Source organism: Capsicum annuum, unplaced genomic scaffold (genome assembly GCF_002878395.1).
Source record: "Capsicum annuum cultivar UCD-10X-F1 unplaced genomic scaffold, UCD10Xv1.1 ctg3198, whole genome shotgun sequence".
NCBI classification, from domain to species: Eukaryota; Viridiplantae; Streptophyta; class Magnoliopsida; order Solanales; family Solanaceae; genus Capsicum; species Capsicum annuum.
Genome location: NW_025838654.1, coordinates 108,661 through 180,749, shown reverse-complemented (window position 1 = coordinate 180,749; position 72,089 = coordinate 108,661). Strand labels below are relative to the sequence as shown.

Sequence of the window (72,089 nt, the reverse complement as noted above, 5' to 3'; positions counted from 1 at the left end):
ATAGTAAGGGGGACTGGAACCTCCCATTTATAGATTCACTTGAGGGAATCAAACCAGCTTATCATAGGACATCTGCACAAGCTAGAGCGGTTTCAGTGTTAGTCCTTCAGACTCCACCTTCATGGTTTGACTACACATCCCGCCATTAAGCTCAATTTAAAACCATCATTCTATATACACAACTAATAAGTCAATTACTTACCAAAGGCATTACGTTGGTATCGTTACACCAACACTACTTGCAAGTATACCACATGCCACAATCATTATCAATCAATTAATCATTGATTTGACTTTGGGACTTGAACTCATCGTCTGACAAAGACACTTGTTTAATTTAATGTTTAGGGATTCAAACCCAAATGTCTAACAAAGACATAATTCAAGTGTATATTTAGGGACTCAAACCCATTTAGCAATTTAAACCACCAAGGTTACCATTTTACTCATTACATGACCAATAAGTCCTTTACAATTATTTACCAACCATTCATAATCATTACGCCAAGCCTTAGTTCAAAACAACATTATCATGTGACTATTTATTCTCTTATGCATTTTCACAAACACTTTGAGGGAATGCATTTACCAAGACCAAAACCAAAGTAAGAACCTTTCAATTTAGGGTGACCCATGACCCAATCATTAAACCATAATTTCCAATCACCCACATGTGCAAACCATAACCAAAATCATGCATAAACACAATTTAAACCAAGAGTAGACAATACTCAACAACATCCATCAAAACCCTCAACATTGGTTTTCAAAACCACTATTTAAGAATCATAATAAAGCCTTAAAACACATGAAATTTATGAACTAATAAGGGAAGAGTCACATGCCTTATACAAGATGATTCATGGAAAGAACTTAACCCATTTAGCCTCTAGACGAACACTTATAGAAACCCTAGCCTCCAATATTCAAGAGTAAGTTAAAGATTATTTTTGGAGTGTTTAATATTTCAATAGTGTCTTATAACAGGCCACAACATATTTTAATAGGTGGGGTCTTAAGGGTTTTGGGGCGGGAAATATATAGATTACCCCTAACTTAACTACTTAAAATTCTCGTCAAATGGTATGACTACCCCATACCAGTCGAACCCTTCAATACGAGTGGTACTCACCACTCGTACCCTAGGCCTCCTCCTTGAACCTAACACTGTCCACCATACGACTTACCCAAACCAACTCGTACCCAAACCATACGATCAGTACCCATAAATTATATCCCTGGAGGAATAGAATCAAGAAAGTTTGAACATTGTCTATCATACAACTCAATGGTAAGACTCGTATCCTTACGGCTCAGGGTGAGCCACTCATACTCAGATCCAAGTTAAGTTACTAAGTCTCAGATTAAGTGAAGGAAAAACCCAAATCATACGACCCATCACCAACCATACGAATCATACCCACCAAGTCATACCCATTCTAGAAACCAATCCAATCTTACCAGCCAACACTGGTTAGCATAGGACCAAAACCGTACCAACTGTACCCCCATCATACGACTAGTACCCCCTAGTTATATGATGTCCAGAACCCAAAAATCTAGGAAATTTTCTAAGGTTGAAAATCTGGGGTGTTTCATAAACTTCTTTCAACCTCCTAAACAAAGCCCATTCATTTTAAAGCCTCAATTTCAAACTAATTTCTTCAAATTTGAGAACCCACTTCTATTTTTCTTCAAAATCAAGCTCAACTATAGTAGAATACTCAAAGCAACTAAGATTAAATTTCAGGACTAATTGGATATTAGAGAACTCAATTCTAGTATCAAAAACACAAATGAGACTCAAAATCAAAACCCAAATTTGAAAAATGACCAAAATATTTTTAACCTATTATTTTTTAGCAACAAACCCAAGACTAAAATCATGGGAATGATCCTAATGTTGGATCCAATATCAAATGATAATTGATCAAACTACGAAAATAAGAAGAAAATTAATAGATAATGAAGATAGACATCAAAAGGTAGAAGAAATATGAACTAATGGATGTTTCAAATCCAATAACCCCTAATTACATTCACATAAAACACCTATCTCTTATAGTGAGTAAGAGGGAATCCTAATGCCCTCAAAACCATATATTTCTAAGCAATCATTCATCAAAAGCTCACTAAAACTCTCTCAAGAGTGATGCTCATCAATATTCAAAGATAACTAGTGAATGAAAACCCAGGTTTAACTACTTATAGTCTTGGGTATCTATTATATTATTGGCCTAAAAGTGTCCCTTGTAAAAAATTACAAAAATAGCCTAAATAAGGTTGTTTCAAGTTGACAACTCATCAACTAGGTAGTCAACACATTGACAACTCATTGACTAGGTCATCAACCCTAGATAGAATGTCAAGTCTCCCATTTCTAGTTAGTAGCTCATCACTTAGACCGTCAAAAGGTTCTAAATTCATCAAATATGTCGTCAATGAGTTGATAACTCTTTAACTATGTCATCAATGAGTTGACAGCTCTTTAACTATGTCATTAATAGGTTGACATCTTACTAACCATGTTGTCAACTCTTGGTAGAATGTCATTTTTTCCTCCTTTAGTCCCTAACCTATTCATCATGATATAAAATCCTTTGGATGGGATCAAAATATGCTCAAGTACTTCAATCTTCATAAACAAACCTTGAAAGACTTCCAACTTTCACACTTAGCTTCTAGTAAACGGTCTTGAGGCCTTTTGGATTGTATCACGTTGGTCATGATATTTTGTAGAGTTGCTAGAGGTGATTTGGAGTTGCTTTAGCTAAAAAAATTTGATCTTATGCTATATATATATAGGCTCCTAAGTCATCCTTTGGTCACAAATCAAGGGAGTACTTGACATTAATCACTATCATGTAAAATAAGTTTCAAGTATACTCTCAAATTTCACGTGGTGATTTCAATTTTGATGCAACAACAAGTTCAAGTTGATGGGAAAGTTAGGATAGATCTTGGAACTCAAAAAATTATGAAGAAAAGCTTAACATTGAGATTCTTACAAGTTTTTTTTTCTTTTAGGTTTAGGAGATACGCAAAATTTAATCATCAATTTTATTTCTTTATTGTTGGTAAATCTTAATCTTATATATCTCTTTTATATTTTTATTTTTCAGGTACAAATTAGGAACTTTATGTTGCACTTTCAACAACAATTAGAATTTTAATAATATATTCTATGATATATTGTACTACACTAAACTAGGGAGATTGAATTATAGGTGACAAAAGATTTTTGAAATGAAGTGTGGGTGACTCAAGTGTTAATAAGTGAGTGTAGGTGACAATTATTTTAATGATGGGTTAAGAAAGTTTGAGATTTTCACAAAATTTTATTCTTTTACACTTTGACCCACTCTAAACCCTAATATAACTAAAAATGGAGGGGGACATGCATTTTTCTCTTTCTCTCTTCACTTTTATTGTTGTTCATTGTTGCTTCAAACTTTTTCATCATTTTTTTATTAATTATCATTATTTTCTTCTTCGTTATCTGCTCTTCTTATTCAACATCATCATCAACTTCTTCTTCTTGATCATTATTGTTGTTATTATCGCTACTGTTTCTCTGGACCAAATTTTATGTCAAATAATTTTTTTGTAAATCACTAGGCATTACTTCATAGGTGATTTTGGTAAGTAAAATTATGATAGGTAGTTGAATTTCTCGACTGGGTATATTTGCTACTATTGTTTTTCCAAAAATGGATAGAACCTAAAGCTAAACCCAACAGATAAGTCATCCATAGCAACAAGTGAGTCATCTGTTATAATAAATGAGCCACATATTGCAATAGATGACTCATATGTTTGATTTATATTACAGGTTCTATAGTGTTGTAACATGAATCTAATAGATGGGTCATCTACTATAATAGGTAAGTTATTTATTGCAATAGATGACTCACCTATTGCAATAAAACCTAAAGCTAATTCCAACAGATGAGCTATTTATTATAATAAATTATCCAACTATTATAATAGATAAGTTATATATTGGATTCATGTTATAGCACTAAAGTTGAATCCAATAGATGAGTCATCTGTTGCAACAAATGGCAAATCTATCACAACAGATGACTCACCTATTACAAAAGATAACCCATTTGTTAGAATCAGCTTTAGGTTCTATAGTATTGTAATATGAATCCCAACAGGTGAGTCATTTGTTGCAATATATGACTTACATGTTGTAATAGATGACTCATTTGTTGGAATCAGCTTCACATTTTATAGTATAATAACATCAATCAATAAATGGAAAATCTACTACAATAGATTCATCTGTTGTAATAGATGACTCATCTGTTGCACATTGACAATGATAGTGTAGTATATATAATTTTTTGTTATTGTATATACTATACTATCATTATTAATTTTACAATAATATCATTATTAAATTTTTAACAAATATATTTAGGTACCATTAATGGAGGGATCAATAATAATTGGGGCTGATTGCCATGATAAATGGATCGAGAAGAATAATCAATATTTTTGGAATTGGAAGGATGGTGAAATATATGAGATGATAGCAAAGACAGTCTAAAGAAAAGTTTTATATGATGATTTTGTGAACTTAATCATCAGCTATTGTGGACAAAATTGTCAACCAAATGATCTTATCATCAGTTACATGTACAACTCTTTTGAAAATCATAGGTTTCTACATTTTAAGATAAGCGATCAAGTTTATTTGCATGATTATCTGAGTGATGCAGCTAGGCAAATTTTAAGGGTGTACGTGGTTGGAAAACCAATAAAAAATGAGACCAGAATATAGAACAAGAACAACAAGATATGTTTAATGATAAATTGGATGATCTAGACATGAATATTCTAGATTATGATGAGAGTAACGATGAAGTGAAGGAGGATCATCAAACATATATGCCCGTTGTAGCGAATAATATAGTAGGCAGTTCTCAATCTACACAATCAAGAAATTTTCAAGATGATGATATTGGTTTTTACAAGGTAGTGACATTCAAAAACAAGGAAGACTAGTTAATTCATTGAATATTACTTGCTTGAAAAAAGATTTTTGAATAAAGAAGGTGATTAATTCATGAAATATGTATTATTGTAGATGTGCTCATCCAAAGTACAAGTACTAGTTGAGGATTATGAAATTCATAAGTTCTAATAGATTCATCATTAGAACTTATGAAAAGTATCACACATGTGGTTTGGATTGTATTATGAGCCATAATCTGCATGACACGACAAAGGTCATCAGTAAATACTTTCAAAAAAGTTCTCCAATGGCAAATACCCTTCTACAAGAGACATGTCCAATGAACTCCGTATAGAATTGGGTTGTAAGGTGAGTTATTAGAAGATTTATAAGAGTATGGATATTGCAAAGTCTCTTGTTAGGGGAACAAATGAGAACAAGTATGCAGTTCTTGATGCCTACCATTACATGCTTGAGTCCACAAATCCCAAAAGTAAGACGACATTGCAGGTTGATGAAAATAGAAGATTCAATTACTTTTTTGTAGCCTATGGTTCTTGGATTCTTCGCTTTTAATAATTGAGAAAAGTCAGAGTCATCGATAGGACATTATTGAGGAGCAAGAATAAAGGAGTTTTGTTATCGATAATTGCATGGGATGTATAGAATTATATTTTTTTGGTGGCTATTTGTGCAGCCAACAAGGAATATAATGCCTCGTATCGATATTTTTTGAACAAATGAGAAGTTACGTAGATGATACCAATAAGTTGTGTATAATTTTGGAAAGTCATCCAAGTATCCAAAATATGGTGTTAATTGTATACCCTTCAACTCACTATGGTTGTTGAATGAGGCACCTTGAGGAAAATATTCGAAACATCTATCACAACTCAAAGATCGTCTCTCATTTTTATAATGTAGTAAAAGGGTATGATAGAGATGAATACTTAGACTATTTCAATAACAACTATCACAACTCAGTATCACCACTCATGGTGATGTTGCCATTGTTGATCTTCAAAGAAGAACTTGTACATATAGAGTTTTGTCCACATGCCATGGTAGTGCTTCGAGCCCAATATGGTGCACAATTTGGAAGTCAAATTTATAAGTACTCATCTCCATATTATTTGGTGGAAAAATATATAGTCGCATATCGTGAGGATATTAATCTGGAACCTCCTAAATATTCTTGGGTTGTTCCTGTAGATATTTTGGAGAAAGAAATACCTCCTCCATATATTGACCCAAGCAAACTGGGAAGAAGGCAATATAAGAGGAGGCGTGGAGTTGGAGAATCATTTCCAACAAGAAAAAATAAGTTCTCCATATGTAAGAATGTTGGCCACAAAAAAACTACATGCCCAGATAGAAATGCACCATGATCATTGTAATAGTAAATAGTTTAGTTGTTGTAATAGTAAATAGTCTTGCCTTGTTGTTGGTTCATTTATGAACTTGATAATTTTAACTCATTGTTGGTAATGTATTTTATTAATTATATAAAATATGTTTTTATTTATGGTCCAACAATTACTTTGTGCATCACTAAAAAAAGGTAATAGGAAATTTAATAAATACAACAGAGTACAAAAATATTTTCAACAAATTACCTATATGTTGGAAGAAATAAAAATAGTTCTTGCTACTAGAGTAAGTTTTTCCAATAGATAACCCATTTGTTGCAACATATGGGTAATTTGTTGGAAGAAATCAAAACAGTCCTTCCTACTTGATTGAGTTCTTCTAACAGGTGTCCCATCTATTACAACAGATGTTCCATCTATTGGAAAAAATCAAAATAGTACTTTCTACTAGATTGAGTTCTTCTAATAGATTTCCCATCTGTTATAATAGATGGGTCATTTTTTGGGAGAACTCAAACAAGTTATTGCTATTGGACTGTGTTTTCCTAATAAATGACCTATCTGTTGCAATAGATGTTCCATCTATTGCAAGAACTCAAAATAATCTTTGCTACTAGATTGAGTTCTTCTGGTAGATGGCTTATCTATTGCGATAGATGGGTCATCTGTTAGGAGAACTGAATCAAGTTATTGCTACTGGATTGTGTTCTCTAAATAGATGGCTTGCCTGTTGCAATAGATGGGTCATCTCTTGGAAAAACTCTGAACAGTCTTTTCTACTAGATTGTGTCCTCCCAATAGATGGCCCATCTATTTCAGTAGATGGGTCATCTATTGAAAGATATTTAAACTCTTGATGTTCTATTTAATTTCTTTCTACAGAGGGTAATTTATGTTGTAGCATATGGGTAATTTGTTGCAATAGATTGGTCATATGTTACAATAGATGACCTATCTATTGGAAGAACTTAATCCAATATCAAGAATCATTATGATTCTTCTAGCAGATTAGTTATTTATTGCAGTAGATATTTGTATATATTTAATAATTTCTAACAGATTAGTCATTTGTTGCAACAGGTTGGTCATCTTTTGCAACAGATGTCTATATCTATTTGATCTAGTTTGATATGAAATGACTTATTTTAAACCATTATTTGTAATAGTGTTGTTTCTGGTTTAGCTATGAACTTGATTATTGCAAAACTCATTGTTGGAAGAAATAACCTCTTGAAACCATCAATTATTCAATAAAATCACAGGAAACAAAACCAAAAGTAAATAACAACAAGAAGCAGTCATTCATTCATTCATAATTCATTCACATACATAAAAATAAAAATAAGTCACTGAGTCATTGCATCTATGTGAATAAAAGTTAGGCCTATGTATTGTAGCTACCAAAAAAGAGGTGCAGGGGGTTGTGAGTCACTGAAGAGCTATGTCGAGTACATTGAGTGAAGATTATACTCAGATGACCCAAAAAAGGTATCAGATAGTCTCACAGCTCAACCACTGTGGGAATATGTTCTCAACTCAAGCTTGGGCAAAAATTGAAGAAAAGAGGAAAGAGGGAAAGGAGAAGATTGAAGGAGAGTTGAGAAAACAGATGGGTCCTCCGTTGCTTTTAAATATTAGTGGTGTTGACCTTTGAGAAGAAAGAGGAGACATTAAAAAGACAACACAAAGGGAATTTTAAGTTCTCCTAAAATGTTTGAGTTCCCTAGGATTTTATATTTTTTAATGTTGGATAGAATATTGCTTTAATGAAAAAGATATTCCAACTAATGACCCATCTGTTGCAATGATTAGTCATCAGTTGGAAAAAATCAAAAAACTAGCAAGACCCATTTTGATTTCGTCCCATAAATTAGTCATCTATTGCGACAGATTACCTATCTGTTTTATAATTTCCAATAGATAAGTCATCTATTGTAACAGGTTGGTCATCTATTGCAATAAATGTCTATAACTGTTTGATAATTTTCAATAGATGTGTCATCTGTTGCAATAAATTAGTCGTTTGCTAATTCAAATTAAGTCATTACTAGTAATAATTAAATTGATTTAACTAATATTAAAGATGAATTAATAATTTCAATTACAATTTCAATAAATCTCATTGTAATGACATGATCAACTAAGTGTATTTATCCTGGATATAGTTGTCAATTGACTAATTTGATTTAAAATAATTCAAATTAAACCATTATAAGTAATAGCTAAATTTATTTAACTAAAATTAAAGATGAATTAATAATTTTAATTATAATTTCAATTAATCTCATAGCAATTACATGATCAACTAAGTGTATTCGTCCTGAATAGAGTTGTCAATTGACTAGTTTGATTTGAAATGATTCAAATATAGACATTATTAGTAATAAATAAATTGATTTAACTAAAATTAAAGGTGAATTAATAAGTTCAAGTATAATTTCAATTAATCTCATAGTAATTACATGATCAACTATATGTATTCGTCCTAAGTAGAGTGATCAATTGACTAATTTTATTTGAAATGATTCAAATCAAGCAGTTATTAGTAATAAGTATATTGATTTAACTAAAATTAAAGATGAATTAATAAGTTCAATTACAATTTCAATTAATCTCATAATAATTAAATGATCATCTAAGTGTATAACCTATTTCAACAGATTTAACATGTTGTAATAGATGTCTACATTTGTTTTAATAATTTCCCACGTATGAGACATCTATTGCAACAGATGACCCATTTGTCATCTGTTGTAACATATGTCTTTATTTGTTTGGTCATTTTCCATAAATTACTCATCTGTTGCAATAGATGATTTATTGCTACTGGATTGTGTTCTCCCAACGGATGGCTCATCTGTTGCAACAGATAGCTCATCCATCTGTTGCAGCAGATGGGCTATCTGCTGGAAGAATTCAAAATAGTTTGTGCTACTGGATTAAGTTCTTCCAACAGATGGCCCATCTATTGCAAAAGATGGCCCATCTTGACACCACCTAATTTATGAGTCATGATGGCACCTACTTTATCCCGCCAATAGGTAAGCCGAACAGTAACTCGAAACTGAATGCAATGGGTTATCTTGGTGGAAAATGTCCAAAAGGGTGAAAAATAGACAAATGCAACTTATAAATAAGCAAACCAGCAGAAATATAAAAAAGGTAGCAAACAATACAGTTAACCATCCCACGACCTGGTAGATCCAATACAAGATCTACTGCAAATACAAATCAAGTTCTAAAATAGTCAATACAATCTGCCTCATATCAAAAGACTAGACATAAATAAGATAGAGGTAAATTGGGAACTCCGACTCTAAGAGCTCGCCCAATGTCTAAAATCCAACACACCATAATCGACGAATCAACGGTAGCAACTAGTACTCGGACTTTCAGCAAAAACCTACAAAAGTATTGTATGAGTACCAAAACCACAGGTACTCAGTAGGAATCTGTAACAACCTAATTTTCTTGAACCAAAACATCACACGGTGCTCATAATCCTGAAGGACCACAAGCTAACCCTCTAATGATATCTGTACCTGAACACTGCATAATATAGATAATAAATGCAGAAACTAGCCATAAGGTTCAAAACATCTAAAAAAATTACCCAAATTGAAAACTGAATACTGATACATATGTTCGAAAAGCCTCTAAACTGTCTGAACTGTGGAGTTGATGGGACAATTCCCCTACTAACTCTGTCTACTAAAAATGAACTAAGTCTAATATGATAATAATTAAAAATAAGGATCATCCTCGACTGAAGAGGACTCACTATTATGTCTACTGCTGTTGACATGGACTGAGCTTCTAAGGGTACTCTAGATCTCGTGCCTCTGAACCTATGGTGTCAAATAAAACACCATAGCGCAAATGTATTAGTACGGGAATGTACCGAGAATAAAGATGAGGTAAGGCTAAATGCAAGGGCTCATGCATGAATAATTACTTAACTAAATAATCATGTGAGTACTAAATGAGAACACATGCACGAATGCACGAACCATAACTGAAATTATCGTGACACAAAATACTGAAATTCGGATACTACTTTACTGCCATCTGAACTCACTACTAATGCCTAAGATACTGAACACTGAATCATCTGATACTAATAATTGACTACTGGAGTTGAGATCAGTCTTATCTAGCGAGTGATCTCAAAAACTGATGATACTGAAACTGATTAATTGAATCTACTCATATCAATGACTTAATTCTGAGCTTTCTACTCTCGACTGACGGCATCAGAGATCAAACCTCTCTAATGTATGAGTCTGGAATCTACTATCAATGATAACAAATGATCATGCCCGAATCTGACAACAAGAATACTCAACTGAATCTGAGACTGGGATCAAGCCTATCTGACGGGTGATCTCTAAATCTGATAACAAGAATACTCAACTGAATCTAAGACTGAGATCAAGCGTATCTGATGGGGGATCTTGGGATCTGATAATGAGATTACTCAACTGAATATGAGACTGCGATCAAGCCTATCTGATGGGTGATCTCTAGATCTAATAATGAGATTACTCAACTGAATATGAGACTGAGATCAAGCCTATCTAACGGGTGAGCTATAGATCTAATACTGAATAACTTTATATGGGGCCAAGCCTATCTGACGGGTGGTCCATGAATCAATGAAACTATCTGAGTTCCTCACTGAGATAGATGACTGTATCTGACAGTCCTAATTTTTGAAGATTGATACTGAAATTGTAACTGTAGGAAGTAGTCACTTAATCGATATGCCCCGAATCTCAACTGGTAGGGTCCAACCTGTAACCCCAACTGGAAGGGTGTCAATACCATGCCACGGGTAAAGACCTCTCTGTTCAAGCCTATCTGATGGGTGACCCTCACAAGAAGTCAAGCCTATTGCAATATAATAGTTAAGTCTGTCTAACTGGTGACCAGCCTTTCCTGACGGGTGACTCCTGCATCCAGCGCTGGCTATGCAGTTCTAGAGTTCAGGGATTACTCCTAATGACTTTGCCTCTCTGACGAGGAACCGCCATTCCTGCCCTCGCTCGGTGCTAGCACCTACTCCCAACTGAAAGACTCTGAACTGATGCTTAACTGAACACAAACTAAGCTGAATCTGATACTGATCATGTTTCTCGAATGATCTGACTGAGTTAAGCTGAATTCACTTGGTTCTGCATCTGATGGAATACTACTGAATCTCGTTATCTAACTGAACGACAATGAGCTCAGGATAGATTACTCGAATACTACTGAGGATTAAACTGAATACTTAAATACTACTAGATCTAAGTTGAGTACAGAACTAAGGCTTGATTACTAGCGATACTGAGACAATGGAGATTACAGAGATCTCTTAAGTTTTGTACCTGTCTGAGAGTACAGAGTTCTATAACTCACTAAATTTTGAGAATCGCGGCTTGACTGAGATTATCGTGAAACTGACATGGGCTCCTGACTGCTACTAAATTATCGGGTATAAATACCCCCAGGACTCAATAACATAAAAGTAAAGCATAACCATTTTTGAATTATCAAGACCATGGACATTCATTCACCATCACAATCACTACAGCATCTCTTCAAGCATTTGGGAATCATAAACATGTGATAGTATAGGGAGACATGCTATTGGCTCATACTCCATTCAACAAGATCTTGAATCAAACACTTAGCATGTATTAAAGTCTTAGCATGTATCAAAGAGCACATAATTGGGGAATTTCATACTATCATGTTACAATTCATTTACTAAGGCTTTTCAACAAACACTTGGCATGCATGGGCTTGCACACAATTGGGGATTTCTAATCAACATGCTAGAATAGCTTTAATTCCTTCACATAAGCATTTTATCAAATATATGGGGAGCATGCATTGCTTATTCAACAATTTCTACACTTAATTGACATAAACACACCACTTAACAAGCAACTTGAAGAGGGTTTATCATGAATATCACTTACTAGGGTCAAAGCTTGAAAATCTTGTAAACAAACATAAATCACAACTCAATAAGAGCATAAACATCAATTTCAACTCACATGAATCATGAAAACTCATAAGCACAAGATCTTTGAATTTTAGAAAAGGGTTCTTGAGCTTCTTGGATGAAAGTGACCCAAGAATTAACATATGCATACCTTAGTTTCTTGATTCTTGAAAAGTTAACGGAGGAATCTTGATGATTAGGGTCTTGATTTAGGAACCCTAGCTCTTGTTCTTGAACAACTTTGAAAGAAAACTAGTATTTTATGTTTAAAATGAGGCCAAATACCGTGTTAAGGAGTATATATAGGGGTAGCAAAATGACCACTTTCGCCTCTGGAAATAAACTGAAAAATTTTGATTTTACATGCTGGTGTGACGTGCCATAATCGCGCTAGCTCACTGGAAATTGGACAATCGGGAAACTGCTTGATGGCGTGACGCAGTGGAAATCGCGTTGCCACCTTGGTTGCAAACTAGAAAGGCACCGTGATGCGTTGGAATTGCGTTGGTGCACTAGAAATTGACAATTCTAAAATTAACCCTTGGCGCGACGCGCCAAAATCGCGGAGGCTCACTGGATTTTGACGATTGCCTTTTTAGCTGGCTCTGCGACGCGCTAAAGTACCAGGTGGTACACTGTCTCACTAAAATATCTCTAACTCTTTGCCCAAGTGTCGGATTTGGGCAAATTTGGTATCGACGAAAAGCTTATTCAATTCTCTACATGACAAAAAGTCGATATTAGGGAAATTCTACACGGTTTAAAATATTTCTCACTTAGGAAGACACTTCTCAACCTTTTTGGGCTGGATTAACACTCACACTGAACAGGTTCTAAGGCTCAAACTATGAGAGAATTTTGCGGGGTCTTATAGAATCATCGTCCGACTGAGCTAAATCATGATATAAATACGATAAGATACAAGATAACATAACTAATTCAAGGTATAAAGGCAAACCTAAACAACTCCAATATTACTGTGCAAAAATAAGTAAATAACTAAAATAATAATATAGCATAAAGAATCAAACACATGCGATTATAGACTGAACCACCGTCATTTAGCAACTCCCATGTTAAAATTAGGATATATCCATGTCATGCCACACTATAGCAATTTTCCATTTCCATAATTGAATCAATATCCACATTATCCATATATCATACTCTCTTTTCGGCCTTGAACCAGTATCATATAATCAATATCATAAGTATAGCCGAACTCGAACTGATATTTATACAATCAATGTCGTAATCAATATCCAGACTTGAACTGGTATATATATAATAACGTCATAATTAATAACCAGACTCTAACCAATATATATATATATAATCAATGTCGAAATCAATATTCAAACTTGAACTGGTATTTATATAATCAATATCATAATCATTATCCGAACCCGAATCGGTATTTATATATAATAAATATCATAGTTATTATCCACACTCGAATCGATATTTATATACATATCATCAATATAGAAATCAAATCACCACCACCGAATTTTACTGTATTTAGCATTAAACCATCATGCCTATTAGGTCTTTATCTACATCAAGCCTCATACTGGGTATTTCTAGGTATATCACGAGCATATAAAGTTCGAACAAACTATCCCCAGTCTTGGCCTAAGGCAGGCCGAAAGGGCCCACTTCTAATCCTCAAAATCCATTTTTAAGGTCATTCTACCCTGGACTAGACTAAGGTATCTAAATCCTTTTTTAAATGTTAAATAAGCCTCAATTAACCTTAAGATAGAAGTTCTACTAAGGATCTAAGCAACTAAACCAATTACTCCTAAGTTAAGGTTATCGGTTAACCTAAAAGTTCCAACTATCCCAAGTATTACAAATTTCATTACAAGTACCTAAAACCTATCCCAAATCTAACATGATATTGACATACTATGAACTAGCTCAATCTATAAGGAGGGTGAAACCTAGCCTACCTAGACGTCGAAGAAAGCTCGAAGAATCTACTAAATCACTGATTTTCCCTTCTGAGAAGATTGGCAAGACGTCATGCTATCAAAATCAAATTCTATTCATCAAGACGAGAATGATGATACCCATATTACACCATTGTGCTTTGGTTCCAAAATCACCTAAAATCCCATGTAGGTCCCATTTGCGAAAATCACATTTCCAAAGTTAACCCAACATCCCCCTATGTTCAAAGAGTAATTATCCTCAAAAATAGGTGAAATTTGAGCTACTTTGGTGCTAAAATTAACCCACCAAGTTTTAGGGATTTTGAAATAAATGAGAAAATCCACTATGAATAAGAAGAAATCTTACCTCCAATTCAAAGAAAAATCATGAAACAATCGTTATCCAAGCTCCCCAAATCACCCATATGCTCTAATACTAAGTATTCCTCAAAACTTAAGGTTTAACTCTCTTGTAAATGGATGAAGAATTGGCAAAAAAAGGGCTAAAAGGGTGATATTTATACCCTTCTCAGGAGTTCAGGTATCGCAATTGCGACCCAACCCTCGCGACCGCCACGTATAGTGGCTACCAATGCGAATTGATATCGTGGCATGGCACCAAAATCTCAGCATTTATTTCTTACCAAGGGTATTTTGATTGCAAACCCTGGCATTGCTATTGATGATTGCACCAGATACAGTTGAGACTTGGACATTCCAAGTCTCCGACAAGCCCTTGGTATTCATCCAAAATCTCGTACATACATACAGACTATGCTACCCTATCAAATTTGACATTCTAGACTTAATGGTGCAGTCGAAATTCCCATTCGAGGTTATTTCCACAAAAAGTGGATCGAATACCCATATTTTATTTGCTTAACTTTTCGACCAATAGGTCAAAATGAGGTTGGGTGTCTCAAGACCTGAATCAAGAGTCCTCTTGGCCTAGGTTTGACATTCCAGAGCTGTTGGGATAGTCAGAATTCGCATACAAGGTTATTTGACTGAAGTTTTTGCACAATAGCTAATTTGAACCAACAAAACTTCAAAATAGGAAATTGGGTATAAAAACTAGGCGAACAGTCCGGTAACCGAACCGTCAATCCAACAAGTCATAAATAACCTGGGGCAGCTATAGGAAAGCTCTAATAGAAAAAATAAGAGGAAATATAAAAAATGACCTGAAGGGTCATTACAATAACCACTACTAAAAGAACTTTCGTTTGCATAAGTCAAGGATTAGGATGTACCTAAAGTCTTGAACATATAAGGATAGTGGGTCCGCATCTTGCTCATGATCTCCCAAGTAGCATCCTCTTCTAGATTGTACCTACACTAAACCTTAACTACAGGAATCTCCCAAGTGCACAACCGCCTGACATCACTAGCCAAAATGAGCACAGGCTCCTCTACGAAGGTCAGTCGCTCATCTAACTGGACTAGGTCCCATCTAAGCACATTAGATGGATTGGGAATGTATCACCGAAATATGAAAACATAGAAAATTGAATAGACAACAACAAAATCTAGAAGTAAGGCTAACTTATAGGCCACTTTAATAACTGTGAGAATAATCTTAAAGGGTCCAATATATCTGGGTCTGAGCTTGCCTTTCCTCTCGAACCTCATCATACCCTTTATGGGTGATACATGAAGGAATACCCAGATCACCAACTCCAAATATCAAGGCGCAAATCCTACGATCTACATAAGTCTTCTTCCTACTCTAAGCCACTCTCAACCTATCTTGAATCACCCTGACTCTATCCAATATCTCCAGAAACAAGTTAGTACCATGGGGTCTAATATCGAAAGTCTTAAACTATCCAATCGGGGAACAACACTACCTACCATACAAAGCCTCAAAAAGTGCTATCTTAATACTCAAATGTTAACAGTTATAATAAGCAAACTCTACCAAGTCTAAGTATTTCTCCCACTGCTCTCCAAAATCTATAACATAGGCTCGATACATATCCTTGAGAACCTGGATAGTCCGCTCTAACTGGCATTGTACTAAGGTCCACCTGAGTATCCAACTCCTCCAAAAAAACTCTTCAAAAGCTAGAAGTAAACACAAAACCTAAGTCTGAAATGATAGATATAGGAACACTAAATAAATAGACTATCTCATTCACATAGATATAGGCTAACCTCTCGATACTGAAGGACATCTAAATAGGAATAAAATATGCAAACTTGGTCAACTGATCCACAATGACCTAAATACCTTAGGAAGTGTGAGGCAAACCACTAACAAAGTCCATGGTACTCCACTCTCTCTTTCACTCAGGAATGGGCAATCTCTGAATCTGGCCACTCAATCATTGATTCTCAGTCTTCACCAGTTAAAAACATAGGCAACAAGCTACAAAGTCTGCCACATCTCTCTTTATTAAACTCTACCAATAATGTTGTCTTAAATCTTTATACATCTTTGTTGTACCCGGATAAACTAAATATCTAGAGCTATAAGCCTCGTGCAAAATCAACTAAACTAAGTCATCAATCCTTAGAACATAAATATTGCTATCAAATCTTAAGACACCCTCAGAATCTATAGTAGCCCTATTGGACTCACCACTCAATACCCAATCATGAAGAATGCAAAGTCCATTATCCTTAAACTAACGATCCTGAATCTACTCAAATAGTGAAGACCTAGCATCAAAACTAGCAAGAATCCTTCTAGGGTCCAAAATATCAAGTCACACTAAGGACTGAATATCCCGTTCCAACAGCCTCAGAGAAACTGAAATGCAATCCAAGCTAACCATACTTACTGCATTCAAACTTAAGGCATCAGCTATGGCATTCTCCTTGCTCGGATGATACAAAATAGAGATATCATAGTCCATAAGCAACTCCATCCATTAATGCTATCTTGAATTAAGTTCTTTATGGGTCATAAGATGGTAAAGACTGTGATGATCAGTGAAAATCTCCTAATGCACACCATATAGATAATGCCTCCAAATCTTACGCACAAAAACTACCACCACCATTTCTAAATCATAAGTGGAGTAGTTGGACTCATGCACCTTAAGATGTCTCAAAGCATAAGCAATAACAAGACCCTGCTATATCAATACAAAACCTAAACCAACACCAGAACCATCATAATAAAAAAAAGAATCCCTCACCCTTAATAGAAAGATCCAAAATAGGAGCTGGAGGAAGAAACTCCTTCAGCTTACTGAAGCTCAACTCACATTCCTAAGACCATCAAAAATGAACCTCCTTCCTAGTCAATCTCATCATAGGTGCTAAAATAGTAGTAAAACCCTTAATGAATCATTTATAGTAACCGAACAAGCTAATAAAGCTACAAACCTCAGTTGGATATGTAGATCTAGCCCAATCACGAATAGCCTCAATCCTTGTCGGGCTAACATAATCTCATCCTTAGACACCATATATCCAAGAAATTTCACTGACTTAAGCCAAAACTCATACTTAGAAAACTTGGTGAAAAGCATATGATCCCTCGAGTTTTGGGGCATAATCCTTCAATGTTATGCATACTCCTCTCTACTCCTCAAATATACAAGGATATCATTGATGAACACAATCATGAAGGAATCCAAATAAGGTCTAAACACTCAATTCATCAAATCCATAAATGTGGCTAGGGCATTAGTCAGATTAAAAGACATCACCAAGAACTTATAATGACCATAATGGGTCCTAAAGGCTATTTTTGGGATATCCTCAGCCTGACTCCTTAACTAATGGTAACTGAACCTCAAATTAATCTTGAAAAACACTGATACACATGAATCTAGTCAAATAAATCATCGATGTGAGGCATAGGATAACATTACTGTGCCATCATCTTATAAAGCTGCCTATAATCAATACACATCCGCATGGACCCATCTTTTTTCTTTAAAAACGTAGGATCTCCCCAAGGAGATAAACTCGATCTAATAAAACCCTTACCAAGAAGATCCCAAAGCTAAGAATTTAGCTCCTTAAGGTCGAAAAAAGCCATATAGCAAGGTGCTATAAAAATAGGTCAGGTGCCATGCTTAAGATTTATAACAAACTCAATCTCATAGGTAGGAGGTATACTAGGTAGATCGATGGGGAATATATCAAGAACTCACAAAATATAGAAACAGAGTCAAGTGATGGACTCTCCATACTAACATCATGAATATAGGCAAGATAAGACTCACAACCACTCAAAATAAGCCTCCTAGCATACCTACAAGAAATAATCCCCATCGGGTATGGCTAATAACTCCCTGCCATAAGATTGGGAGCATACCAGGCATGGATAAGGTAATGGTTTGGCAAAATAATCCATGACCACAAGAATTATTTTGATTCTTCCAAAAAATTAGACATCTATTGCAATTAATGTCAATATCTGTTTAACTAATTTGATGTAAAGTGACTTATTTTAAACCATTATTAGTATATAGTTTTATTGTTGGTTTAGCTACGAACTTAATTAGTATATAACTTATAGTTAGATTCAATTAACCACTTAAAAACCTACCATTATTCAATGAAATCACAGGAAAAGAAAAGTAGAGCGGGAAAGTAAATGTAAATAACAACAAGAAGTAGTCGAACTAGTCATTCATTCATTCATAATTCATTCACATACATAAGAATAAAAATAAAGATAAAGCATAAAGCTATTATATATACATATATATATGCAAATAAAATCTAGACCTATGTGATCTTTTACCAAAAAAGATGGGTAGAGGGGTTGTAAAACTTCATAGTCAGATGACCCAAATGAGGTATCAAATAGTGTCTGAAACACCTGAGAATGTGGCCTTGCAAAATATTTGGTTAATTGGTATTGATCATGATATGTGTGTTGCTTACACCCTCGTAGTGTGTTGTTTCTAACTAATGTAAAAGATTTCCTTGGTGTATGTTGAGGTGTTAACTTGTATCTATACTTACCTATCAAAGTGAAAGACAATTGAAATACCTCGACCTTGGTATATGGCAAAAATAACAACCTTTGATGTCTTTGGAGTGGTCACAATTGAAGGGCTTGAGTCGTACCCTTGGTCATGACTCATACCCTTCTCCCTCTTTTCTTTAGTATCCTAGACAATATGTTAGGGTAATATATTGCCCTTCATATGACAAGGCCCTCTCTTGGTGGTAACCATGCTTACAAGTAGTATAATATAAATCAAATGGAGTGAAAACCTAACCTAGAGTGGATTATTTTGTTCACGGATAGAGCTTACGAGTTAGGGGTTGATTCATACCCTTTGTTTATGACTCAAAGGTGCCCTATCATACCCATAATAGTGTGGTTGACCGAGAAGAATCCTAGGGTATGATTTAGGGTATCACTCGTGCCCTAGGTCATGATTGCCAAGTGACCCATATGGGGGAGTTGTACCCCTACATGTGTGGATTGTCTATCTTTTAACCAAGGACCTTTTGGTTATCTCCCATGCCTAAAACCCTAAACCGTCTCACTATATAAGGCATAGAAACCTCCCAAGTCTTTATTTTACAAGACTAAAACATTCTAAACACTCTAAAGGCTCTTGGAAACAAGATTTGAGGCTAGGGTTTGAAGGTGTTCATCTTGTGGTAAAAAGGAAGAGTCAAGTTTATTAGTGATTCAAGTTATTTTTAAGGCATGTATCCCTTCCCCTCTTTAAATAACCCTAAACCCATGTATTTTACACTTGAATTAGTAAGTATACATAGTGGTTTTGAATCAAATGAAAAGAGTTTCACTACCTATTAATGAATAATGATAATTCTTGTTTATACTTGTATTGATACATAATATTAATGGTAGATTGTATGGGTGGATACTTGTTGTATGTAGTCTAACATGAGGGTCTTGAGTAACTCTAGCCTTGATGATATCTGCCATAAAAAGAACCTTGATATAAGTATGCACAAAAGGTGTTTGTGAAAATATCTAAGTGAATCATCTAGTCAATGATTGATGATGTGTTGAACTAGGTCAATGGCCCAATAAGTATGAATATTTGATAAATGTTATAATATGAGTATGGTGAATCATGTAAGGTATGATGATGACCTTGTTGTGCTAAATAACTAATGAGGAGTTGAAGTACCTTAATGTAAAGATGAACTTGAGTAGTATATTAAACTAAAGTTTGGTATGAGAATTCTATTAAAATATGAATGTTTTGTGAGGGTGTTGAGGACCATAAAAATAATGGTATGATGAATTAATTGTAGGCATTGTCCTATTGAGATGGTTGAGCGATAAAGGCTCCCATAATGACCATAAGGTCTTGTATAGTGTTGAATTGGATAAATGGCTAAAGTCTCTAAATATTGTACTGAATGTATGTTGATGCATAGACAAGAGGGTAAAGTCCTAATTTTCAACTAATGATGGTTGTGATGGCTTGAGGTCAAAGTCCCTTGCCTTATGTGATGTCTTAAGGTCAAAGTCCATTGCCTAATGATATGGCTTAGAGTTAAAGTCCTTCACCCAATGAGAATTCAAGGTAAAGTATGTTTCTTAAGAAGAGCTCTTGAGGTCAAAGTACCTAACCTTATGAAGAGGCTTGTGGTAAAAGTCCAAATGTGACAAGTGGCTAGAGTCCCTTGTCTAATACACGGGCATGAGGTTAGATTCTCTCGCATAGATGAATGTGCATGGTTAAAGTCCCTAGTTTGAATAATGGTGTGTGTGGCTAAAGTCCTTAGCATAATGAATGTTTGTACATGGGTGAGGTCCCCAGTCTAATGATAATGTGAATGTTTATAAAGTCCTTGGTGTATTAAGATAGTGAATCGATAAGCTGGGAGGTGGTAGTCCTCTACTTTATGTCTAAGGAATGAATGCTTGGGAATGTTGATGAATCTTGATATCTTGGTTGGTATATGGTATATATATATGTATGGCTTTTTTCATAAATGTGATAAAATATGATATATTGATTTGTTATTGATTGATGATGTTATCTTATCACTTATCCTTAAGTTATATGCTAGCATTCCTACTGCTAACCATCTCGATGCTATGTCCACACGCGATGTAGACATCAGAGCATCTTCTTATTTACCTGTGCAGTAATTAGTAGATCGAAGTGGTTCAGGCATTGACTTGGAGTGGTGATCTTTCTTTTATTGAAAGACAATCATCTCTTGGTCCTTATCTGAAACTTAGTCTCTTTAAGACTTAGTTTGGCTATTATTGGGGGATTGTCCCGACTTATATGATTATTGACTTCGATTTTGTATAGAGGTGTTATGAACAACTGTGAACTTGGGCATAGTTATTATTATTTATCCAATATTGGTTGATGACATTATTTCGCTATCTTAACTTATGTATTGGAGTCCCTTCGAATCCTATGATATGATAAGGTATTTAGGTTTGGTTCCGTGGTGACCTCCGGTACATGTGTTCTTGAGGTGCCCATACTACATGGCCCAAATTTTAGGTTGTGTAAGTTGGTATCAGAGCCTAGGTTCATAGTCAGTTGGGTGTTCACAATGCCATGTCAAGTAGAGTTTCTGTTATGGGTATGAAGCGTGCCACACTTATAAAAGAAAGGCTATGAGACATTTAAGGAATGTTTCCCATTCTTTGATTCAATCTCAAACTATTAAGTCTAAGGTCTTGGATCTCTGATTCCGTTTGCTATTTTTTAGATCGTGCCTCCAAAGAGATCTGAGACTCAGGAAGACACTGCTGAGGATCCTATGGATGAAGCACGTCTAACTTCTAGAGTTTAGAACTAGGCTAGGGCTGCAGCATCTAGCCATTCTCATGGGATTGCTCCCACCAACCCTACTCATGAGAGCAACATTCTTTCTCAGTCTCCTCAAAGGGATGCTACTAATGTGGAGTTTAGTCGCTTCATCAACCTCTTGACTCAATTGGTAGACTCTCAAATAGAGCATGGTGCTTCGACTACTATTTCTTCTGAGGCCATGAGAATTGGCAAATTTATGAGATTGATCCCTTCTATGTTCTCTGGTATAAAGGTTAAGGAAGATCCTTAAGGCTTTATTCATGAAATAGAGAAAATATTTTGAATCATGCATGCTTCAAAAATTAAGGGTGTTGAGTTTTCTTTCTACAATTTAAAAGATGTAGTATAGCAGTGGTATGAAGGGTTGGAGTTATCTAGGGGTATTGATGCTAGTTTGGCTTCTTGGGTAGATTTCTTTGAGGCTTTCCTTGACCGCTTATTTTATCAAGAGGTGAGAAAGGCAATGGTGGAAGAGTTCGTGAACTTGAAGTAAAGAAGGATGTTCATTCAAGGGTATGCCTTGAAATTCCATCAGCTGTCAAGCTATGCTCCCGAGATGGTTTCTAGCATGAGGGTTAGAATACGTAAGTTTGTCTCGAGATTGTCCCATGAGTTAGTTATCGAAAGCAAGGTGGCTTGTTGATTGAGAACATGGAAATCTCTAGATTGATTATGTATATGCAATAAGAGGAGGATGAAAGAAAGAAGCAAGTTGAGCTTAGTGAGAAATAAGGAAGGAAGTTTAGGCCTTCTGAGAGTAGTGGTAAAAGTAGTAGCAAGTGACCACGAAAGAAGTGGGGGATTTTGAGTTCATTCTCCTCGGTTAGTGTTCGCTCTCCTTACCCAAAGTTCTTAGGTGGTCATTGATCTTAGTTTAGTGAAGGGTCCCGGGCATAAGGTGCCCAATTTCAGACTAGTGGTGCCTAGTCGGCTCCACCCATCCATCCTTGCAGATTCTGTGATCAGAGTCATTATGGTGAGTGTAAGAAAGGGGGAGCCAGATGTTTTCATTATGGTCAGCTTGGGCACATCCAGCGTGAGTGCCCTATTCTGGCAGCTTCTTGGGCCACTAGGGCCTTTATTGCTACTTCATCCACTCCTGTACCAATAGGTGCTATGTCTGCTTCTGTTTCTGGTACCGGTGTTGGTTGGAACCATTTGTATGTACTTTCTACTCACCAGGATTCTAAGCTATCTCCTAATATTGTCACGAGTATGTTAAGACTTTTCTCCCGTGATGTGTATTGTTTGCTTGATCTAGGGTCTACTCTTTCTTATGTGAACCCGTATGTAGTTGTGCATCTTGATTATGGTCTCGAGAGTTTATCGGTTCCTTTTTCTGTTTCTACCCCAATCGGAGACCCCATGATTGTTAGGTCTACAGGGGATGTGTGATATCTATTGGTGGTAAAGCTACTCTTGTTGACCTAATATAGTTAAACATAGTTAATTTTGATGTCATCTTGGGGATGAACTGGTTGCATTCTTGCTATGCTTTCTTATATTGTCGGTCTCGTAGGGTCATATTTAAATTCCCTAATGATCCATTCATTGTATGGGAAGGTAGTTCCTTAGTGCCTAAGGAAAGGTTTATTTCTTATCTCAAAGCCCAAAAATTAATTTTGAAAGGGTGTTTGTATCATTAAGTCTGAGTTAAGGATTCCAACTCAGAAGAGCCTTCTCTAGAGTCCATTCCCATGGTAAATAAGTTTCTCAAGGTGTTTCTCGATGATATCTCTGTTGATAAAACATGGTAGGGTTGTGGCCTATGCTTCTAGGCAATTGAAACTTTATGAAAAGAACTACCCCACCCATGACTTAGAGTTATTACCCATGGTCTTTGCTTTGAAAATTTGGCGACATTATCTTTATAGTGTTATGTTGATATACTTTTCAATCATAAGATCCTTCAATATGTGTTTACCCAAAAGGAGTTGAATGTCCGGTAAAGAAAGTGGCTAGATCTATTGAAAAACTATGATATGTGTCTTTATTACCATCCCGGTAAGGAGAATGTAGTCGCCAATGCTCTTAATAAATTGTTTATATGAAGTTTGGTCCATGTTCATGAGGATAAACCAAAATTGGTAAGGGATTTTCACTATTTGGCGAATCTTAAAGTTTGACTTGCAAACTCCGAGGATGGTGGTGTGTTTGTACATCCAATATCTCAATCGTCTCTTATTGTTGAGATAAAGAAAAAACAATTCTTGGACCCCAAATTGATGAAGATCAAGAGTAATATGGGTCAACACAAGGTTGCAGACTTTGTGATTGGTGGTAATGGTATCTTAAGGTACCAAGTTAGGCTATACATTTCCAACATCGATGGATTGAGGGAAAGAGTCATGGCCGAGGCTCATGGACCCCGTTATGCTATTCACCCCAGTTCCACCAAAATATATCATGACCTTAGAGAGTTCTATTGGTGGAATAATATGAAGCATGATATTCTAGCCATGTGGCTAAGTGTATGGTGTGCCAACAAGTAAAGGTTGAGCACTTAAAGCCCGGTGGCCTATACCAAGAGATTGTGTTGCCCGAGTGGAAGTAGGAGTCCATTAATATGGATTTTGTCACGACCTTCCTAAATCTCGAAATTAATATGATTCTATTTGGGTCATTATTGATAGAATAACCAATTCCGCTTATTTCTTGCCCGTGAGGACAAATTACTCAATAAAAGATTATGCTAAGTTGTTTCTTATGGAGATTATGAAGTTGCACGATGATCCATTGTCTATTATCTCAGATTGTGGTCCTCCATTTTCATCCCACTTTTGGAAGTCATTCCAAAAAGGTTTGGGAACTGAGGTGTGCTTTAGTACCATTTTCCACCCGCGAACAGATGGTCAAGCGAAGAGAACTATCCAAACTTTGGAGGATATATTGCGGGCTTATGTAATTAATTATGGTGGTAGATGGTATGACCATTTGTTGTTGATTGAGTTCGCCTATAATAATAGTTACCACTCTAGTATTGGCATGGCACCTTTTGAGGCATAATATGGTAAGAGGTGTTGATCTTCTATTAGGTGGTACAAAGTTGGCAAGGATAAGTTACTTGGGCTTGATTTAGTTCACCAAGCCTTAGATAAGGTAAAGGTGATTTGTTATAGGTTAAAAACCGCTCAAAGTCGCAAAAAGTCCTATGCGGATGTGAGGCATAGTGACTTAGAGTTTAGTGGCGATTGGGTATTCTTGATAGTATCTCCCATGAAAGGAGTGATATGGTTCAGTAAAAAGAGGAAGATTAGTCCCCTCTATGTTGGTCCCTACTTAATTAATAATAGGGTTGGCAATGCTGCCTACGAGTTGGAGTAGCCTTCTAGTATGAACTTTATTCACCTGGTTTTTCATCTGTCTATATTGCGGAAATGTATGGGTGATCCTTCCTTGGTTGTTCTCTTAAAAGATGTTGGTATCTCAAACTCTTTGTCCTATGAGGAGGTCTCGGTGAAGATCTTGGATAGACAAGATCGCTGATTGCAAAAAAAAAGAAGTGGCTTCGGTAAAGGTTCTATAGAGGAACCAAAAGTCCGAAGAAGCTACTTGGGAGGCAGAAGAGGACATGAAGTCCAAGTACCCACATTTATTTCCCATTCTGGAAGCTTGTGATTGAGGTATGTGTTAATATCCTTACTTTGATGTATGTCTTTCTAGATAATGGATTAGAGTTCCTAATGTGTGAGTTCAATTGGGTCTTTCTAGACAAGGGGTTCAAGTCCCTAATACTATGAAATGATATGTGTTTTTTTGTGATGGGTTTAAGTCTCTAATACTTTTTGAATTGATTCATGTCCTTGATAGATGATGGGGTAAGGTCCCCAATGCTTTGAGATGCTCTATGTCATTAATGAATTGATGGGTTGGAGTCCCTAAGTTGTGGAAAGAGCAAGTGTTGGATAAGTAATGGTTGAAGTCCCAAGACCATTGAAATGAAATGGTTGATTGATGATGGCCACAATATGTGTTATGTTGTATCCTTGTTAGTGCTTGTTCTAACTTGTATAATGGTTTGTTTGATGCATGTTGATGTGATAACTTATGTTTATGCTTGCTTTAACCTTCATTCACGAACGAATGATCCTAAGTGGGGGAGAATAAAGCACCCGAGAATGTGGCCTTGCAAAATTTTTGGTTGATTGTTGTGATCATGATATGTGTGTTGTGTTGCATTCTTGTAGTGTGTAGTTTCTAACTTGTATAAAAGGTTTCCTTGGTGTATGTTGAGGTGTTAACTTGTATCTATGCTTACCTATCAAAGTGGAAGAGAATTGAAACACCTAAACCTTGGACCATTGAGAAAACATTAACCTTTGATGTCTTTTGAGTGGTCATGATTAAAGGGCTTAAGTCGTACCCTTGGTCACGACTCGTAGCCTTCTCCCTCTTCCCTTTCATATCCTAGACAGTATTTTAGGGTAATATACCATTCTCCATACTACAAGGCCATCCCTTGGTCATAACCATGCTTACGAGTTGTATACTACTCAACCGTATAGAGAGAAAACCTAACCTAAAGTAGACTATTTTGGTCACGGATAGAGTTTATGAGTGAGGGGTTGATATGTAACCTTTGTTTATGACTCAGAGGTGCCTTTCATACCCACAACAGTATAGTTGACCTAGGAGGAGCCTAGGGTACAAGTTAGGGTACCACTCGTACCCTAGGTCATGATTGCCAAGTGACCCGTATGGGGGAGTTGTACCCCTGCAAGTATGGACTATCCAGCTTTTAACCAAGGAGCCTTTTCTCATTTCCCATTCCTAAAACACTAAAACCTCTCACTATATCAGTCATAGTATTCTCTCAAGTCTTCATTTTACAAGACTAAAATATTCTAAACACTCTAAAGGCTCTTGGAAGCAAGATTGGAGGTAGGGTTTGAAGGTGTTCATCTTGTGGTAAGAAGGAAGAGTCAAGTTTGTTATGTATCTCTTCCCCTCTTTAAATAACTCTAAATCCATGTATTTCACACTTGAATTAGTAAGTGTACATGGTGGTTTTGAATCAAATGAAAAGAGTTTCACTACCTATTAATGAATAATGATGATTCTTGTTTATACATGCGTTGATACATGTTATTGATGATAGATTGTATATGTGGATTCTTGTTTAATGTGTTCTAACATAAGGGTCTTGATTAAACCTAGTCTTGCTGATATCTACCATGAAAATGGCCTTGATATAAATATGCACAAAAGGTGTTTGTGAAAATATCTAAGTGAATCGTCAAGTCAATTATTGATGATGTATTGAACTAGGTCAATGGCCCAATGAGTATGAATGTCTGATAAATATTATGATATGAGTATGGTGAATCATGTAAGGTATGTTGATAACCTTGTTATGCTAAATGACTAATGGGGAGCTAAAGTCCCTTAATGTGAAGATAAACTTAAAAAGTGTATTGAACTAAAGTGTGCTATGAGGATGCTATTAAAATATGAATGTCTTGTGAGGGTCTTGAGGACCATAAAAAGGAATGGTGTGACGAATTAAATGTAGGAATTGGCCTATTGAGATGGTTGACCAATGAAGGCTCCCATAATGGTCATAAGGTCTTGTATAGTGTTTAATTGGCTAAATTGCTAAAGTCCTTAAATATTGTATTGAATGTGTGCTGACGCATAGATAAAAGGGTAAAGTTCCAATTATCAACTAATGATGGTTATGATGGCTTGAGGTCAAAGTCCCTTGCCGATGGCTTGAGGTCAAAGTACCTTGCCCCATGATATGGCTTGGAGTTAAAGTCCCTCACCCAATAAGAATACAAGGTAAAGGTCTTTGCTTAAGAAGAGCTCTTGAGCTCAAAGTACCTCGCCTCATGAAGAAGCTTATGGTAAAGTCCAAATATGGCAAGTGGCTAGAGTCCTTTGTCTAACACACGGGCATGAGGTTGGAATCTCTTGCCTAGATGAATGTGTATTGTTAAAGTCCCTTGTTTGAATGATGGTGCGTGTGGCTAAAGTCCTTAGCATAGTGGATGTGTGTACATGGGTGAATTCCCCGATCTAATAAAAATGTGAATATGGCTAAAGTCCTTGGTGTATTAAGCATGGTGAATCGATACGCGTGGGAGGTGTTAGTCCTCCACTTTAAGTTTAGTCCTCCACTTTAAGTCTAAGGAATGAATGATTGAGAATGTTGATGCACCTTGATATCTTGGTAGGTATATGGTATATGTATATGTATGGATAAGTGCATGAATGTGTTAAAATATGATATACTAATTTGTTGTTGATTGATGATGTTATCTTATTATTTATCCTTGAGTTACATGCTAGCATTCCACTGCTAACCGTCTCGGGATGCTATTTCCCCATGCGATGTTGGCACCAGAGCATCTTCTTGTTTACCTACCAAGTTATTAGTAGATCGAAGCGGTCCGTGCATTGACTTGGAGTGGTAAGCTTCCTTACTTCGGAAGACGATCATTTCTTGGTCCTTATCTTTAGACTTAGTCTCTTTAAGACTTGGTTTGGCTATTATCGGGGCTTGTCCTGACTTATACGATTATTGACTTTGGTTTTGTATAGAGGTGTTGTGAAAAACTGTGAACTTGGCCGTAGTATTATTATGTATCCAATGTTGGCTTATGAAATTATTCTGCGATCTTAACTTATGAATTGGAGTCCCTTCTACTCCTATGATATGATGAGGTGTTTAGGTCAGGTTATGGGGCAACCTCTGGTACATATGTGCTTGGGTTGTATCAGTGTCAAGGCTCAGCCGCAGTGGGAACATGTTTGACTCAGCTTAAGCTCAGGAAAAAATTAAAGGAAAGAGAGAGAAAAAGAGAGAGAGGAGAAAATTAAAGAAAAATTTTGCAAATTTATTGCTTTTAAATATTAGTGGTGGATGATCTTTGAGAAGAAAGGGAAGACAAGTCTTCAAGACAAGACCTTAGACAAAGGGACAGATATTTGAGTTCTCCTAAAAATATTTAAGTTCCCTAGTCTTTTTAATTGCTTTTAAAAAAGATCTTCCAACTGATGACCCATCTGTTGCAACACGTCAGTCATTTATTGGAAGAAATCAAACCTATTATATACATATTTTTATTTATTCAAATAGATAGGTAATTTATTGCAACAGATAACCTATCTACTTGAAGAAATCAAATAACTAGCAAGACCTGTTTTGGTTTCTTCCAAAAGATTAGTCATCTGTTGCAACAGATGTCTATATTTATTTGATAAGCTACAACAGATGATTCATCTATTGTAATAGGTTTGTCATCTATTGCAACAGATATCAATATTTGTTTGATAATTTCCAACAAATGAGTCATCTATTGCAACAGGTTAGTCATCTGTTGCAACAGATGTCTATATTTGTTTGATAATTTTCAACAGATGTGTCATCTGTTGCAACTGATTAGTCATTTATTGATTCAATTTAAGTCGTTACTAGTAATAAGTAAATTGATTTAACTAAATTAAATATTAATTAATAAGTTCGATTACAATTTCATTAATTTCATAGCAATTACATGATCAACTAAGTATATTCGTCTTGAATAAAATTGTCAATTGACTAATTTGATGTGAAATGATTTATATTAAGCCAATATTAGTAGTAAGTAAATTGGTTTAACTAAAATTAAAGATGAATTAATAAGTTCAATTGCAGTTTCATTAGTTTCAGAGAAATTACATGATCAACTAAGTGTATTTGTCTTGAATAGTGTTGTCAAATGATTAATTTGATGTAAAATGATTTATATTAAGCCATTATTAGTAATAACTTAACTGATTTAACTAAAATTATAGATGACTCATCTGTTTGATAATTTCTATATGTTTGTTCATTGCCAATAAATGACTCTTCTATTACAATAGATAAGTCATCTGTTGCAATAGATGTGTATATTTATTCGATAATTTTTAGCAAATGACTTATCTATTGCAACAGATGTGTATATCTATTTGATAATTTCCAGGAGATGACTCATCTGTTGCAACAGATAATGCATTTGTTGTGACATAAAAATATATGTGTTTGATAATTTCCAATAGATGATACATCTGGTGCAACAGGTTACTCATCTATTGCATTATGCAATATAGAGAAGTTTATATCTGTTTGATCTCTTCCAATAGATAAGTCATCGGTTGCATTATGCAGATGTCTATATCTATAATGCACTTGTTGCAATATTTGAACTTACTAATTATTTTTTGTATTAATTCTTAAGTTTTAAAATTTAATGATAAAATAGAATTCAATACAAAATAAATGGACTTTAGTTAAACAATACAATTAACTAAAATACTAAAAATAAAAAATTTTCATCAATCATTTTTATACACATGCTCCAAACTTTATAGAGTATCACAGCAGCCCAGACCTATTGCATCCTTGCCGCAGAATTTTCATTCAATAAGGTCCTTGGAGTTGTCATTTCTGTGCCGTTAGAAAACATTCAATAAATGCAAGCACATATGTCCCGGATGCGGCACCGGTCTCATTTTTGGCAAGGCCCTTTTCTCGACCTTCAAAAGACCATCTATTGTTGAGCAACTTCTGGCAGGTGATTCATTACGTGAATTTTCTTTAACTATTTTGGGAACAACTCCAATAGTGGCTCCATGCAAAGAAAAGAATTCACTCCTCAAAGACTGGTAAGTTGTAGTCGTAAACATTCATGACTCCCTTATTGAGAAAGACCTCAAGAGCCATAAAATATTTATTCTTCAAGTTCATGATATAAGAATTTTCTTTCCTTAATCCAATCTATGGCATCTAAAAATAGCCTCTTCCCTCTACAATAGTCAATCATATCTTCATCCCATACAAACTCATAAACTAACTACTCAATTTTTTTTGGCACCTAGAGTTGTCGCTTCTTTACTAAGTTTGTTGTACCTATCTAAGAAGTTATTGTAGAAGTTGAGGTTCATGATCCTATCCCCAAGATCATAACACTTTGTGCATTTGAGGAGCCTTGCCCTCATGAGGAAAAGAATTTCATCAACATACTGTGACATAATAAGATAATTTTTAAATAAGTTAGTAACTTATAAAAAAAATTAGAATGATACAACAGATAGACCATCTGTTACAACAAATGGTCTATCTATTGCATAGGTTCTCTGAACCTGTTAACATATTACCCATCTATTGTAACTTATGCAATAGATGGGTAATCTGTTGCAATAGATGACCCATCTATTGCAATAGATGGTCTATCTATTGCAACAGATGAGTCATCTATTGCATAGCTTCTCTGAACCTATGTTACCAGATTATCCAACCTACAATAACTTAAGTAGTAGATGGATAATCTGTAAAAATAGATGACTTAGAATATAAGAAATTAAATAGATAGAAGGTTAGAAAATATAAACTTATTGAGTCCTCGTAAAACTCATTCATACCTATTATGTTCTTGAAGTCTAGTTGGCCTAGTGTATTCATGTTGAACTGTTGTGGAGCTTTTTTGGATCTTGTGTAATTCATCAGAGTAAACTTCCTTTTAGGGTCAACCAACTTTTATATGTTCACCTTCTTCAATGATCCCTACTCTCCAGTAGCCCCTTGAATATTGAAAAGGGCACTTGAACAAACTCAACATTGGAAGGAAGAGGAGTTGCAATTTTTTTTATTTAACATTTGAGAGTGCCTTTGTAACTGCTTTATTCTTCCTTCTAACCTACAATGGAGTGAATTGCTCTGTTAACTTCCTTGAAGGTACGACATCCCTCTTGGATGTCAATTTATTGACAGCTGCAATCAGAGCATCTATTATTTTAATGAGTTCTTCATCTCTATTCTTGCACTCTTGGCATCTGCAAATAGAACATGAGCTAAAAGAGGAACCACTGAAAAGGGTGAGTCCACCACTATCATCATGCTCAACTCTGATTTTAAATCATTTTGCACATGAGCAATAATAACATGCTCAACATCAGCATCACCAACTCCACCAGCAACACCATCACCAACTCCATCACCAACACCAACACCAACACCAATATTACCACCACCACTACCAGCACCCAAATCTGTTGCAGCAAGTTGATCATCAAGATCTTCAACATGAGGCTCAGCAAGAACAAACTGACCTTACCTAACTGCTCTTTTGATGGATCATACTCTAGCCAATTCTTTCTTTATTAAATCCAATATTGGTTCTGGTTTTGTTTCAACAATACCTAGAGTAACAAAAGAAGACATCTCTAACTCTTGCTCAGTAGGTACAAGCCATGGATGCACAACCTATAAATAAAAGTAGATATGTTGAAATCAAATAATAATTTTCTGTAAATTAGGCAATATGTTAACACAGAGAACCTATACAACAAATGGGTAATTTGTTGTAATAGATTACCCATTTGTTTATATGTTAGAGTAGATGGGTAATCTATTAACACCAATTCAGAGAATCTGAGCAATATATGGGTAATTTGTTGCAACAAATAATTATTTATTGCAACAGATCACCCAATTATTGTAATCGACTACCCATCTGTTGCACCGGTTGTAGTAAATGAGTAATCTACATAGATAAGTTAAAATAGATGAACCATCTGTTGTAACAGATGACCCATTTGTTGTAATGTCTTAAGTTGAGTAAAATTATTACACTTAAAATAGGACTTACTACATAATCAAAAGGGTTAAATAGATCAAGGGGATTCATTTTTGGGTTGTTCTTGCAGATAACTACCTAAGGATCCTTGAATGAGAAACCTCATTCAAGTAGTCCTTGACGTGCTATCGGAGGTGAGTGATGGCTTCAAATACCCAAGCCTAAAAATATAAACATGAAGTACACAAAAAAACTCATAATAATTATTCAATATAAATAAGTGAAAGAGTAAAAAATAGTGATAAAATTTACCATAAAAGCCCAAGAAAAGTCATATAAGTTGATCGTTTCTGGGGATAATTTTGTCAATAGATATTTGACAGTCAAGAAATATCTTTTCCATCCTCATGGATAACTATTGAATTTATCCAAATACAGAGCAGGCACCAATAATTCAGGTTTTGTTACTTTGTTGATGTCTCTAGCCCATATAATGGAATGGACAAACCAGACTAAGAACAATGGCTCCTTGAACTTCTTTTGAATCTTTTTACTCTAGAGATCAACTAACAACTCCTTGGCTTTGTAACTAGGTCGAACAACAGCCAAAAACTCATCTATTTTTTGTTGCCTTTGTTGGTTTTAGTGGGTGATTGCTTGGTCAATGTCTTGCCTTTCTTTGATGGTTGTTTGGGTGTCCTACTTGTCTTTGACTTTTTAATGGGTGCTAGTTCGGAAAAAGGCTCTAATGGATAATGGCATTTCAATCCAGACACTATGGGAAACTCTTTCAATCCAAAACAAATCGTCCTTCCCCAATAGCTTATCTATATTTCATCAATCTTTTTGTCCTCCTCCTTCAAATCTTCATTATCACCCTTATACTTGATCCTACGCTTGAGAAAATAAAATATCATAGTTATTTAAAAGAAATGTATTGTTATCCTCGGGTAGATGAAGAGAGTGTCCAAAGTAGTAGTACCTAAAATAAACCTCCAATTTTTCCTCCTTCAAAATTCTGCTAAACACATCAAAATTATTACCCATTAGATATTTAAATACAAAATCACTGGTTAAATCTGCAAGGTTATCTATCGGCATCTCAAATTGAAACTTGAAAATACTAAAAGTTTTGACAAGATCATGCTAGGATTTTGATCTATTTTCTCGTGAAATCGATGATGCATCATCACCTTTCTTATTTTCTTTTTCAGATTCAACTTTTCCTCATCATCTCCTTCCTCATTTTCTTTTTCCCTTTCTTCCTCACTTTTTATTTCCTCTTCTTCTTTACCTTCTTTAATCATCTCTATCCTCATTATCTTTATTATGCTTCTCATTTTTATTTTCACCTTCTTCATCATCTACATACTCTTTATCTTCATCATGTTCCTTACTTTTATTTTCATCACCACCCTCTATAGACTCTGCTTCAACTTTCTTTTCTACATCATCTCTTTTCACAACTTTATTATCTATAAAAGGTTTTTCTTCATTAATTTCTGAAAGAGCTTGTTCAGCAAGCTCCGCCAAACCCATCTGTACTTTAGCCTTTTTGGTTGGTTGGTCAGAAGTTGATCCTCTTTCACTTTTTTTTTATTTTAGGAAACATCTTTTATCTTTAAACAAGAGAAAACAAAAAAGATTATAATTGATGTGTGCATTTTCATTTAAAATATTTCCAACAGATGGGTCGTCTGTCGGAAGAATCAAAATAGGTCCTGCTACTAGTTTAATTTCTTCCAACTGATGACCCATCTATTGGAAAACCTATTTTAAGTTCATCTAATAGATGACCCATCTATTACACCAGATGAGTCATTTGTTGGAATAAATCATGTCTGCTAACAATAGATGGCCCATCTATTGTAATAGGTGGTAATCTATTGGAGGACTTATTTTAATTTCATCCAACAGGTAACCCATCTATTGCAATAGAAGAGTCATCCGTTTGAAGAAATTAAAATAAGGCTTTTGATAGATTACATATCTGTTAGGCAATATACCACCAACACCAATACCACTAATGCCAATAATACGAACAATACCTACAACATTAACAAAATAGCACGAATAGTACCGACACCACCCTACCAACAACATCAACCAACAATCAATAGCGTTAACATGTTTCACTCAGAAAAGAAATCATTATATATCAACCATCATACTAATAGAACAACTAAGACAAAAACTAGGGTTTTATTGGGGTCTTCTTACTTTTTTAGCAACAAAACTCAAAATTGTTAACCTATTCTTGAAGCTAACACAATTAAAGTTATTTTTTTTCATCATTAACTAAAAATCCCCTATTTTTCAAAAAAATAACAAATATCAAACTCTTACCTGTTATGAGAGAGAAAATGACTGTCACGACAACTTAGGCCTGGCCATGAAGGGCATCTCAAGCCTACCATGGGCTAGAGACAACCCCCTTAACCTTAACTCAAAAGCATAATTAAAATAAACAAAGAAAGCCAACCAGAGCAATAAGAAAGATAGATAAATTGAATGAAAATCTAAGAGTCAACCAAAACTTCCCAATACTGTCCACAAAAACCTCTAAACCAGAAATGTCAATTAAGTCGGTACATACCCCTGACTATGATAAAAGAATCCAAATGTACTAAGAAAATAAGTAAAACAAATAAAATGACTAGGCCTTACGAAGGATAGAGACTTACCACTTCACAACTAATCAACACGAGTACTAAACCGCCTAATGTTGTACAGGATCAACAGAAAAGTCCTCAGAACCTACATTATGAAATGATGTTGCGTTTGGAGATTGTCAGTAGGGCGAGCACTGCATGTATCTCAAGAGAAGGGAAAATATAAATGCATTTACCAAAATCCAGTCATAAACCACATGCACAATAATTTGTATGTATTTATAGGATGTCAAGCTAGGGCAAGGGATATGAAACATGATTGTTTAAAGATTTAGTCCTAAACGATATAGCTCATACTGGCCTTCCAAGCACCCGTAGGCTATATAGGTCCAGCTCCTCCTACCGAAAAGGCCCCAGTCAATGTTAGTCGCATGTATCGAGGAATGGCTAAATACACCAAGGCGATAGCTATCTAAAATATAATATGTGCATCAGACACATGGTCATGTAGACCCTCAATGTCGGCAAACATGGATTTCAGTATTGTTCCCCTTGGAACTATACCTTCTCGGTGAGCTACACAATTTTCTTTTAGCCCAAACTAAAATAATTTACACATAAACCAACCATTAACCATGAAGTCATTTATTAAGGCATTTACCAACTTGGTATTGTCATACCAATATTCTTGCAAGCAATTCTGTTTATGCCAAACCAATTCATATAACTATTAGAATTTCAAGTTCTATTTAAAATACAAAATCATGGCCACCAAGGGCATTCCAAAACCATATTTATATATTTATCCATTCATCCTTTAATACAATGCAATGTTCTCAAAGATAAGTTAAATTGTGTAAAATTTTATGTTCAAAACTAAGATTTGCAAAGAGGATTAAAGTTAATGCCATTACTATATTAAAATTTCATCAATTTAGGAAAACCCATGTAACTCATTCCAACTACTATAATAATGCACCCATTCAGTTTCAAAATCCATAATTTAAAGCATGAATAACACATTAACACAATGGGAAAAGTAATTCACACATTAACAACCAAAAACCCTCAACCTAACTTCTAACCCATCATTCAAAACACATGGATATTGAATAAATTTATGCCACAATATAAAATACAAGTTAAGGAATGAGAAACATGACTGAAATATAAAATAATTTGAAGAGAAATCAAAGTTCGGAGCCCGAATGATGAGATCCTTGAAAAACCCTTTAATTTTCTTGGGTTAGGATTTAAAGATGAGAAGTGTAGTATCTGATCTTGATAACTGAAGGCAATGGGGTCAATTGGGTGATTTAAGTCATTTAAGAAGGTAAAGTACCAAAAGACCCCTCACCCCAAGTGAAAAATTAAAACTGGATAAAGTTAATAAAGCAGTGCGGCACACTGCTATCGCGGAGGATAGCCAATGTACCACGACCTTATTGTGGTAACTAAGTGGAGTGACACATCACTATCGCGAACCCTCACTACCTCAGGGTCTAGAAATGACCCCGAAATCCTTTGAAAATTTCCAAAACTCTCCCAAAACACCCTTTAACAACCCTTGTCATAATTTTTAAGTAAAAAATTAATGTTAAGCCAATGGGAGGGTCAAAAATAAATTGATCAAGTTTTTTGGGGAGGGTCTTACAATGACGGATACAAGGAAGAAGAAAGTCAAAAATGACAATTGATGTAGTCAAAAATGGGAAGAAAACTAATCTGATGTGAAGGGTTTGAGAAATCTATTGGAGAGATGAAATATTTTTTAAGATTTTCTAAAAGTTGGAAATAATTGAAATGATTGACCCCTTACGCATTAATTAGTGGGTTGATTTGTACTTTTTTTAAAAAAATAACAAGTTTTGAAAATATTAATTTGGTCCCAACTATCTTCTCTTAATAAATTTTTTAGAAGGGATTTTGATTTTGACCATTCCCTTTGGTCAAAACTAAATAAAGTTAATTTAGTTTGATAAAGAGTTGTTTTGATTTATTCCAACATATGATCCATCTGTTGCAATAGGTGGGTTGTCTTTTGGAAGAAATTAAAGTAAGTCTTCCAACAGATGATTACCTGTTGCAATAGATGGGTCATCTGTTGGTTAACTGTCATGAGATATCCCAATAGATGCCTTATCTGTTGCAACAGATAGCTAATCAGTTGGAATAAATCAAAATAGTTCTTCTAATATGATACAAGCATGAAGAGCTCAAAGAGTATATAAGGTATTGTGGAAGGTTCAAGCTTCAGATTTTGCAAGTGATTGAAGATCTTTTGGAGCCTTCTCAAAGCCTTGTCCAAGTGAAGAAAGGAAGAGGGTCGGGTCCTTATACTCAAGAGGCGCCTCTCACTAAGGGCATAATGGACCTTTTACACTCTAAAATAACACTCCATAGGCGCCATTTCCTAAGCCCTCATTAAGGGCATTCTAGTCTTTTGTTATGTAATAGTATAAATAGATATTTTAGTCTTTATTCTTATTAGCTTTGATGAATATTGAAAGATTACTCTTTAGTTGATAATTTTAGTCTTCTAGTTTAGTGTAGAATCTGAAATTAGGGTTAATTCTAAGTGATGGATTTCACTTGTGTTGACAAATTGGCAAGAAAGGTATAATTGGGGGAGTGTGAATTCTCTTTGGTTCACCTAAGAGTGAGGTTTAATCTTACATTAGTAATGTATGTTTGAAGGTTTGATACACCTTCTAGTGCTATTCATTGGTGGAAGTGAGGGTCTCTCTACTATCTTTACTTTATGCATCTCCTCTTCATCTCTTTTCTTCTAAGTGTGTTGTTTTTCCTTTTGTGTGTTTGCTGATTTGGTTCTTTGAGTGTCCATTTTCGGTTCACCAAATGATAGAAAAATGACCTAAAGAGATAAAGACTAAGAGAAACAAGATAACAAACAAATGCAATAAAGTAAGATAGAAGCTTGACATACGAGATTACAAGAAAAGGAACCAAACCGTGTATCAAACGATAAGACCCCTAAGACCCGCAATAACAATACTAAACTCTTACGGTGACCGCTAAGGGAATTAAATCCGTCTTACAACCACCGTTTCTGAGCAAAGATCAATAATGGCTTTTCTAAGCCCTACACTACACTCTCAAAGAGAGAAGAAAAAGGCTTTCAATGACTCTCAAATATCCATAATCAACTTTTATATCTCGGGCAAGGGCCTCAAATCGAGCCATCAAGGCTGCCAAAACATCATTACCCAAGGGTTGGGATGTGGCACCCTCGAATTCCATCTCAAATATACCTAACAAAAGCAAAAAAATAGCAAGACAACACCTACAAAATGAACAAACAAATTAGTTCAAAAGCCGAAAAGATGTCTAAAACCAAAAATTGACACTCAAAGAACAAAATCAGCAAACACACAAAAGGAAAAACAACTCACTTAAAAGAAAAGAGATGAAGAAGAGATACATAAAGTAAAGATAGTAGAGAGACCCTCATTTCCACCAATGAATAACACTAGAAGGTGTATCAAACCTTCAAACACACATCACCAATATAAGATTAAACCTCACTCTTAGGTGAACCAAAGGGAATTCACACTCTCTCAATTACACCTTTCTTGCCAATTTGTCAACACAAGTGAAATCCATTACTTAGCAATAACCCTAATTTCAGATTCTATACTAAACTAGAAAACTAAAATTATCAACTAAAGAGTAATCTTTCAATATTCATCAAAGCTAATAAGAATAAAGGCTAAAATGTCTGTTTATACTATTACATAACAAAAGACTAGATACCCTTAATGGGGGCTTAGGAAAGGGCGCCTATGGAGTGTTATTTTGGAGTGTAAAAGGTCCATCGTTCCCTTAGTGAGAGGTACCTCTTAAGTATAAGGACCCTCCCCCTTTCTTCACTTAGACAAGGCTTTGAAAAGGCTCCAAAAGATCTTCAATCAGTTGCAAAATCCGAAGCTTGAACCTTCCATAATACCTTGTACTCTTTGAGCTCTTCATGTTTATATCATAATATATCACGACTCGAGGCTACCTCCTAGTCGCAACACGGTGTTCAAATTCATAAGTGACCCTAAGCTAACCCATGATCTGGCACATGTTATGAGTACTGAAAGGAAATAATATAATACTGTGTGATAGTCATTTAGAAGTATCTGATAACCAAAATAATATCAACAATGTCTGAAATATATCAACTGTAAAACATGTTTAACTAACTGACTGTCTGAAAGCCTCTAAAACATGGGAGTTGATGGGACAATCCCCCAACTAACTCCGACTAACCAAAATCAAATAAGGTACTGAAAGTAGTTACTGATAATCGATCCTCGATGAATCAGGACTCACCATGACTGTTGTTGGGTGGTACAAGAACAGACCAAGTATAATCTGGGAACTGAGCATCTGAGCGTATGTTATACGAAAACATAGTGCAAAAGAGAGTATGCGATCAGTACTTTAAATATACTGGTATGTGAGATTGAAGCTAACTGAAATAAATAAATGTACTGAGCATGAATGCATGAACATAAAAATTGAATGCAAGACCAAGTATAAGCATGTACTAAAATAATCTGAATAACTGTTATATTGAACACTTGGTCATGGAAACCTGAACATAACATAATTATAAATACTGAACTGAAACTGTGGGAGATAACTACAACAGACATACCCCAATCTAAGATAATTAAGGTCCAACATGTAAATCCAGTTAGAAGGGTGTCGATACCTTACCAAGGATACCAATACTGGCTGGAGTGGATCCACTAATCTGATGTCCCAAAGGACTAGGTGTCATGTCTCTAATAACGGAGGACCCCTTATAACCTACGGTGGCAACGTAGTTCTAGATCTTAGGGACTGCTACTAATGACTCATGCCTAACTAACGGGGAGCCTCTATCCCTGCGTTCACTTGGTGTTAAGTCTTACTCTCTACTGAAAGACTCTGAAGTATAATTAAAACATAAACTGATAACTGATATGCTCAAGTCATGGTATTCTGAAAATTAATACTATACACATAAATTAGGAAAATCATGAACTTGTAAACTGATGCATATTTAAGCCCTAAGTATCGGGTATCCATAACCCACCAGCATAGACTAATACAATTGATCATGAAAGATGTAAAACTGAACATAGTATAGAGAATCATGAATAGTACGTAACATGTCAATCACTAATTTTGATATGGACAATAGAGATTATCAAACACAGGGAAACACAATTCTCATAAGGACACATATTTTCATGGTACATAATCCAAACAACTAAGAGAAAGATATGATAAAATTCATATTTAACTTAAAACTCTATAAAAAGGGGAAAAGGGTTTGTATTTGTAAATTTTGGGAATTTCTTGGGACTCAATGGGTGAAGGCGTCCATTGATGAATATCCCATAAACCTGAATGTAGAAGCTTGGATGAATTTCTTGGAATTGTACTTGAACTTAAAGAACCCTAGTTATTTCTTGGGAGAAGAGAAAATCGCCCCTTACAACTGCTCTGGGTGAAAATACGACTAATTTATGAATTGGGGAAGTTTTGGTCTTTTATACTACCCTTTTGGAAGCCTAAGTGATGTGTTTTGTCTTTTAAAGGAGTGGGTAAATACTTAGAAGTACCTAAGAGAACGTGCAGGAAAAACCCGCTCCTAGTCTTTAAGACTCTCTTCAAGACTCATTACGATTAGTCATCGTGGTATGAGTCGTAATGGAACCCTAAGGTCTGGGGTCCATTATGGTTTGGCTATGATGTCCTATGACTCGTTACGACTGGATATGAGTTGTTAAGTGGAGTCGTAGTCTGAGGCTTGATTCTTAGATCCTTTACTGGTTAGATTGTGGGGTCCATACAAAAAGTCATAATGTCTGACTACTAATAGTGTGTTGGACTCGTAACCACTGGAATAAATTCTTGGTTGAACACTGTTGTGACTATGAGTCCCTCCTAAGGACTCATAATTTTTTATTATGATTCGTGAAGTGGTCATAGCCACTAGGCTAAAGCTGAAGGTCCTTTCTGTTGTGACTACGACTACTTGTAACAACTCATAATGTACGATTACGGGTCGTCACATAAGTCGTAGACACTGGCAGCTGACTAACACTTAAAGGAAAAATTGCACGGCTTCTTGCCACGACATCGGATCGAGACGAGACTTGCGGCATTGGAAATCTAACCTAGTGGTCGATCTTTGAGGGGTTTAGAGCTTAGAAATTTGGGGTATTACACAACAGATGCTCTATTTGTTGCAATAGATGGATCATCTATTAAAATAAATCAAAACAACTCTTCCAACAGAAGACCATATGTTGCAATACATGCCTATACCTGTTTGATAATTTCCAACAGATGAAACATTTATAGCAACAGATATGTTATTTGTTGCAACAAATGTCTATATTTATTTGATAATTTTCAATAGATGTGTCATCTATTGCAACAGATAATGCATTTGTTGTAATATTTGAATTTAGTAATCCATTTCAATTAATAAGTTTAAATCTAAGGATAAAATAGAATTCATGAGAAAATAACTGGTCATTAATTAAAATAAAATTCATAAAAAATAAATCCAAGCCTTTACAAATTACATTAAATAAATGAAATATAAAATTGTATACGTATATATGATAAATATTTACAATTTACGTTTTGAAACCAATATTTATAAAATCAAGTGATAGAGATCTACTAAATAATGACTAGTTATGCTTCATCCAGTGGTATGAAATTCGGCTTTGGTCGTGGTGGATCTTCATTGTCATTTATGTATCCTTTTTGAGACTTCGCACTTCTATAATTCCACAAAAGTGTAGCATACCTTTTACAGAGTAATTCGGCATCAACTACATCATTTGGTACTTGTAATTCATCCTTAAATACTCGGTATAAGCGGCAATAAAAATACCACAATCCCTATATTTGTAAAAATTAGACAATACATATCTAATTAATGTAAGAGTTACAAAATTTATGAAAATAAATCATGATAAGTACTTATAAGGTACCACTATATTGTTGAGCAATTCCTTCAACATATTCGACATCAAATGGATTACCCTGTAAAAAATGGCTATCACCCATTTTATCCATTTTATCCTGGTATGCTTCAATCGTCGAACAATCAGTATTAATCTTTTAATCCAAAAAAAACACTTAACTGAAGGTAAGTAGGCAATATTATGGTCAGCTTTTCGATCTCGGGCGATGGCCTAGAACGTGTCTTTGCCGACATGGAGTCATAAACTCAGATGCGCCTTTCTTTTAGAACAACCACAACCAACACCCAATGGAACTCACCATCACAATTTTCTGGGATGTATACTTCGTCGATCAAATGTCAAGGTAGGCCATCTGCAATGCCAAAACTTTTTATGATGTTGCTAAAATATTTCTTGTTTTAAGCAACTTTCAGATGTTTTTGACGATACCTTTCGTAGGTCTTATCGATATATACTTTGAACAAACAATTGGTTGTTGGTATATGTATTGTTATTGTGTTTGCAACTTAACCTTCTTTCAGAGGTAGTAAAATATTACAATTAAGTAAAAATAAAATTATTTAATAGATATACTTAAACAAGAATGGACATCAAATATAATATTAATAGTAAGATAATGACATTTAAACCTCATCATTCTAGCAAGTTTTGGGCTGTTACATCAAATAGAATCAATTATTTGTTGTGAGATGTGCAACAATAAAGATGAAATCAAATCTATAACCCGATTATTTCAATTTGTAGTGGTCGTCATTTTATTTTTTGCATGATTTATATGTGTTAATATCGTGTTTGCATCAGAACAAGTTTATGAATCAAAATTTTTAAAAATGATTTATGATGTTGCATACTTCTTGGCATAAAATTTTAACAGTCCATCGATAATTCATTCCGAATAAGTGTTGCTCAACTGTGTTGGGACCTCGTTTGAGATGTTGAACTGTTCAAAGGAATAATTTTGACGCTCTTCCAAACTTTCACCTGGATTGATAGACTTCACTTTTTCTGCCTATTTAAAAGCATTTGATGAATTATCAACTATGATAGTATGTTGTTCAATAGTAATATGTACTGTGACATCCATCTGAAAAGTTAGAATTGTCAATGCTTATCACAAATATACAAACAAAATGAAACATAAAGTTATGTAACAGATGGGTAATATGTTGCAACGGATATCCCAATTTATTGGAACGGATGATAAATACTACCTTTTTTAGCTTATTCTACTCTCATGTGGCCCTTGTACATTGCTAAACAGTGCAAGAAAGAGGAGTTACAAATTTTCTTTTTTGATATTTGATAATACCTTGGAAATTTTTTTTTCTCCTCTTAACCTTAACCTTTAATGGAGTGAATGGTTCTGAAATTCTCTTTGATGGAATGACACCCCTCTTAGATGTCAATTTCCCTACAGCAGCAGTTAATGCATTATTACTAGCATTAATCACTCAATCGTGTTTTTTCTTGCACTTTTGATATTAGCATGCATAACATAAGCTAGGAGGGGAAAGATCTCCAAAAGATTGACTACCCTTTACGTGTGAGAAATTTGTAGTATGCTAATTTAAAGAAGGGGTATATTGACCACCAAAATTAGTAAAACCAGATCATAATCATGATTATTTCTTGTTTTGAAAATTGTAAGAGGAGCATCACCCAACTTATCAACACCACCAACCTCAACAGCAGCACCATCACTACTACCCCACCAACAACAACTCCATTACCACTACCACCACCACCAATAACTCTATCACCACTAGTAGCACCATCAACAACAACAACATCAAGAATAAGCTCACCCTCCCAAAGTGTTTTTCTTTTGATGGTTGTTACTCTAATCAATTTTTTTTATTCTATCAATTACCTTAGGATCCGATAAAGTTTTCACAGATCGTAAAGTAATAAAAATGACATCTTCAATTCTCGATTAGTCAGATCAAGCCACGATTGCACAATCTAATATAAATCAGCACATATATTAGAATGATGATTAAATTATTTATTAAAATAAAAACGTAATTGAAATTATACTTATTACTTCTTTTGGGATTAAAAAAAATTAAGAAGTTTTACATTTTATCATTTTTGGCCGACAACCATCTCAGGATTCTTGAACATGAAACTTCTTCTTCATAACTCACTTGTTGTTTGAGATAAGGAATGGCTTCAAATGCCCAAACCTATAAAATTATGCGAATAAATCAAAAGAATTATTCAATAAAAAATAAATGAAACATAAAAAAATATTTACTATGAAAGCCTATAGAAAGTCATATAAGTTGACTGTATTTGGTGTTAATGGAGTCAATAAATATTTAATAGTCATTTTGAAGCTTTCATGACCCCAAGGATAGTTGTTAAATGCCTCAAGATACTAGCAGAGCTTTATTAAACCAAATAGTATGTTGTTGTTAACATTTCTCGCCCAAAGAATATTATATACAAACCAACTCAAGCACAATGATTGCTTGTGCTTCTTTGAAAGTCTTTTACCTCTCAACTCTTCTATCAAATTTATATTTTTGAAGCTTGGACCAACAAGGAAAAACAAGTCATCACCATCACTTGACTTGTCTTTTGGTGTGTAGGGTGCTTTTTTTGTTACAATAGATATATGAAAAAGAGGATAACATTTTAGTCTAGTAACTATAGCAAACTCCTTCCAACCAAAATAAACTAGCATGCCACAATAATTTATCTACATCTTATCCATCTTATCTTTATTTTCATACATAAACCTATGTTTGAGAAGATCATACACCATGGCCATTTGAAAACGGGCATTATTATCCTCCGACAAATTAAAATATTACCCAAAGCAACTGTCCCTGAAATAAGCATCCAATTTTTATTCTCGAAGTATTTTTCTGAAGGTATCAAAAAAATATGGCTGACTTTACCACACAATCATCAGTTAAATGTGTGACATCATCACACTGCATTCTCACAGAAAAACTATGAATACTGAAGGTTTTTAATAACTCTTCAATGCAAGGGCTATTAGGATCAATATTAACATTTGGATCATGTTAACTTTTTGAACTAAATTCAACATCTCTTTTGAAGCTTTCCTTTTTCTCATGTTCATTTTCTTTTTTCTTTTATTTCTGATTGAGATATCGCTTGTACAACAAGCTCATATAGTGATGAATGTAGCCTAGCTACTTCACTTATTCCTTTATATGGACTTGATTCATTTTATTTTCTTTTGGGAGACATATTATCTAAAAATAAGAGGAAAATAAAAAATATTATAATTGATTTATGCATCACTAAAAAAGAATAACAATAAATCTAACAAGCACAACACAGTAAAATAATAGTTTCAACAAATCACTCATATGTTGCAATAGATTAGTGATTTATTGCAACAGATAAGTGAATTGTTGGAAATAATAAAAACAGTTTCAATACTATTTTGATTTCTTCTAACAGATTATCAACTTGTTGCAACAGATAGGTAGTATGTTGCAATAGATCACTCATCTGTTACAACAGATGAGTGATCCGTTGGAAAAAATAAAACAGTTTCAATATTATTTAAATTTCTTCCAATAGATTATCCATTTGTTGTAAGAAATCAGAAGTATTGATAGTCATATGTTAGAATAATGTGAGAATTTCATCTAACAGATGACCCATCTATTGCTATAGATTAGTTATCTATTGGACTAATCGTTCATCTGTTGGAACAAATTGTTCATCTGTTGAAAAAAACCAACCCAAAAGCAAGATTTATCAATAGTAACAACAATAATATCAATACAACAAAACCAATAACAACAACATTTACCAAGACCAACACCACCACCAACACAAACAAACCAGCAACACCAACACTAATACACACTGTTACACACCAAGAACATCAACATTTACCACCAACACCAATAAATCAACGATTGTTAGATTTGATCACAATAGATGTCTCTCACAAAAATTTAAAATTTAAGTTTCACTATTTTACAATAATGTTCGGGAACAAGAGCTACAGTAACAACAAAAAAATTATATTTCACTCCGAAAAGATATCATATTTATATTAATCATATTAAGAGAAGAAATGCCACAAATTAAAATTAGGGTTATCTTGAGTCCCCAATTCATAATAGCAACAAATATTAAAATTATTAATTCATCCTAGAAGAGAAGATAATTCAAGTTCCTTTTTTTCTTCATAATTAAAAAGCTCTAATTTTTTATCTCTGAAAGTCGAAGAGGAACGATGAAGAACTCGGATCTGTTGTCGCCGGAGAATGTTGTCACGTCGATTGACGGTTGAAATTCGAAAAAAATTAAAACTATTATCGTCAGAGGTTGAAAGGCGTCGGAGATTGAAGGTCGTTGATGATAGTTTGCAAAACTATTGGGAGAAGATTGAGAGAGAGAAAGAGAGAATCGAGAGACGTTGAGAGAGAGAGAGGAGGAGAGGAGAGTTTTTGTTGTGGGTTGATTTGTATTTTTAAAAAGATTAAAATATTTTAAAAATATTAATTGAGTCTCTAATTAACTTAGTCAAGTTTTTTAAGTGTCTTTAACCATTAAATTTGATCAATATCACCAAATACTCAATTCAATACTTAAAAAACACCTTTCTTCAATTTTCTCCACTAAACTAATATAGAAGGTAGTAATTACTTATGTTACTTGGTTAAAATATTAAAAGAAAAAGTAACAAAAATTTACCCCCAATTGACAATTTTTTTTTTTGGTTTAATTTACGGGATTCTTTATTAAATATATTTTTTAAATATATTTTTTAATTAAATGAATAATAAGATTTTTATTTCGGGAGATAGATTATTTTTGAGACAAATATATTATCTGTCCGATAGATATATAAGCAAATCTATTATCAATTCGATAAATGAGAAAATAGAAGTAGCTCGTGCAATCAAGGAAATATGCCTTCGCCTTCTTTTTTCAAAATGAAAAATAAATTCAAAGTTGCTCCTGCTACTCAGTCGAGAGATGCGCCTCTGATTATTCCAGTTTTCAATTTAGTTTAATTTCACCAGGTGAAGAAAAAGGATTAGCAGTCTGTTAGTCTTGAGAAATTATTTTGCTAATTAAAAACTTGAAAAGAAATTATTTTGCTAATTGGAAACTTGATAAATGAGAAAATAGGAGTAGATTATTTTGTTAATTAAAAATTTGAAAAAGGATAAATTATTTTGCTAATTGAAAACTTGAAGGGGTTTAATGGCTAAATTTTCTCTTACTTTGCATGTGTCTGATCAATTTAAACTTTAAATTGGATCGAAGTTGGAGTGCTTGTGAACTTGGCAGGGTTTTTTTTTTTGCCTTGGGATTTTTCTCAGATCCTTATAGTTTATCGAGTTGGGGTCATCTTCCATGCCAGAAAAAATTGAAATGGCAAAAACTGTGAACGAGTTTAGAGTTGGGTCTGTACCTACTGTATTCTACATTCCAGACTTCATTACTGACTCACAACACGACCAATTATTGAATACTGTAAAATTCCTCTCATTACCTTTTGCCTTTTCATTTTCTTCACAAATCTCGATTGTTTCATATTATTTCTTCCTTTTTTCGTGTGTGTTGCAGATATACGATGCGCCAATTTCTAAATGGAAATCTTTGAAAAACAGGAGATTGCAAAATTGGGGTATGTTTTTTTTAATTATTTGCCAGTTATTCCTCTTTATTTTTTAAATACAATTCAGACTTAATTCTTTAGTTGCTTTGTGTTGCTATCCAATGGCAGGAGGCGTTGTGCATGAAAAAGGCCTTATAGCTCAGGACTGTATGTACATATTGAATCCTTTTCTCGTAGCTCTCTATTAACAGTTGATTACAATGTGAAGTGTTTCTGACTTCAAGTTTTGCATATTGTTCATGAACTTCTATTTGCTGTTATTAAACAAATCTCAAGCAAATGTTAATGACATGTAAATTGCATGAAGCATTAAGGCTACATCAAACTTCAAATTTCTATGCCTATAGCACACAGTAGTACAACACAACACTTCTGTACATTTCATATCCTACAAAAAGTTGAAATTTTGTTATTTCTAAAGGCATCAAAACTTGAGGATTAAAATTTCTGAGTACTTGACCAAAGAGAGCATTAAATTAGGGACGAGACATTCGTACTGCAAGAGGGAAGGTGACAAAACATAGTGTGAGAGTAGATAAAGCAAAGAGAGCATTGCAGTACGTCAAAGAGGGATATGGGCATGCTGTTTTGAAATTGACCTTGGATTGGATGTTGGATTTCTTATATAGTGGTTAGGTCTAAAGCTGTATGTTTTCTTGGACCAAACCTCGTGACCTTACTGTTTATTAGGTCATTTGTATCCGACAAGAAATTCTTTTATATTTTCAAGCTTTCTGCTATTGAGCAGACATGTGCACCAGACACATGTAATAGGCTAGATAGAGTATATTTTTTTTATCAAACTTGTTTCCATATGGACACAAAAACAACCACAAGTTTATCAAAGAAAAGCATAAAAGTTAGGGAGATTAGAGAAGATGAAACCTTGTGGAAGTGTCCAATTCTCTATAACAACGGAATCCAAAAGAACCGTCAAACATTTGATAGTCATGCCCAAAACAAGCCCCAATGTTTGTATTTTTACATTAAATAAAACCCATAAAAATGACCAAAAAGACCCTAAGTGAAGATTTCCCTGGATTGCCCATGACACATTGTGCCTAGGCCCAATGTGTTGTTTCTAAGCCTAGTGCGGCTAGTCGGTCCAACACCTATGCATGACTTTGGTAGAGTGGTGATAAATATGCATTCAAGTGTCCAAATGTCTAGCCTTTGAAACGCCAGAAACTAGACTTAGAAGTCTTGTTACTTCAAACTGTAATTCCCAATAACCACTTTTTTCAATCATCATTACTTGTTTTCATTTGACTTCAACACCTTTTATGACTCCACTACAAATTATTGCATTACCTAGACAAATTTGATAGGATATATGAGATATGTGTGCCCCCAACGCTTTGATCTAGTCGTAAGAGCACAATGTGTGATGTGTGGGTTATGCACACGTCATGGGTTCGAGAGCTGCTACAGACAAAGGTCTGGTATTATTAAGTAGAGAAGGACAAAGGGGTAGGTTCATTATCCACCGAAGTTTGAATTGTGAGCCACGTCCTTCCAGGATTTCTCGTTTAATATGAAAAAAAGATATGGACACAACTTACTCTTGGACTAACAAATCTTAAAATAGAAGCACATCCATAGAAATATATTTTTTTGGCTCATGAGTCGGCCACTTGATATTTTGGTCGAAAGGTAACTCATTTGTTTGGAGTTTTCATTTCTTTTTCCTTTGAACATCCCAAAAGGGGATACTGAGGTAGCTGCTTTGTTATTGAATTAAGTGGCATTTTTACCCCTCGTAGTAGATTTTCTCTATATTATGATCAGGTTGTAAGTCGGTAGTATTCGACTAAATCATTTATGGTATTTTTAAAAGCTAACTATTCATCTGTTAGATGGAGATGTCTTTATGCTCTCAAATGAATATCCTAGTAATGTAAAAAATTCTTGTTAAATATATAATATTATAAATAATGAGGACTGAACCTATTAACAAAAAAAGGTTAAGGGCCAACTATACAACTCACCCCTCCGAGCCATAGTGGACTTCTCTATCGAGTTATTAACCTTGCTCTAGGCACAACTTTTAGCCTGTTTAGCCTTCTTTTATTACTCCAGGCTGACTTTTCAACTAAATCTTCTCTCTCTGCTCCAAATCCACTTTTGAACTCAACTCTTTGGCATGTTGAACCGTCTCTTTCAGCTAAACTCTTCATCGGTCAAAGATTATCTAATAGTTTTTTTTATAAAGGTAACTTTGTATTCACACCAAAAAACTCATCAGATAAGCCTGATGAGGTGAGGTTTACAACCCCCTGGGGGTATCATGTAGAAACAACACCCAAAAACAAAAACTTTACAATTGTCCTATGAAATCCACTAGACTTTCTACATGCCTCACAATATCTTGTTTACACCAAAAGTATAGCAAACTCAGACTTTTCATCTTGATTTTCTGTATGCTGCTAGCTTGTCCATCATGGGATCTTTCATTCCTTTCCATCCAAAGTGACCACCAGATGCAGGATTGAATACATTTCCACCAGTCCTCTTTTGATCTTCCTCTACCCACTCCTTCCCATTGTTTCAGCATGTCTGAAGTAGTTCTGGGCACTACCCAACTAACCCCAAGTGTACATAAGAACATGTCCCACAGATTTACAGTTGTTTTGCAGTGAAGGAATAAGTGGTTGTTCAGCTCTTCCTCCTCTTCACACATATAACACCTTGAGCAAATCTTTATACCTCTTCTTTGTACCACTTCATGGGATAAACATGCTTTTCTGATCACCAACCATGTGAAGCATGATACCTTATGAGGGACTTCGATCTTCAGATTAGTTTCCATGCCCACTCCATTCCTGTTGTTTGGTTAGAGTTCATGTTCCAATAACAAGCTTTCACAGTGAATCCCTTTGTTGTGCAACTTCCATATTGGACTGTCAGGTCCCTCTGAGACACCTCTGGAAATACATTCAACACCTGCAAGAGCCCTGCTACTCTACTAATCTCCTAGTCATTTAGAGCCCTCCTAAAAGTCAGGTCCCAGCCTTGAGGGCTCCACATCTGTGCCACTGTAGCCATCTGTTGCAAGCTCAGAATGTAAAGATCCGGGAATAAAGTTTTCAGGTTCCTGTCTCCTATCCAGTTTTCATTCCAGAAACTAGTTTTAACCCCATCTCCAATCTTGAATGACAAATTGGAGTTAAAAAGAGGTCATAGTCTTCTGATAGTTTTCCAAACAGAGCACCCAAAAGTTCCAGCTACTTCGTTAGTGCACCAGTTATTTTGGAGATCATACTTCTGGGAGATGAATCTTCTTCATAAAGACGAGTCTTCATTACAGTTAAAACGATTGTAGTGTAATGAAATGTAGAAACACTGTGTTTAAATCTTCAGCTGTTCTTTGTTTTTTTTTTTTGGTTGTCATATTTCCAGACCCCACTAGGTGGGAATACACTGGGTTTGTTGTTGTTGTTGTTGGTTGTCATATTTACAAAACAAAAATGGCTGCAAAATCAGTGTATCCTTGATATTACTTACAAGGAATTTTGCAAAGATTCTTAAACTTCTAAAATAGATGCAGAATCATCTGTGAATATTTCTTTACACCAAAAATGGAAAAGTAAGACACAGTTCAACTTTATCTTCTGGTGGAACTGTATCTATTTTTATAACATTTACATTTCTTTCCGTCCAACTAGTCCACCATATGCATGCAAGTATTGTTTTCCATCTCTTCTGTTTGGTACCTCTACCCAAGCTGCTCCAACATGCCAATAATTCTCTTGTCGGCCTTGGCATTGTCTATCTAAATCCTTTCATGTTTAAGGAAGTTTGGCAAAGCTGGTAAATGATTACACAGTGAATAAATAAACAAATGACTGTTGCTTTCTGACTCCTTCCCACAAAGATAGCATTTTGAATGTAGTTGAATTTCCCTTCTCTTTTAGTTTCCTTGAGTCAGGCAGGATCCTTAAGCTACCGGCCAAACAAAACAAGCTACTTCCTCTTGTCTCAGTCAATGTGATGGTGTTTGACTGGACATATTTTAATCATGAAAGGAAGACTTTTGAAGCGTATGGTTTAATTGATATCAAATACTATTTTGATATCAATTGATAGGCCAAATCGCAATCCTAAGTCTTGGTCTAGAATACCTAATTTTAGCGTCTTACATTTCATGATATTGCAGTTCAAATCACATATAAATAAAGTATTATGGGTTTAATGTAAGTAGTTCATACCTTGAGTCTTAGCTCAAAACTCCATCAATTCCATTCCCATGCACGAGCTTCAAAATCCCAAACTAGTGTAAAAATGGATATTGAAATTCAAAATCAGCTTTTTATATGCTGCAAGTCATCTTTTGCATTTGTGACCCTTGGGCCCGCGTTTACGATTCAGTTGTTGTCTAGGCTTGCTCGATTGCAGCCAGAGTCGTGTAGAAGGCTTGATTGAGGTTGACCAGACTTATCCCTTTGCAGTCACGCCCTCGAGACTGGCAATTGCGACAAACATTTTCCCTGTGTTGCGGTTGCGAAGAAAGCACCAACACTAGAAAATTGCAATTCCAATTGTCTCCACGTGGTGCCGAAGCACCCCTAGCCCCTTGGGTCCCAACCTAACATACCAACAAGTTTAAAAAAACTAAAAAAAAAAAGCTAAGATTTTAAACTAAGATAGTATAACACTATTGAAATATAGCAAATAAAAAACGAAAAAAGCTACGAATAAGAGAGATATAAAACATATCTTTTAGTCTTTTGGAAGTAAGTTGAGTTACCAAGTTAGAATCAAATAGACCAAGAGAAAGTCAAGAGAGACACGAGTCAATTAACTATTCAAATTAAAAGTCAATGATCACCAAAAATCATACCTAAACTACACGTTCACAAGTTCATAGACCAAAAATAATTACATAAAATGTACATTTAAGCTAAGTTATACTTGAGACATCTAACATGAACATGACTACATGAGTACATCCAAATCAAAGGTCATCTTCCTCAATTTCTTCCATGTTGTCATCTTCTTCCAAATTCTCAACTTCATTTTCAAAAAGTACGCCTTTTAGTTGAGGTTTGTTGATTGACAATTCGACTAACTCATTGATACTTTCATCAATATTGAAATGGTCTCCACCTTAAACAATACCAAATGAATTTAGAATATTGCGAAAGAAGCTTATCATAATTAAAAAAAATACTCAAGAAGTATCAAAAGACTTACCTAAATCCCAATATTTGCTTGGACCACTTGCATATTCTTCTTTCTTTTGAGAGAGCAAACGAAGATTATAATGCACAAATACTAAATCTTCGTCTCTCGAAGTAGCTAACTTGTTTCTTTGGATGCTATGAATCAATGAAAAAGTGCTCCAATTCCTTTCACAACGAGATGAAGAAGCCGGTTGGGAAAACAATTTGTAAGACAAACTTTGTAAAAATGGAGCATTTACACCATAGTTAGCCCACCAAGATAGAGGATCTTCATACCTCGTAATATGAATCACATGAGGCTCACTAAAGTGACCACTCGAACTACAAAATGCCCCATACTCCAAAGAAACTTGCTTCAAATCATTTGGATCTTTGAAATATCTTTGAAAACATTTGATTCTATTCGAGGAGATCTCCCTATCTTCATTTGGAGCAAGTTTTCTTATCTGATTACTTTCCCCTTGAGCCAAGATTCATGATATTGTTTGGGAACCAAGGAATGTGCTAAACAATGCAATGGGGTATTACTGTTATTCCACCTAACCACAAGATTTTCTTGAATTGAAAAAAATTCGATTGACCGTTAATAAGATCTATCCCCTCATGCTCAAATACAATCACCTTCACCTTTTCAATCATGGTATCCCATATGTCATAAATAAGGTGCAATTGTGGAGTATCAAGGTCAGCTCTTCTAAGCATGGATACTATTGGCTCTGTACTTTTTAGAAAGTATTCAACTTTATCCCACCATGCATAATCCATCACAAGCGGCTTTATCTCACGCGCCCTCGCTTCAAGTACTTTGTCTCCCTTGTAATTCTTCCATTCGTCATCCATTATCATTTTTTCCAATGACGATTTTACCTTATAAACACGAGAAGTCATGACAATGTGGGAAGCGAATCTTGTTTCATCAACTTTTAACAAAGATAGCTCCGAATACTTTTGGAAAATGGCATGCGCCATGTCATGGTTCACACTAAAATAATTTAAACTACTTACTTCACCAATCACTTTTAGTATTCATGCATAACTTGAAAAGTGGGTCAATTTTTGAAAGGTTGGCAAATACTTCTCAAAGCCAGATTTAAACAATGTACAACACACAGAGTCCAAAATATGTGCGGAAAAGTTTGTTCAACAATAGTAGGGTAAGCTTCATATTAATGGCATTGTCGGTGATAACTTGAACGACATTTTTTGGGTCAACATCTTCAATGGCTTTAATAAACAATGTAACGATGTACCATCCTTGACAACTCCACTAGAATTAATGAATATTGGTCCACCATTAGATGCTCCTGTTATATTATCAATGGTCGTCTTTTAATATTCGACCATCCATCCGAACAAATTGACAATCCTTTTCTTTTATATAGGTTGTAATTTTCTCTTTATATTAGCTTTTCTTGAGCCAAAGTGTTGTTCATAACCTATTATAAGTTGGTGGAACATAACCGGGTATAGGATTTGCCACAAAAAACTCTGAATACTTTTGAAAGTAAGGAGAAATTTCAAGGTTGAATGATAAACCTAATGCATAGAACATCTGTGTCGAAGCATAGAACATCTGAGTCACCAATTTGTTGACAGTGTTTCCGTTGGCAATGTTAAATGGCTTCTCTAGTGCTCGACTCGTTGGTCCTTTTCTCTCTTTTGGTTTTGACAAATTTGAGCCTTCAGTAAGGGATACATAATCTACCTTTTTTCTTGCATCTATGCATGGTTGATTTTTTCTTTTCAGCTTTTTCGTTTCTTTTTTTCATAAAAGTCAAGCTTGGATCTTGTGTAGCTAAAAATCTTTCTTTTTCATACAGAAAACTATAAAGAAAACAAAAATACTACTACTAACTCCTATACACTAAAATAGAGATGAAATGATTACCCTTTTTCCCTTTTGCTAAAAAGAGTCTTCTTTTTCTGACTGATAATCTTCAAGAAAATCTGCTACTATATTGTATAAAGAAAGTGACAGAAAAATAACTAAGAACAAGCTAGATAGATAGACTAAGTAATATAAGGGTTTTCTTGAAATGAAAAATATTATAAGTAGTTAATTCCATCTTCAATGTTGCCATACTTCATTCGTAATCTCTTTGCATATTACCTTAAAATATGAATCCATAACCCTTTTATTACAAACATTACATGACCACGCTTTATTTACTCCACCATTATTAGCAACCATAAGAACCTTGACATAATTTCACAAAGGTTTATCATCAAAATCTAATCCAACACTTTTTGTTGGTCTCAAAATACTTTCCTTTTGCTGCTTAGAACTTTTGAAATTTTGTAGCTATAGAGGAAAATAATGTTAAGGACAAGGAGGGAGATGAAATTTTTTTAGCTTTGTTGTTTTCTTTATCTTTTTAGGTCAAGGAGGGTCTTCTAGTCTTTCAGTGGGTAAAGTTGGTGAAAAGATGGAGAAGTTCCCAGAAAAATAAGAAATAGTAGTACAAGCTACCTGCTACATGCAAGAATAAGATATTTTTGATGATATTTTGACTTTTTCCTTATCAAAAAGTTCATTTTGGAGGCTAATTTGTTTGGAATAGTACAAATCTCATTTCTCCTTACTTTTGCATATTTGAATTTGCAAATATTATTATGTTTTTGTAATAATATATTTTTTGTCATGATTTATGTGGCACAATTCTAATTTCAAGAGTCAATTAGTTTAATTTTAGTCGTAAATTCAAATTTCGAAATCATATTAATTCTAAAGTCAATCATTAAACTAGTCATTAATTTTAACCCTTTATATATTTGTTATTAATTATATTGATCTAATAAAGTCAGTCATTACTTCTAACCTAACATATAAATTTCAAGTATTTCTATCGTTCAGTTGTTACACTGAAAAGAAAAATCAAACAGTCAAACAATCAAACAAGATGTGATCCTTAATATAATATCTTTTTATCAATTAAGTAGTCAAATAAAGTCAATCGTTACTTCTAATCTAACATAAAATTACACTTTAAGTATTTCGATAGTTCAGTTATTACACTGACAAGAAGGATCAATCGATCTAACAAGATGTGATACCTAATATGATATCTTTTTATCAATTAACTTAGTCAAATAAAGTCAATCGTTACTTCTAATCTAATATGAAATACACTGCAAGTATTTCGATAGTTCAGTTATTACACTGACAAGAAGAATCAAATGATTTAACAAGATGCGATCTCTAATATGATATCTTGTTACTAATTAAGTTAGTCAAATAAAGTCAACTGTTACTTCTAATAAAATTACATGTCAAGTATTTTGACAGTTTAGAACTTACATTGAGAAGAAGAATCAAATGATCTAACAAGATGTGATGTCTAATATGATATCGTGTTATCAATTAAATTAGTCAAATATTATCATTTGTTAATTCTAATATATAATTACATTTTAAGTACTTCCATAGTCCAGTACTTACTTTGACAAGAAGAATCAACGATCTAACAAGATGTGATCCCTAATACGATATATTGTTATAAATTAAGTTGGTCAAATATTGTCAATTGTTACTTCTAATATATAATTACATTTTAAATACAACGATAGTTCAAAACTTACACTGACAAGAAGAATCAAACGATCTTACAAAAGATGTGATCCCTAATACGCTATCTTGTTATCAGTTAAGTTAGTCAAACAATGTCGATCGCTACTTCTAATATATAATTACATTTTAAGTATTTTGATAGTTCGGAACTTACACTGACAAAAAGAATCGAAAGATCTAACAAGATGTGATTCCTAATATGGTATCTTGTTATCAATTAAGTTAGTCTCAAGTTAGTCAAATAAAGTCACCCCTTAATTCGAATATAGTATTACATTTCAAGTATTATGATAGTTTAGAACTTATGCTGATAAGAAGAATCAAATAATATATAATTATATGTCACAACATAGCATGTGGTTAATTATTTGTCTGCTTGTCGTTAGAAATGTTAATTAAATTATTTGTCTTTCATTAAAAAACTTTACAATAGACAAAATTGGCATGTACAATTATTCTCAAATAATTACCATTTAATTATTATTCTAATATTTATTACTTCGAAATCAACTAAAATTTTGATAGTTAAATCTTTCCTTGTTTAGAAGGGGAGCCTTGGAATAACTGGTAAAGTTGCTGCCACGTGACCAGGAGGTCACGGGTTCAAGCCTTGGGAACAACCTCTGGCAGAAATGCAAGGTAAGGCTGCTTACAATACACCCTTATAGTAGGGCCTTTCCTCGGACACCGCGCATAGCGGTAGCTTTAGTGCACCGGGCTGCCCTTTTAAATCTTTCCTTGTTTGAACTGCATGATTCTCGACTACTCTTAGATGTGTTTTGACTTTCAACTCTTTCTTGAAAAATGTGAAACTGACTTTTAAAAAAAAAAAATTAGTTCCACGAGGATCGAATATGTTTATAGATTTTTTGTGGCTTTTAAAAGATAAATTATTTCATTAAAAGTAACATTATTTAAACACAATTTAATTTAATTCTAGCTATAAAGGCATATAGATTAGATGCATCAAAAATAATATTTGGATCAATGTAATAATATTATTTGTTATTTGAATCTAGAATTTTTAATGTACTTTCTCTGTTCCTTTTTAGTTAGATGAAACAATTATTTCGGAGTGTGATTTGATTAATATATCCTTTATTAATTCTTTAACCTTTATCTATTAACATGCTTCTTAATTCTTAAAAGATTAATACAAAGGTTGAAGGTGGAAAAGAATAATTAATGTTTTCTTTATTTTTTAAATCGACAAGTATTTAAAAACAACTACTTTTAGTATATTTGACAACTAAAAAAGAATGAAAATATTAATGTTTAATATATCAACAACAACAACAACAAACCCAGTGTATTCCCACTTTGTGGGGTCTGGGGGGGGTAAGATGTACGCAGTCCATACCTCTACCTCTGATGAAGTACAATGTTTAATATATACCTACGCTAAAATTACTTCGATTAAAAAATATGTGCTTTCAAGGCATATACATTTATCTTTAATTTATAATTAATTAACTATAATGTTTATCCTCATTACATAAACTCAATTTAATATACAATGCTTATCTCATTTAAACAAACAAACGAATAAATTATTTACTCTTAATATTAAATAATCAACGAGGCAACTATTAACTAAACTCTACTTATAGTATGTAATGTTTATCTCATTTGACCCAAAAAAATATTTATTCTTAATAATAAATAATCAACGTGGCAGCAATTAAAGGACCAAAGGTCAATTAAAAAATAAATTAATGTTGTGTCTTAGTCGTCTTCTTCATCTTTGTTCCTTTGCTTTGTCTTCTCTCCCCTATCTTCTTCCCCAACGAAATGTTTTGCATATCTTTGTTTTTTCCCAATATAATACAACATCACGATGCGCACAATCTAGTAGTCTACTACGACACCACCAAATCTCAGTTTTTTTGTTCCTAAATAGAAATTCTAGAGCTTTTAAATTTCAAAAACCTGCAACATAACACGAACAAGAAGATTTACCAAGAAAAAAGCTTCAAAAGAGACAAAAGGACTAGTATAAATTACTATGTAGCAATGAATTTGTGGCGGGCCAATTGCACGAGGGGAACCGTGAATTTGTGGTCAAATTTCTCTCAAGATGGAGAGATGATACGAGTGCGATCACGATCATGGACACTTTTTTGATTATTTTGAAGACCACCTAAAGAGTGCACAAGTCTAAGTGTGAAGGAGGCCCAAAATCGTCCCAAGCACACTCCATGAGCTGTTTTTGGAGCCCTTTTCATTAAAGGGTATTTTAGTCTTTTGCCTTTTATTTTGTAATGTAATAATTGAACATTGTAGGGTTTTATTTGGTAGTTTTTATGAATGTTGAAGAAAGAACACTCCTCTTAGAGAGAGAGTCCATAACCGAAACTAGGGCATAGCATAAGGGTGGATTCTCTTGTGTGTTGCATTTTGCTTGATACGTTGGTGCTTGGGTGGTGGACGCCTCTCTTGTGTCAATTGTAAGAGTTACGTGTTGTTGTGTGAAGTGTTAAAGGTCCAAGAGTAGAATATGCTCTTGGGTTGTTAAGACTACATTAACACTTGTCTAACTATCTATCTTGTATCTTATTTTAGTTTCGGCTTCTTGTGTTGTTAATGTAACCCGTTTGTTCTTGTTGCTATTGTAATATTGTGGAGCTTCATCTTGTGTTGCTAAACTTGTTGTTGGCTGGCTGTTTTGGTGTATTAACACCTTGTATCCTCTTCTTTCTTGTTCTAGATAGTGAATCCGAGAGATCTCCATTTGGTCCACGATTTTTTGTGATTTGTGGACTGTTTTGGGGTGTGATTTCGTGTTCCTTTGTTTGTTCCGTATCATTTGGTATCAAAGCAAGGATGGTTTTTGTTCCCACAAAGGCAATCTTGGGTTTGATTAGTCAAAAAAAAAAAGTTGGTAAAAACTGAAAAATTCCAGAAAATAGCAATCTGTCCATTTTTATGTTCTTGGCCAAAAATTGTGTTGTGTTGTTGTCTTGGCCGAGATTTTCTTGTTTTTCTTGACTAGATCTTGTAGTTCTTTTGTTTGTCTAGTGTGTTTCTAGTGTTGGTTCTTTCTCACCGACGCTAAAAGTGTCTAGATCTAAAGGTTGAGCTTATAATATTGACATTGTTGTGTGAACTTGAAGTGGCCATGTGTTGATCCTTATTGTTGAAGGTTGGTGTTGGTGTTGTTGAGTTCTTGAGCTTGGCCTTGTGTTATTGTTGTGAATTGGTGGTTTAAGAACTTCTTGTTGAAGTAGTTGTTGAAAGGTGGAACTTGACAAAGTGTTGATTGAAGTGTGAGACCAACTTGAACCTTAGACTCTAAGATTCAAAAGTTTGTGTTCTTGGTGTTCTTGATGTTCTTCACCAATCTTCATCTTTTATTGAAAAAAAAGTGGATGTTAGATCTAAGAGGGTGAAGGAAGGAGGTGTAGTATTTGTTAGTCATCAAAGACTTTTACCACCACTTCCAACCACTCAAAGACTTTACAACCCTTTTCCAACCAACTTCCATGTTTTGAGGGGCTTGTTTTAAGGGAAAATACTACAAAAGTCCAAGTCTTGAAACTTGAGTTGAAAAAGAGTTAAAAGACTTATTCTTTCCCTCCTTAAACAATTCCACCAATCCAGATCAAAAATTGGTCAAGACTTGAACCTTGAACAATAAAACTTGACAAAACCGTGTCCAATTGAGGGTTGCCATGTCATCACGTTTTTAGTGTTCACCGACAATTTTTAAACTCAAATTTTAGATTTCTTAGTTTCATTTTATTGTTTCTTTAGTTTCGTTTGTTGATTCCATTACTAACTTACAAGCTAGTACTAGAATGTAAGTTAGATTTGAAACCGTTCTTCGTGTATACGTTCCTTTGTGTGTCTTATTCTTTTGACTCGTTGTAATACTTGGTCCATCTCTCAATGCCTCATGGAGTACAAGCAAGGTTACGACACTTGTGAGATCAAAGTGTAAAAAATCCGAGAGACAAAACAATATAGAAGGAGTGTGAGGACCATTCTTGTACAACTAACTTGTTTGTTGTTATGGAAACCATTTTGGCCCTCCTTGATGCTTTGTCCCGAGACCTTGCTAGGGCAAATGTGGGTCTTGAAAAAATTGATTCGGATGTGGTAACTATGAGTGAGAGGTTGGATCGAATGGAGAGTCGAAGGAACTCTCGTGCTTTTACTCTCGAAACTTTACTTCCAATGACCAATCCTCCAAGACCACCACATAATGCCACAATTCAAGCTCCAAATAGCCCTCAAAACCGAGAACAAGATAGACCACTTCCCCCGCAAGTTGATCAAGTCCAACAAGGAGGACTTGGAAGTCAATTTTCTCCCATCCAAACTCCACAACCGAAACCCCACTTAACCAAAGCAAGCCTCTCAACCGAAGCTCCACTACACCAAACCCGACATGTTCATATAGAGAAGAATGGTAGAAAGGAACATGAAGGATATGGGGTCTACGACAATGCTTGTATGATGGTAGGAGACTTGTTTCGGAGATTGAAGACAAGGCTCAAGATGGAGAGGAAACTGAGGTTCAAAATGAAGATGTTAGCCGAGACTTGTTCTTATTATATCCTCGGGTTCCCTTTGTTTTTTTTGTGGACTGTTTTGTGCACTTTTTTGATGTTTTGCGGACTGTTTTGGGTGGTTTCTTTTGGAGGGCCAATTGCACGAGGTGAAGCCGTGAATTTGTGGTCAAATTCCTCTTAAGATGGAGAGGATGATACGAGTACGATCATGATTATGGACATTTTTGAGTATTTTGAAGACCACCTTAAGATTGCACAAGTCTTAAGTGTGAAGGAGGCCCAAAACCGTCCCAAGCACAGTCCACGGGCTGTTTTTGGAGCCCTTTTCATTAAAGGGTATTTTAGTCTTTTGTCTTTTATTTTGTAATGTAATATAAATTGAACGTTGTAGGGTTTTTGTTGGTAGTTTTTATGAATGTTGAAGAAAGAACACTCCTCTTAGAGAGAAAGAGTCCATAACCGAAACTAGGGCATAGCATAAGGGTGGATTCTCTTGTGTGTTGCATTTTGCTTGATACGTTGGTGCTTGGGTGGTGGACGCCTCTCTTGTGTCAATTGTAAGAGTTAAGTGTTGTTATGTGAAGTGTTAAAGGTCCAAGAGTGGAATATGCTCTTGGGTTGTTAAGACTACATCAATACTTGTCTAACTATCTATCTTGTATCTTGTTTTAGTTTCGGTTTCTTGTGTTGTTAATGTAACCCGTTTGTTCTTGTTGCTATTGTAATATTGTGGAGCTTCATCTTGTGTTACTAAACTTGTTGTTGGCTGGCTGTTTTGGTGTGTTTTAACACCTTATATCCTCTTCTTTCTTGTTCTTGTTCTAGATAGTGAATCCGAGAGAGGTCCCCATTTGGTCCACGATTTGTTGTGATTTGTGGACTGCTTTGGGGTGTGATTTCGTGTTCCTTTGTTTATTCCGTATCATTGACCTTTGCACCATAGCTCAACTGCGGAGTCCAAGCTAAATAATTTAAACTCTCCATCAATGGGTTGGAAGTGATCTTAGGGCTTGAACTTTCAATTCCCGTATTTTTGGAGCCAAAAATGTCATACCCAAAAGACATCTTGTGAAATTTGACTTGAAAGCAACAAGAAACAGAAATGAGTTCTAAAGAAAAGGTTTGAATCAACAAAATAAAGTCGCCAGAAAATCTGACAGTCGTCGGACTTCGGCGATCAAAATCTGGAAAAAGTTGCACGAATGAGGTTGGGGCGACCCCAACAGGAAAGGAACAACTCAAAAACAATTGATCGGAGGATCTATAGATCTTGCTGGAAAATGTAACTCTAACTGGTGTGTGGATACGTGTGGCGTGGAGTTTAGCATTGGTTCTGGTCGCCTGAGCTCTCCAATCCTCATGATAGTGTTAGATTTCGCACGACACCCAAAAAATAGAAGATGACACAATAACAACTTGTACAGTCGTCGGAATTGACGCACAAGATAGACTAACTAAATTTTTGAATATTTCTCACCAATGCTCTGATACTATATGAGAAATATTGGAGAAGAATGTTATTGAATTTTTGTAGCTACATAATTACATTGAGACCCTATTTATAAGCAGTGAGAAATATACGAGAAGAATATTATCGAACTGTTGTGACAACATTATTACAAGAAGACCTATTTATAGACAATACATTCCAATTCTTTTTCCAAGTAGGACACTACATTAGAATCTTTATCCAAGTAGGATTCTGTATACTTTCCTATTCGATCACTCCCCATCAAGTTGGAGCATATAGGTTATATGTACCAAACTTGTTATGGATGTAATTAATACGAGGATTGGTGAAGGTATCTACAAGAAAACTGGTAAGGACTGCTCTGAACGTTTGGAAGACCTCAGTTGAAAAGGAACAAACTGAAAAACTGGTCGGAAAAGCATTAACGTTGTCAGAAAGTCGATTTGTCGCTAGAAAATTGTTGAAAAATGGTATAAAATATATGGGTCCTCTCTAAATCAAGAGATGAGTAGATCTTGAACAAGAAAGTGACCAAAAACCTAACCGAAACATGCTCACATGCTGAATTATTAGATTTGACGGCTAAAAAGTGGTCAAAATATGGGTAGGGTCAAAATAATGGCACGACTCTACTGGAAAAGAGAAATTAAACGGGTTGGTCGGACTGATGACACAACCCTATTGGAAAAGAGAAATTATATGGGTAGGATTGGAATAATGACACGATCCTACTGAAAAAGAGATTGTATGGGTAGGGTTGGAATGATGGCACGACCTTATGCAAATGAAATCTGAGGAGTCACCGGAAAGATGCACGGTACTATGCAAATTAAATTTGAGAAATAGTCCAGAGAGATGCACAGTGCTATGCAAACCAGATATGAGAAAGTAGTCACCGGAAAGATTTACGATGCTATGCAAATCAGATATGAGAAAGTAGTCACAAAAAAAATGCACGGTGTTATACAAATCAGATATGAGAAAGTAGACAATGGAAAGCGCGGTGCCCCAAATTTTGCTAACATGATCATTGGCCAGACGGGTAGTATATATGGGTAATAGCTGTCCACCGACAGCAGAAGCTCTTTGATTTTCTACCAAAATTGTAAAGGCTGTGATACAAGGTGAGAAATATAAGAGAAGAATATTATTGAACTGTTGTAACAACATTATTACAATGAGACCTTATTTATAGATAATACATTTGAATCCTTTTCCAAGTAGGACACTATATTACAATTATTTTTCAAGTAGGATTTTATGTACTGTTCCTGTTCCTAGTCATATTTTAACATGATAATTATATTCTGAATCTTCTGAGTTAATAGTGAAACTTTACAGCACTTTTCCTGTCTTATTTGCAGTGCCCCCTTGGTTAACTAGAATTACACGGAGAATAAATGAGAAATCAGGGTTGTTTCCATCATCAATTAATCACGTGCTTATCAATGAATACCTTCCTAACCAAGGAATAATGGTTTGTTCTGAACTCATGCAAGCTGTGTTGCTCATTTCATTTGCTGGCTTGTTCTTCTTTTTCTTTCATTTGTTCCTCCTTCCCCCATTTTTTTTGCTTTCATCTCAAATACGTTTTCCCTTATTTCTCTCTTTAGTTTTGTAACTGTTCATTCCTCACAAAGTTTTGAATAGTTTGACATGCAGCTGTCAGTCTATATATAGTCAATGTGTTTATCATGTTAGCTCTGGTTCCATAACTAGGAGGTCCATATTGCAACCACTAGATTTTGGATAATTCAAGTTAGCCCTATAAACAGGATAATAGCTTCTCAATAGTGAATCAGTGTTGATTTCCTTGATTTTGGTTAACAATAAATTAATTTTGCTGACAAGAGCGCCTCCACTGCAGCCACATCAAGACGGACCAGCTTATTATCCTGTAGTGGCAATTCTTTCTCTTGGATCTCCTGTAGTTATTGATTTCACTCCACATCCTAATTTGAGCATCCGTGTTGGTACACGTGAAAACAGTGTTGATGACGAAATTTCTGATCAGGAGGCTGCTGTGAGGAATTCCTGTGAACAGCTAGATAACTTCCATCCCTTTTCCATCATATTAATGCCTCGCAGTTTGTTGATATTCAAAGATATGGTGTACTCAGGTAAAACTTTCTCTTTGGGGTGGCTTCAACAGAACCACCAGAGTTTAACACACTGCCCAAAGTTTCAATAACTAATCTGAGTCCCTTGAAATTTTAACTTCCATTTCTAGTGAAATAAAGGGTTCCCCCCCCCCCCCCCCCCCCTTCCCTCCAATCTTCTGTTTGTTTGATTTGCCAAACTTCCAATACTAGTTGTCCAAATGCACCATAACTTGCCAATAAACTCCCACATCTTTTATTTTCAACCACCACCCCAAACCTCACAGTTTTCAAAATCCTTGATTCACCTCTGTTGATCAAAAGATCTATGGGCATTTGGAAAGATGTCCTCAGTTAGTTGTTACACATTTGTTACTAAGTTTCCATTTGTGCTGTTTCTTTTTGTTCCAGACTACTTGCATGGTATAAAAGATTCTGAGGTGCAGGGATGTAACAAGGTAACGTGAATAGCATCCTGAGTGTGTAGTGGAGTTATCCTCGGTATCACTTTCCTTAAAATGAGTACTGTTAGAATATCAATAGGAATAACATATTGAATTCTACTTAGAAAGGGATTGTAATGTAGTGTCCTATTAGGAATAGGATTGGAATGTAGTGTCTATAAATAGGGTCTCAATGTAATAATTTAGATACAACAATTCAATAATATTTTCTCTCATATTTTTCACATGGTATCAGAGCCAGGTCCATCCTCGTTTTGGACTCTCGGTCCACGCGCCAGTGTCAGTTGGCCCTGGGCGTGAGAGGGGTGTTAAAGTGGGTAAAAGTCCCACATTGGTTGGGGAATGGACTAGTGGTTTGCAATCCTCACCTCTTGAGCTAGCTTTTGAGGTTGAGTTAGGCCCAAGGTTCATTCTTGAGTATCTTCAGTATCAAGCAAGTAAGCATATATTTCTACCAATAGCCTCAACTACAAAATCTCCTGCCTTTGGATCATGGGTTGTGGACTCAGGTGTTTCTGACCATATTTCTGGTGACAAATCACTTTTGTCTGATGTTGTTTATTTACAATCTCTTCCTGCTATTACTTTAGCTAATGGAATTCGAACAGAGCCAAAAAGAGTTGGACAAGCCAAACCCTTAACTTCTGTCACTCTAGACTCTGTTCTTTATTTTCCTGGTTGTCCTTTTAATCTTGCATCTGTTAGTCATTTGACACGTGCCCTTAATTGTAGTATAACTTTTTTTGATGATTCTTTTCTAATGCAGGACCGCAAAACGGGACAGACAATTGGCATAGGACATGAATCACAGGGCCTTTACCATCTTACCTATTCAAATTCCTTCACAGCATGCTCCGCTACAGATCCTCCCGACCTTATTCACAAACGTTTGAGTCATCCTAGTCTATCCAAGCTACAAAAGATGGTGCCTAGTTTGTCTAGTCTATTCACATTAGATTGTGAGTCGTGTCAACTTGGGAAATACACCCGTGCTACTTTTTCACGTAGTATTGAGAGTCGCTCAGAGTCTATTTTCTCATTAGTTCATTTCGATATTTAGGGTCTAGTAGAGTCAGTTCACCCTTAGGATTTCGTTACTTTGTTACTTTTATCGATGATTTTTCAAGATGTACTTGGGTTTACTTAATGAAAGATCATTTCGAGTTATTCTCTATATTCAAAAGTTTTTGTGCTGAAATAAAAAATCAATTTCGTGTTTCTATTCGTGCTTTTCATAGTGATAATGCCTTAGAATACTTATCCTCCCAGTTTCAGGAGTTCATGACTTATCAAGGAATCATTCACCAAACATCATGTTCATACACCCCTCAAAAGAATGGTATAGCAAAAAGGAAAAATAGGCATCTCATTGAGACTGCTCGCACTCTTCTCATTGAATCCCATATTCCACTGCATTTTTGGGGCAACGTGGTTCTGGCATCTTGCTAACTCATTAACAGAATGTCATCATCTTCAATCCAGAATAAGGTTCCTCATTCCATACTATTTCCTCAGTCACATCTCTATTCTATCCACCTTCATGTTTTCGGGAGCACATGTTTTGTTCATAACTTAGCCTCAGGAAAAGATAAATTAGACCCTCGTGCTCTCAAATGTGTTTCCTTGGTTTCTCTCGAGTTCAAAAAGGGTATCGATGCTATTCACCTGATCTGGGTCGCTACCTTATGTCCGTTGATGTCACATTCTTTGAATCTCAACCTTTCTATACATCTTCTGATCATCTTAATATCTCTGAGGTTTTACCCATACCTCCGGTCTTACCCACACCAATCTTTGAGGAATCTACGGTTACTTCTCTATCTCCTACTACAGTGCCACCACTTTTGACTTATCACCGCCGCCCACGTCCAGTATCAGTCCCAGATGATTAATGTCCTGCACTTGACGCTTCCCCTACTGCGGACTTGCCTCCTCCTAGTCAATCAGTTGCACTTCAAAAAGGTATAAGATCCACTCGTAATGCTAACCCACATACTTTCTTGAGTTATCATCGTTTGTCATCACCCCATTATGCTTTTGTATCATCTTTGTCCTCTATTTCCATTCCTAAGACTACAGATGAAGCACTTTCCTATTCAGGATGAAAACAGGTTATGATTGATGAGATGTCTGTTTTACATACGAGTGGTACTTGGGATTTTGTTTCCTAAATCTACTTTTGGTTGTCGTTGGATTTATACAGTCAAAGTTAGTCCAGATGGTCAGGTTGATCGGTTGAAGGCTCGCCTTGTTGCCAAAGGATATACACAGATATTTGGGCTTGATTATAGTGACACTCTCTCTCCCGTGGCTAAAATAACATTTGTCCTTTTTCTCTCTATGGCTGTCGTTCATCATTGACCTCTTTATCAATTGAACATTAAGAATGCTTTTCTGCATGGTGATCTTGAGGAAGAAGTTTATATGGAGCAACCACCTGGTTTTGTTGCTCAGGGGGAGTCTAGTAGCCTTGTATGTCGATTGCGCAAGTCACTCTATGGTTTGAAACAATCTCCTCGAGCCTGGTTCGGAAAGTTTAGCACGGTTTCAGGAATTTGGCATGATTCGTAATAGAGCTGATTATTCAGTGTTTTATCGTCATTCTGAACCAACTCCGTGTATTTATTTGGTGGTTTATGTTGACGATATTGTTATCTCCGGCAATGATCAAGATGGTATCACTAACTTGAAGCAACATCTCTTTCAGCATTTCCAGACTAAAGACCTTGGCAGATTGAAATACTTTCTAGGTATTGAGGTTGCTCAGTTCAGCTCAGGTATTGTTATTTCTCAACGCAAGTATGCTTTAGACATTCTTGAGGAAACAGGAATGATGGGATGTTGATCCATTGACACTTCTATGGATCCAAATGCTAAACTTCTGCCAGGACAGGGGGAGCCACTCAGTGATCCTGAATGGTATAGACGGTTGGTTGGAAAGTTGAATTATCTCACAGTGACTAGACCTGACATCTCTTTTCCTGTGAGTGTTGTAAATCAGTTTATGACTTCCCTCTGTGATAGTCATTGGATGCAGTTGTTCGGATTTTGTGATATATAAAGTCATCTCCAGGTGAAGGACTACTCTTCGAGGATCGAGGTCATGAGCATATCATTGTATATACAGATGTTGATTGGGCAGGATCACTCTACATCTAAATATTGTATTTTAGTAGGGGGTAATTTGGTGTCCTGAAAGAGTAAGAAACAGAGTGTGGTTGCTCGATCTAGTGCCGAAGCAGAATATCGAGCAATGGCTACAGCAACTTGCGAGCTGGTTTGGATCAAGCAATTGCTGAGAGAATTAAAATTTGGAGAAACTGATAAGATGGAACTTGTATGTGATAACCAGGCAGCCCTTCATATTGCATCTAATCCAGTGTTCCATGAGAGGACCAAGCACATAGAGATTGATTGTCACTTTGTCAGAGAAAAGATACTCTCGGGAGATATTGTTACAAAATTTGTGAAGTCGAGTGATCAACTTGCAGATATCTTCACCAAGTCGCTCACCAGTCCTCGTATTAATTAAATTTGTAACAAGCTTGGTACATATGACTTGTATGCTCCAGCTTGAGGGGGAGTTAAAATATGAATAGGAATGGCATGTTGAATTCTACTTAGAAAGGAATTGTAATGTAGTGTCCTATTAGGAATAGGATTGGAATGTAGTGTCTATAAATAGGGTCTCAATGTAATAATTTAGATACAACAATTCAATAATATTTTTTCTCATATTTTTCACAAGTACCTAGCGTCCTCTAATTGTACCCACTTTTTTCCAGGCTGTTAATGTAACAAATGTTCAAAATCATGGAGTACTTCAGCACTCATCAGGTTCAGCAAAAGCACTAGATATTGATGACACTGTCATCTGCAGGGCTAGCACCAGAGTTTCTTTGACCTGTCGATTAGTAACAAAGGTTTATAAAAGTATTTTTAAGTTTTAGTTTCATACAGAAAAGAAACAAGTGAACAGATGCAACGCAGGGTGAGTAGAGCATTGAGTCCAGAGGAATTACAACCACCCCTGTAGCTTTGTAGTATTAGGATGATTGATGTACGTCAGCTATTGTTCAGTGAAAACCTCCATAATTTAACAATTCAAAAGTAGCATAGCTATAGTAATCTATTCCTTTTCTCGAATCTGTGCATAGTTGATTGCGGTATATTTTTTCTCGATGAGATCCTTATTCTTGTTTTATTGCCGTCAAGAACTTTTTGTAGGATTGATGTCTAACCTTGTGTTCGGAAATTGTAGGTTTTATTACCGTCAGAAGTTATGGAGGATTTGATTATATTTGTGCCTTTATGCGAGACAAACACTTCTTTAATAGCCAGAGGTAAAATCTGTTGTCTTGGTTGTCAGCCAACAAACACGCACACACCCCAGCAGGTGAAACATGCCTTAGGCCGAGTGAGGTTGCACTTTCTACATTGATAGCCTTTCTAAAAGAAGGTTTTTTTTTTTTCCTGCTTTTTCTGTTATTAATGTGCTTGTAATATGACTGCATGGAACAAATTCCAAAAGTACAATTGAGAGTATTTTGCTTACGATCCGAATTGTGGTTTGCATACCTACTAGTCTGACCGTATTCCTTAAAGTACCATCTGAACTTAAGCTTACGTAAGGCGTAGGGGCTACGGCGGAGGTAAACTGGTTAGACGGTTTTTTTTTGGTTTTGAATTGCAATATTTGTTGAAATATGAGATTTGGAAGTTTTGGCAGAATGGTTAGCACGTGTTAAGTCTCTGTTGAGGAATTCTGTCATCACCCAAATATCTTAGCCGCGACTGGCACCCAACGAATAATTACCGCACTTAGCTGAACCTCTCTCAAGTTAATTTTCTTAATACAACTTTCATGACAACATTATAGTAAAGATGATATAATCTGTGTTGGAAACAATGATAAATTTCAATATTAATTGTGAAATTCAATATAAATAAAGTGCAATTATGATAATATATTTTATATAGTAGTATCAACAAGTTTTAATAATAATAATAATAACATAACTATTGAAATATAGATAAATATTACTATTACGATACTTTTAGTAATATATAAAATACTTGAGTCCGCCTAGACACTATCCTAAGAAACTATTCTGCAATGTGAAATATTTTTTCAGGATTAAACAAGCACTTCCCTCAATTAGAGAATATTCAAAATTAAATAAGTCTTTTCTAACTAATTAGAGGATACCAGAATCAGCAAAATTAAATATAAATCAACAAGTTAAATGTCAAATCAAAAGATAATTGAATAAAATAAAATTAAGGTAAAAGAAGAGAAGAAATTTAGGGAATGATAAGAGTAATTAAAAGAAAATGTGTGTTGATCTTTGCTTGAAAATGGTATGTCAATTTATAGGAGTGGTAAGGAGGTGTGATACAAGATTATCACCACGTGCACAATTTTTTTTTTTTTTTGGGACAGAAAAATAATACTTGATCTCCACTCAAAATAAAATACTTGGTCTCCAAGTACTTAATCTTGCACCTGTCAAAATTGAGCACCAATAATTAAATTTTTAATTAAAATTTTTCTTTCTATCAAAGTAAAATTAAAATATCATTCAAATTATTTTAAAATATCTAACAGTCCCCCATATATTTTAAAATGATTTATAAGTAAAAAGAATTTAACTTGTTAGATTTATATGGACAAAATGCAATAGGTTTGGTGTCTTTTAGACTATGAATCAAACCTAGATCGATAAATTTAACAAACAGAATTATTAGTGAAATATAATATTTCTATGAACCAAATAACTCTTATTGTAAGACATAGACTTTATCAATCACATTTTGACTGTAATTTTGTTGCTCAACGCGGTTTTGCGCCAATAGGTCATGCACATGCTTGGTATTCATGAGAGCTCTAGAGACTAGGCCGAAGTCTCATAGGAACTGCCTCATTCCACTTCTCATATAGGTGAATTCATCAAGTGTAAAATGCTTTAAATACACTATTCGTAAGGATTATGAATTCATTAAGAGTTAATAACTCTTCCTCAATTTTAATAGCAGTTCAAGCACCCTCAATAAGTGTGCAGTTTCAATATCGACTTATTATTACTCATATGAACCCACTTCATGGGATCTCCAATCACATGGGTTGTGTTACCATATCTATTGATAATCATATTGGTCTTAACCTCATCTCTTTTGAGATTTGAAGAATTAATTTTCTTCCTACAAATTTAATCAGTGAACCGGTCGAATTCAATTCTGACTTCACATAAACAATAAAAATTATTCCATCTCTCAGCAGCTGCTTAACAATATCATGCATGAATTTCATATGTCTATTCTTATAACTGTAAGATTTATTCTTTGCAATATCAATTGCGGCTTGACAATTATAATGTATATATACGGGCGGCGTCAGTTCATCCTTTTTTAAAAGAATATTAGACATCAGGTCATCCTTTTTTTAAAAGGATATTAGGCAACAAATCATCCTTTTTAAAAGGGCTATGAGGCAACAGATCATCCCTTTTTAAAGGAATATTCGCTAAGAAATTTCTTAGCCATTCAGCCTCAGTACCAACTAACTCCAGAGCTACAAACTCTAATTTCATAATTGATCTAGTAATGATCGTCTACTTAGTTAATCTCCACGATACTGCACCACCACCTAACGTGAACACATAACCACTAGTAAATTTCGTCTCATCTGAATCAGAAATTCAGTTTGCATCACAATATCCTTCTAAAGTAGAAGGAAATCCACTATATAGAATACCATAATTTACAGTTTCTTTTAAATATTTCATTAGTTTCATTAATGCAGACCAATGCTCTTTATTAGGGTTATGAGTATATCTACTCGGTCTACACACAATATATGCAATATCAGACTTGATAAAATTCATCAAATACATTAGACTTTAAATAGTTTATGCATATTTAGACTGGGCAACGGGGTAATCATTATTCTTTTTTAATTTAGAGTTAACATTATAAGGAGTGGCTAGAAGAATTACCTCCT

At 34.9% G+C, this 72,089-nt stretch overlaps 1 protein-coding gene across 19 annotated transcripts; it reads left to right on the top strand.

The window, feature by feature from the left end:
• Window positions 1–47,389: 47,389 nt before the first annotated feature.
• LOC107877477 (alpha-ketoglutarate-dependent dioxygenase alkB homolog 6) lies at window positions 47,390–69,664 on the top strand. Of its 19 annotated transcripts, XM_047403002.1 has the most exons (9): window positions 47,606–47,645; window positions 47,739–47,799; window positions 47,899–47,937; window positions 57,087–57,180; window positions 63,891–64,003; window positions 64,394–64,646; window positions 65,037–65,083; window positions 68,875–69,012; window positions 69,351–69,664. In XM_047403002.1, the coding sequence occupies exons 4-9, from the start codon at window positions 57,174–57,176 to the stop codon at window positions 69,528–69,530; spliced, it is 738 nt and encodes a 245-aa protein (XP_047258958.1). In that variant the 5' UTR covers window positions 47,606–47,645; window positions 47,739–47,799; window positions 47,899–47,937; window positions 57,087–57,173; the 3' UTR covers window positions 69,531–69,664. The 19 variants fall into 19 exon arrangements, 14 of the variants coding, with proteins under 14 accessions (XP_047258960.1, XP_047258953.1, XP_047258954.1 ...); XR_007049575.1 differs by lacking the exons at window positions 57,087–57,180; window positions 68,875–69,012; window positions 69,351–69,664 and adding exons at window positions 65,856–67,200; window positions 67,293–68,824 and having other exon boundaries at window positions 47,405–47,645; XM_047402997.1 differs by lacking the exon at window positions 57,087–57,180 and having other exon boundaries at window positions 47,407–47,645; window positions 47,872–47,937.
• Window positions 69,665–72,089: the final 2,425 nt, after the last annotated feature.

Excerpts from the sequence above, each read along its gene's own strand:
- LOC107877477 (XM_047402997.1), top strand. The coding sequence starts at position 47,526 with ATGCCAGAAAAAATTGAAATGGCAAAAACTGTGAACGAGTTTAGAGTT. Across the intron at positions 47,646-47,738 it reads ACGACCAATTATTGAATACT|ATATACGATGCGCCAATTTC; the intron begins GTAAAATTCCTC and ends TGTGTGTTGCAG. Across the intron at positions 69,013-69,350 it reads CCTGTCGATTAGTAACAAAG|GTTTTATTACCGTCAGAAGT; the intron begins GTTTATAAAAGT and ends CGGAAATTGTAG.